General features: G+C 55.9%; 7 protein-coding genes across 11 annotated transcripts; 1 reads left to right on the top strand and 6 right to left on the bottom strand.

The window, feature by feature from the left end:
• Positions 1-1,867: 1,867 nt before the first annotated feature.
• On the bottom strand, positions 1,868-2,908 carry GPR119 (G protein-coupled receptor 119). The gene has a single exon (XM_041424314.1). It carries the CDS (start codon positions 2,906-2,908, stop codon positions 1,868-1,870), a length of 1,041 nt encoding a protein of 346 aa, XP_041280248.1.
• A 2,402-nt stretch (positions 2,909-5,310) lies between these two features.
• Positions 5,311-12,456, bottom strand: SLC25A14 (solute carrier family 25 member 14). The gene is made up of 9 exons (XM_041424264.1): positions 12,093-12,456; positions 11,854-12,001; positions 10,996-11,090; positions 9,270-9,355; positions 8,514-8,609; positions 7,983-8,107; positions 6,740-6,875; positions 6,294-6,374; positions 5,311-5,733 (listed from the first exon to the last, which is right to left on the bottom strand). Exons 1-9 carry the CDS (start codon positions 12,154-12,156, stop codon positions 5,692-5,694), a joined length of 873 nt encoding a protein of 290 aa, XP_041280198.1. The 5' UTR covers positions 12,157-12,456; the 3' UTR covers positions 5,311-5,691.
• A 142-nt stretch (positions 12,457-12,598) lies between these two features.
• On the bottom strand, positions 12,599-14,908 carry RBMX2 (RNA binding motif protein X-linked 2; the record flags this gene model as incomplete). The annotated part of the gene is made up of 6 exons (XM_041424313.1): positions 12,599-13,435; positions 13,970-14,150; positions 14,251-14,380; positions 14,451-14,502; positions 14,582-14,697; positions 14,778-14,908. Coding segments are annotated over 6 exons (1,017 nt in total), but the record flags the coding sequence as incomplete, so codon positions are not given.
• Positions 14,909-15,066: 158 nt separating this feature from the next.
• On the bottom strand, positions 15,067-19,015 carry RAB33A (RAB33A, member RAS oncogene family). Its single transcript, XM_041424271.1, has 2 exons — positions 18,108-19,015; positions 15,067-15,565 (listed from the first exon to the last, which is right to left on the bottom strand). The coding sequence occupies exons 1-2, from the start codon at positions 18,330-18,332 to the stop codon at positions 15,107-15,109; spliced, it is 684 nt and encodes a 227-aa protein (XP_041280205.1). The 5' UTR covers positions 18,333-19,015; the 3' UTR covers positions 15,067-15,106.
• Positions 19,016-20,010: 995 nt separating this feature from the next.
• MARS2 (methionyl-tRNA synthetase 2, mitochondrial) lies at positions 20,011-23,989 on the bottom strand. Its single transcript, XM_041424312.1, has 5 exons — positions 23,935-23,989; positions 23,575-23,834; positions 23,389-23,533; positions 22,904-23,238; positions 20,011-21,238 (listed from the first exon to the last, which is right to left on the bottom strand). The coding sequence occupies exons 1-5, from the start codon at positions 23,987-23,989 to the stop codon at positions 20,039-20,041; spliced, it is 1,995 nt and encodes a 664-aa protein (XP_041280246.1). The 3' UTR covers positions 20,011-20,038.
• AIFM1 (apoptosis inducing factor mitochondria associated 1) lies at positions 23,531-39,011 on the top strand. The gene is made up of 17 exons (XM_041424249.1): positions 23,531-23,544; positions 24,621-24,763; positions 27,394-27,487; positions 28,083-28,112; positions 28,536-28,648; positions 28,747-28,877; positions 29,443-29,533; positions 30,245-30,329; positions 31,053-31,129; positions 31,511-31,619; positions 32,259-32,366; positions 33,180-33,268; positions 33,349-33,489; positions 34,691-34,833; positions 36,894-37,018; positions 37,509-37,705; positions 38,801-39,011. Exons 2-17 carry the CDS (start codon positions 24,731-24,733, stop codon positions 38,870-38,872), a joined length of 1,638 nt encoding a protein of 545 aa, XP_041280183.1. The 5' UTR covers positions 23,531-23,544; positions 24,621-24,730; the 3' UTR covers positions 38,873-39,011.
• Positions 34,842-58,492, bottom strand: BCORL1 (BCL6 corepressor like 1). 5 transcript variants are annotated; one of them, XR_005954080.1, is made up of 14 exons: positions 58,354-58,492; positions 55,973-56,063; positions 53,176-55,722; positions 52,713-52,887; positions 52,164-52,244; positions 51,565-52,020; positions 49,370-49,599; positions 49,064-49,294; positions 48,819-48,985; positions 48,539-48,684; positions 47,801-47,878; positions 44,315-44,468; positions 42,078-43,278; positions 34,842-35,254 (listed from the first exon to the last, which is right to left on the bottom strand). XR_005954080.1 is itself a non-coding variant. In XM_041424223.1 (13 exons), exons 1-13 carry the CDS (start codon positions 58,437-58,439, stop codon positions 43,002-43,004), a joined length of 4,719 nt encoding a protein of 1,572 aa, XP_041280157.1. In that variant the 5' UTR covers positions 58,440-58,492; the 3' UTR covers positions 41,832-43,001. The 5 variants fall into 5 exon arrangements, 2 of the variants coding, with proteins under 2 accessions (XP_041280157.1, XP_041280158.1); XR_005954079.1 differs by lacking the exon at positions 34,842-35,254 and adding an exon at positions 39,159-39,820; XR_005954078.1 differs by lacking the exon at positions 34,842-35,254 and adding an exon at positions 41,351-41,480.
• Between the last annotated feature and the right edge of the window lie 704 nt (positions 58,493-59,196).

The following is a 59,196-nucleotide window of genomic DNA, read 5'->3' as shown; positions in this document are numbered from 1 at the left end:
TGCCAGGGCCTGCCCACCTTTCCAGGGAGCAATTCCTTCCCAATATCCCATCCAACCCTGCCCTCTGGCAGCAGGAAGCCATTCCCCCTTGTCCCATCACTTCAGACTCATGTTCAAGGTCCACATTCTCCATCTCTCTTGTAGGCTCCCTCCTAGTGCTGGAGGTGTCCCCTCTCCCGTCCAAGGCACTGCAGTGTGTTCATGGCACCAAGCAGGCTGCCCAAGCCCTGATGCCACCTGCACAGGGCTCCTGCTCCTCACGCTGATTCAGGCCTGCAGCCTGGCCGGTTCAGTGATGGACTCACGCAGCAGAGCTGGCAGTCAGAAAGCTCGGGAAGCAGCTCAAGGCCCATGTCCAAAGTGTCCCTGTTCCCGCTGGGACCTGCTGCAGGAACACGTTTGAGGGAAGCAGAGGCTCAGCGAGGTTGAGGATGATCAAAGCCACAGCCAGCAGAGCTCAGGCGTCACCAAGAACAGGCAGCAAATCCCCGGTGCAGGGAGATAATGGGCTGATCCCAGAGCTGAGTCAGGCTGCATCCACCCACCAGATCCCCCTGCAGCAGCTCCCAGAGCCAGCCTGCTCTGGGCAGCCCTCCCCCAGGTGCAGTTCCTCTGGCACAGCCAGGAACGGTGTCTGCCATGTGGGACCTGGTCCCAGGCCCTTCCCTGGCCAAGGGGAATGCCACATAGGGCTCTTGTTTGAGGTCTTCTTTAAAGACACTTTTATTTTTGCCTCTTTCTCCAGGATGGGGAAGACCTTAGCTTCATGGCAAGTTCCGGATGCAAGTGGATACAGCCCTGAGCCTTTGTGTCAGCTAGTGGGGCAAGGACACAGGTGGGAACAGCTGCTGTTTCATGCAGAGCACCCTCATTTTCAGAGTAATGTACTTTTTTAGCAAATCAACATCTTCTGAGGGAAGTTTTCTTGCCGTGTGGATGTAATGGAAACATTTTATGAGAAGCAATTAAGTACCGCTTTAGCCTCTGGCAGGGGCAGCCATCTGGCCACTAGGGCAGAAGGGGGGCTCCCATGGGCAGGGTGGGTGTGCAGGGACCCTTCCAGTCACAAATCCTCAGTGGGACACAGCAGCTCTCCTTCGTTAGGATCTCTGAGGCAGCCAATCCTCCCTCTCCTTGTTCAGCCAGTTACTCATTGACTCGCTTTACAGCCTGGGTAAACACTGACAGCAGTGCCCAGGCTGTGCCCCTGCCCTGGGTTACACCACCCCCTACACAGGCATGGCCACTGCCCAGCCCTCTCTGTCCCCCACGCCCAAACCCACCCCCTCACCTCTGCTCCATGTGGTCACAGCCCAAAGCAGGGATGGCCCTGTGTAGAACTGAGAGGTGGGTTTGGTTAGGGAGGGGGAACACCTGTGGTCCAGGAGAGCTCAGGGATGTTCACAGCCTGCCCAGCCTCTGCTGCCAGGGCCAAGGGGATAGAGCCCTCCCTGTGCCCACACCTGCCCCAGGAACAGGGGGTTTGTTGCCCATAGAGCCAGTGTTGCCAATTGGGGCGGGTGTCAGGGGGTGCACACCTGGCGGGGGAAGCTGGGTAGCGATGGGCGAAGGGTCTTTGCCTGCAGAGCGAGTGGGAGAGCTTGGTCCAGGAGACACGGGGCTGCTCCAGCAGAGGCTCTCCAGGGAACACCTGCAACCTGGGATGCCTGGGGCTGGGCTGAAGCCGGCTGTGCTGGGGGCTGTGGGGTGGTGGGCAGGCTGGAATCCGGCCCTGATGGTTCCTGGGAATTAACATCCAGACTGCTCCCACCCATCTGTGACCTCCTTCACAGCTGGCAGGCCCCGAGTTCATGGCCACAATGCAGGAGGGGAGCTGGTAAGGCAGAGACAGCCACTCCTTTCCAAGTCAGTCCTGGAGCTCCAGGCAGGACACAGCAGGAGGAGCCTTGGTGTCTCTGCCAGGGAAACAGCGGCCATTGCCCAGGTGGAGCAGGACCCTCCTCTTCACACCTGCAGCCAGCTGGGAGACCTGGAGCTGCACGTCCCTCTGCCAGTAGGAATAGAGCAGCGGGTTCAGGAGGGAGTTGCCCAGCCCCAGCAGCCAGAGGAAGTTCTCAATGACTTTGTAGGGGAAGCACTCAGGGCAGGCCAACTGCACAACGCTGGCGATGAAGAAGGGCAGCCAGGAGAGGGTGAAGCACCCGATGAGCACGGCCACCGTGCGCATGGCCTTCATGTCACCGGTGGCACGGGGTGGGACACAGCCCCCACCCAGCCCCGCCTGCTCCACCTCCTGGATGTGCTGCACGTGCACCGAGGCGATTTTCAGCATGTCACAGTAGAGGTAGAGGAAGAGGAAGAGTGCGGGGAAGAAGCCGAGGCAGAACATAGTGAGCATGTAGGAAGGGTGGAAGACGTTGAAGAAGGAGCATTTCCAGTGGTTGGAGATCCTCTGGAAGTGGGGGATGAAGACCGGGAGGAAGCCAACGATGGCAGCAAACAGCCAGAGCCCCACCAAGCACAGTCCGACCCGCAGGCCTGTCACCAGCTGGAAATAGTGGAAAGGCTTCCGGACCGCCAGGTGCCTGTCACATGCAACCAGGATCAGGGACAGGATGGAGGCAGCACAGGAAGAGGTCACAAAAGCCATTCTCAGGATGCAAAAGTTCTGGGAAGGATGAAAGGGCTGGGAAAGCTCATCCATGGCCAGGCCCATGACTGTGAAGCCAACCATGGCATCCGCCAAGGCAAGATTGAGGACAAAACAGAGCCCCTTGGAGCCGCTCTTCCGAATGTGGCAGAGCAGGACAATGGCCACCGGCACGTTGGCAGTGATGATGAGCGAGGACAGCACGGCGAGGATGGCTCCCAGGGCCCAGCTGGCCGTGGTTGCCTCACGTGAGACACACCACAGGGGTGCTGCATCTCCAACACGATTCCCAGCCATCACTCACCTGGGGCCTCTCAGCAGATGCAACCTGGCAGCAGACACAGCCCCTCGATCTCCAGGGAGCAGCAGGAGCCTGGGGAGCACGGCTGTCTCTGGGGGAAGCAGAGCTCTGCCAGCAGCTGTCCGTGGAAGGGACTGCTGGACTCGCTGCTGTGCCCGCGGAGGTCCCTCCCCTCCAGCCACGTTTCCAGACAACCCTGGAGCAGGGGGTGAGCAAGGAGCACCTGGGCAGGAAGCTGCCACGGTGGCACATGGGGGGGTGGCTGTCCCCCCCCAGGCACCAGAGGCTGGAGCAGAGCAGTGCCTGCTCAGACTCAGGGGCTGGGAATAGGGACAAGCACAGAGAGTTCCCAAAGTCCAGCACAGCTCGTGGGGCTCCTGGGGGTCACTGGCAGACCCAGGACAGCTTCTCGCTGCTGGGACCAAGGGAACACCACTGACACCCTGCTGGAACAGCAACCCTCAAGGCGACCTGGTTACAATGGGGGAAAGTACTGACAAGAGATGTGGGCTCAAACAGATGGACAAACATCTGCCAGCCTGGAACAGCAGCATTCACAGCTGGGAACCTGCAGTGCCCTTGGCAAGCACAACAGGGAGCCCAGGGTATCCTTGGAGAGGCTGCAACCAAAGAATTGCTGGAACCTGCAGGGCAAAAAACCACCACAACCTGCAGAGGGGCCTTGGATCCAGGTAGAAGGCAGCCAGGGCCCTCTGAGAGCTGGTGTCTTCTGCCCACTCATGGATCCATGCAGAAGTAACTGGCTGCTGCCCCAAAGAGGCTCTCCCTGTCCTGGAGCTCCCCCTGCACAGCCCTTCAGATCCCCAGGAACACCAGGCTGGCTCCAGGCCCCATGACACAGATCATATCCAAAGGGAGAACTTGTCCATCATTGACTGACCTCAGTCCTGCAGGAGTTTGATGAACTTTGCCGTGATACTTCCAGTGAAATCTATGTAAGTGCTACTAACAGTAAAAAATAATGATTCTACGTACACACTCCCTCACTTTGCTAGTCATGAGTGTATTTACCTAATAGTAACTTGTAACAAAGAAATTCATGAAAGCAAAACCTCAGCATCCTTGTGCTACAGAATCCCACAACACCCCTTACACCTCCCGAGGGGATTGACCTTCACAGGGTCTGACAGTGATGGCTCCGGCCCCTACACAAAGTGTCACAAGCCTCTTCTGCCTCACGAGCTGGAAAAATCCAAGCTGCCAGGAAATGGGCAGGACTGAGCGTCTGTCTGTCTGTCAGTGACTGGGGAGAGGGCGGGTGGGGCGGGAAGGGCACTGCCAGAGGGCAGGAGCTCGGGAATGGGGGCAGCTGCGGCTGCAGGACCCTCCCTAACACCCGGGCTCTGCACTGCCACGGAAGGATTGTGGTGGCTTACACATCCTCTACTTCTGTTTGCTCAGGAAGACATCTGGGGAGACTTTGCCCTGATGTTGGAGAGAGTCCAAACCCTCAAAATGAGATCAAGGGCAAGGGAGAAGTGGCAGGGCAGTGAGGAGCAAGTACAGGCTGGAGCCAGTGCCTCCCTCTCCTGCTCTACTGTCATTTTTAGCTTTCACATATCAGGAGGACATGTATTTCTCCCTTAAACACCTGAGGAGGGCTGACTGGTTCCCATGGAGCCTTCCACGTTGGAGTTCCACCCCCAGAGCTTCCTGTGTGCGCAGGAGCAGGTTCCCTGGCACACAGCGCCTGGCACAGCCTGCTGAGCTGGGCCCGCACAGAGAGCCCTGCTCAAGGCAGGATTTCAGCCCAAGCGCTCAGGGGAGTCACCTTCCCTTCCCCTGCAGCTCTGACTTTGTAACACCAATTCCCTCCCATTTTTCCCAGTGGGATTTGGCTGAACGTTCCTTGTATGACTTCCACAGAAACTCAGCTCACAGCAGGCTCAGCCAGGACATACTCCTGTGTCACCAGGGACCTTCATCCAAACCAAAGCCACCCCACAAGAGGAAAGGGAGCAGGAACATAAAAACCATTTGCTTTGGTTATTTTTAATGTTTATAGCCATAAACATTAAAAAATAACCAAAAATCAGAAGAGGATGACCAAAATATCTGCTCAGCATCAGAATCACCATTTTCAAGTGCTGAGCTCACCTCTAAAGCACAGAACCTGGCTTTACAAATGATTTAAGCAAAAATAGTGTAATAATAAGCAAGAATTTAAGAGACTGAGGTTTCGCAAAACTGAGCTGAGAGGGCAACAGGGTCATTTTCTGATACTAACAAATTTGGGTTTAGAAATATCTCTACTGAAATGAATCCTACAGATTCACTGGAGAATGAAGGGGTCTATAGCATGATGAAAACCACGCTGCTGTGCTCTCCAAGGGCAGACACCCCTGCAGTGAATAAGCACAGACCCAAACTCAAGCTATCCAGTCAATAAATAATTTAATGAAGTGACAAGTTCTGCAAGAAACATGATGACAATGGCACCTTCACAGGCCCCGCCCCACGGGCACGGGAGGAGACCCACACCTGCAAGCCACGAGCCACAGTGCCCCAAAGGCCACTGGAACACACAGATCTTCATAGAAGATATTCCTGCAGGCTCAGGCACACGGACACCTCCGGGTGGGAAACATGCGGCCCCCCCCGTGCCAGGCAGCTCGTGCTCCAGGAACCGTGCATGTGGGGAGAGCCCAGCCCACAGGGACCAAACACCACGACATGGGGACAGTGGGATGAAGAGGGAGGTGGCAGCACAGCTCTGCTGCCAGCCCCGAGGATGACTCTGGTGAGATGAAGGCAGCTCTCAGAAGGGGAGGCGCTTCAACTGCTCATACGTGATAAAAAACTGAAGGGAACGTCAAGGAATTGGGACAGATGTGAGGCAGCTGGACACCCATCCAGGGAGCTCCTTAAACCCACCTATGGAGCTCCCTGTCCAGGCAGCACAACCTGAGCTGCCCAGGTGGAACAGAGATGGGGCACAGGTGCTGCCAAGAGTGGAGAGACGGACCCAGAGCAAACCCAGCCTTGCCCAGACCTCAGGGAAAGGGAAGTGGCTCCAAGCCCAGACTGGGAGCTCTTCACAGTGAACTCCCCACCCAGTTTCAGCAGGCAGAATGCTCTGGCTCAGCACACAGCAGCGCTGGTCCTGCACAGTCAGCACCTGCCTCAGCAGCAGAATGTTCCCCACGATTCCCTCTCAAACAGGAGCTCATCCAGGAATCTCCTGCAGCCCAGGCCACGCAAGGTCTCAGCCAAGCCCTCAGAGGCTCTACAGGAACCATCAGCAGTGCCCATTAGGGTCCCCAGTGCATCCTATCGGGGTGTCAGCTCTGCCCTGCCCTTCCCAGCGGGGTTCTCCCCTTGTCCCACTCCACCACCTCCCAGCAGCATAGGGAAGGATACAATGATGTTCCAGGGACCCAGACGAAGCCAGTTGGGCCAGAAGCCTTTGTAGAGTGCAAAGAAGCCCTCACTCTTCCATGTCTGGGAGGAGACAAATGGATGAGGAGACACACCAGGCCCACGCCCTGCCACCTCCCTCTCTCCCCACTGCCACGTGTGTGCCACTGGTCCTGCCCAGCAGCTGCAGGGAGCAGACAGGCCCGTGCAAGTGTGTGCAGCATCACTTACAGTCTCTGAACCCTGCTACCTGCATCATGGCCTGAACTTTGTCCCAGGAGGCTGGGAGGAGGCTGAGGCCGACAGTGGCCTCAGGAAAGTGACTCTGGGCCCTCTCCCACCTCACTGACGACGCACTGTGTCACTGCAGGATCTCACTGCTCCCATCAGTGTGGTGCTGAGACCTGGCCAGCCTCCCAGGACAGGGGTGTGCCCACCTGTCCCCTCACCTTGACGAGGCCATCCAGCGTGCCCTTGTAGAGCTCGGTGCTGCCCACGATCGCGCGCTGGTTCATCATCCGCGTCCGCACCACGTCCACAGGGTTGGAGGCGATGGCTCCCGCCAGCCCGCACGTGAAGCTGGAACTGCACACACCAAATCAGGGCAGGGACAGCCCTGGGCACGGCCACTCCCGCTCAGACATACACAAAATACCTTCCACTGGACTTCAGCAAAGGCATTTAGCAATGAACATGAGGTGCACTACCTGCTCCTACCTGGAAAAGGGGCAGTGTGGGGCTGCCACAGGACCCTGTGGAGCTCAGGGGAGGGAAATGCTCAGCTCAGCTAACCCAGACCCTCACCTGAGCCACAGCTGGTTCTACAGGACACTGGCAGCCCTGCAAGGATCCCAGGTGCTGCCCAGGTGACACAGATGTGAAGGCACCCCCTGGGAGTGCACATCCTTCCCACCAGAGTAAACATTTCTTCGGGAAGGAGGGAGGAAGAGCAAAGACACCAGAAAGGACCACAGAGCTGCCAGTCTTCCCCTCCACAGAGGGTCTAGTGTTCCTCACCCTCACCCCAGCTGGCAAAGCCAATGGAAGCATTGCAGCATTTGCAACATGGAGGTGAAAAAGGATTCCAATGTTCTCTGCCAGCCCTGCCCAGAGCAAGCTGACTGCAACACTGACTGACTGCTCTGGGTCCTACCAGCTTTGTGCTTGCTCCTCTCTCAAGGCTCTTCCAGCAGGGGCTGCAAGATGACAGGGTCTGGACAGATGAGTACTAGGGATTAGAGCAGCTTTTGAGGGATTGTTACACGTAGCTACACACATGGATCTCCTGCCTGGCTCATACTAGGGCACAGATGTGGGGCAACATTTCTGTCATTAGCCAGCTGAAACCAAGCTGGCATTTCATGTCACCAAAGGATTTCTGCCAGGTCCTTCCCCAAGGAGGTCTCTGGGAGGTGGGGATGGATTAGTGGTGGCCTTCGCAGTGCTGGGGGAACGGACGCGATGGTCTTGGAGGTCTTATCCAACCCTAATGATTCCACACCTGCTGCTAACTCTGAACTGTTCCAGCTGACAGAGCAGATCCTTTGGAAGTACTAACCCTGCTCCAGATGCTCTGGAAGCACTCACCTGCTCCCTGCAGCTCCGGAGCCCTCACTCCACGAATGGTCTTTCCCCAGCCCCGCCTGGCTCCTCTGCCTCACACAGCCCCCCAAGCCTGCAGCAGGTACTCACACAAAGTGGGCAAAGATGGTGTCCCCCATGAGGCCTGACAGGATCAGATGCTTCTTGGTGATGTCATAGACTGGCAGCTCCACCCCCACCACGATGGCCGCTCGCTGGGCCGTGGGGACAACACCCTGTGCAGTACGGACACTGTCACCAACTGCAGCCACATCCCCCAGCTCCTCGCAGGGCCTTCTCCTGACACCTTCCCTGCACCCTCCCTGCAAGCACACCACCTGCCTTCCAGCTTTGCTTCAAAGCCAAGGAGGATGTCTCCACCCTGGCAGCGTTATTCCAGCTGGATTAACTCCACACTGCTTCCCTGCTCCCAGCACGAGCACGCAGGAACTAGGCTGTCACCCCCTCACCTCCTGCACCAATTTCAACACCAGAAAAGATTCTGCCCCACAAGAGCAGCAGTTTAAGGGGCTAGGAGGGGCTCCAGCTGCTCCTTGCTACAGAACAGCAGGAGAGCACCTGCTTCCCAAAGATTTTTCTTAGTTCTGCTGCTGCTGGGGGATTCTAGGAGTTGGTGCTCACCCTCCAGAGGCCTCGGGTACCTTCCTGCTGGTAGATGTCAATGAAGCTGCCAATCATCCCACCCTGGAACAAGCTGCCCTGAGCCTGCATTCGGATCTGAAAGAAAGGGAAGAGTCAACAAGCGGACGTCAACACCTGCCCTGACACCAGCACTTGCCCACAGAAAAGGACACCAGGGACAGCAGCTCCATGGAACTCCTGGGAGAAAGAACAGAGCAGCTCTGGGAAGTTCTACAGGCTCTCTCTGCCCAGAGCAGGGCTACCCTGAGCCCAGGGCACCAGACAGCCCCCACTGGGCTGTGCTCACTCCATGTAAAAGGCAGGCCCTTGGGGCAGTGCCAGCACCATGACCAAGGGGACAGGAGCAGCTGGCTCACCTGGCCCAGGTTGGGTATCACAGCTCCCACCCCTCACCAGTACAAGTGTCATGATCCTTGTTGCCCAGAGAAGCTGTGGCTGCTCCATCCCTGGAAATGTTCCAGGCCAAGTTGGACAGGGTTTGGAGGAACCTGGTGTAGTGGGAGGTGTCCCTGCCTGTGGCAGGAGGTGGAGGGAGATAGTTTTTCATGTCCATCCCAACCTAAACCATTCCAGGATTCTGTGGTCTTTAAGATCTGTGGTTTTAAATATCTATTAAAGACCATGGGCTTTGGCCCCCATTCATTAAGAAAAACCCAAACAAGCAGAACTGGTGGCTCAGGGAGCACTGAGCTGCTCCTCCCATGGGTCCCACAGCCAGCCAGGAGCAGCCCTTACCTTCAGCACATCTGTGGGATTGGCCAGCGCAGAGGAGATGACCCCCGAGACCACCCCACAGATCACATTGATGAGCAACGTTTCATCTGCAACCAAGGAAAGAAGGACAGACCTCACTGCAGGGGACACAGTAGGAGGGAACAAGGGCTGGGTAGAGCAGCTCAGTTCTCAAATCAGATGGTGAAGCTGCAGGAGCAGGGCCTGGGCAGATGCCACAGCCCGTGACAGGTCTGTCCCCACACCTGTCAGGGACAGAAGGTGGCAGCTGAAACACTCAGCAATGCACTCTCAGAGGGTCTGACTGATGAGAAGGAAAATCCTGGGACACGTGAAAATTGTGAACAATTATCTGAGATTTCTCGTTGCAGGGATGAGCCAGGACAGAGGCAGACAGAGAAGGACAACCCAGTGTTTCCCCAGGCCCCCTGGATTTGCCTACACGCAGCCACTTGGAGCCAGCTGAGAACTGAGAACAGGCAGGGAGTTAGATGTGATTAGTGCCAGGGAATAACCCCAGATTCCAGGCCCAGTGTTAGGATGATGGTTACATTGGGAAAACACACAGGCCTTTGCTGGTACTGACCACGACACTTCCCAGAGGACACCAGGCCACTGGCTGCCCCAGGCCTGTAGGGAGACAAACATCCAGGCATGGAGCTCACAGCTGAAGAGGCTGGAACAGTGAAGGGGGTGTGGGGACTGTGTACACAGACAGAACTACACAGGGAGAGGTCTTACTAAAGCAGGACAGCAGCCCTGAATGGACCTCTAGAGTCACAGAATCTCCTGAGATGGAAGGGTTCCACAAAGATCATCCAGTCCAACTCCTGATCCGGCACAGATCCCCAACAATCCCACCCCGTGCCTGGGATTGCTGTCCAAATGCTCCTAGAGCTCTGTCAACCTTGGGGCAGTGCCCCAGCACCCTCTTGGGAAAAAAAACCTTCTCCTGATACCAACCTAAACCTCCCCTGACACAACTTCATATAGTATGGCCCATCCCGCTTTCCCAGGCTGGAACAGTGTTACCACATTCCCTCACATCACAGCAGGGATGGAAACCTCACCTGCAGATCTCGGTGCTCCCTCAGGGAACATCCACCAGACTCTTGCTGCTCCACTCCCCAGGCAGGAGCTGCAGAGGGCACAGGTCAAGGGCACTGGTGGAACCTCACCTTTATAGTCAGGGCCAAAGCCAGAGAGCTGGACTGCACAATTCCTATCCAGAATGTGCCTGGCTGTGCCAGGTGAGGCTCAGGTTGGACATCAGGAGGAATTTCTTCACGGAAAGGGTGGACAGGCATTGGCAGGGGCTGCCCAGGGAGATCTGGAATCCCCATCCCTGGAGGTGTCCAAGGAAGGACTGGAGGTGGCACTCAGCGCTCTCGGCTAGGGACAAGGCTGGGATCAGACACAGGCTGGACGTCTTTTCCAACCCAAAGGATTCTGTGATTCTCCTATGATTTCGTGAAAGGAAGGAAGCTGGCTGAAAGGAGATGTTTGGGTAGGAACTACAGGCAGTGCAGAGCACAGTGAGGTTCCAATCAGGACTGAATCCAATCCTTGCTCTCACTGACAAACAAAACCACAGCACCCAGTAATAGAGCTCCATTCCTGTGGGAATCTTGGGGTGGAAAGGACAGAGCAAGGAATGAGCAAAACACACAGCCCAGAGTGTGAGGCGGGGGAGCTGGGAGGTGCTCGCGCTGCCCTTCCCAACACCGACCTTCCATGCGATCCACAAAGAGCCGCTTCAGGCTCTGGTAGATCCCGATCTTGATAGTGCCATAGGACGCCTGTCTCAGCAGCGCCGGGGCGATCCTGAGGGAGAACGGACCCTGAGCATCCCTGCGGGCTAGCCCGGGCCTCAAACTGCGGGGGCCAGGCACGACCCCGCTGGGGCTCCGAAGAATGCAGCTCTGCCCGGGTTATCCGGGATTGCCCCACACACCCCCGTGCCAGGAGATGGCACCCACGCAGCCCTGGCCCTGGGAACACCAGGGGACTCCGCTCAGGGGGACAAGGCAGGGAGGGATCCAGGGGGTCACAGCAGCATACAGGAAATGGGGAGCCGGGATGGGCAGAGAGCAAGGGAGTGGAGGGATGCCGTGACAGAAGGTGGAAGAGGGGAGCCGGGCTGGGGAGGGGGTGCCGGGACAGAGGTAGGGCAGGGCTGGGGCGTCAGAGGGGAAGAACCCGGGATGTAGGGGAGACCCGGGGAAGGCAGGGGGAGATGTCGGGGGGTGGGAGAGGTCCCTGGGGTGGGTATTGGGAGGGCCTGGGGTGGGCAGAGGGAGATGTCGGGATGGAGGGGGAACCTGGGACGAGCTGGTGGGGGCGAACATGACAGACAGGGCAATGCTGCAGCCGAAGAGGCAGCCCAGCACAGGCGGTGGGAGCTCCTGAGCCAGAGGGGAAGGAGCCGGGGCAGGCGCCGGGGAGGCCCGGGGGAGTGCAAGGAGGGGCCGGGCCGGGTGGACAACCCGTGGCAGACGGGTGGGTGTCCCGGTATGGACGGAGGGGGCCCCGGGAGAAGCGGCACCCGCTGCCGATGGGCCCCGGCGGGCCCGGCCCCGGTACTCACCCCGAGTACAGCGCCCGTCCGCCCTCCTCGCGGCAGATGCGGAAGAGCGCGTGGAACATGCCCCGGTACCGCACCTCGCGGAACCGCGCGTCGGCGCTCTGCCCCTGCACCTGCAGCCGCGTCTTGGTGAGGTCCACGGGGAACGTGCCTGCGGGGAGAGCGGGGACACCGGCCTCAGCGCCCGCCGGTACATGTGCCGGTCCCGCCCGTCCCGGTCCCGCCCGGCCCCTGCGCCTCACCGAACTCGGCCACGATGGAGGCGAGCCCGCCATACACGAAGGGTTTCCAGTTGAGCGCGGACATCGCATGGCGGGCGGACACCGCCGCGCGCGCCGCCGCCACCGGGCCGGGACCGGAACCGGAACCGCGGCCGGAACCGGGCTCTTCACCGCCGCGCCGCGCGTGCCCCCTGCCGGCCCCGGCGGCACCGCGCCGGGACGGCGGAAGCCGCAGGGGCTGCCCGCACCCCAACCCCGCCGCACGCCCCTCGGCTGTCGCGGAGCGATCCCGGCTGCTCCGGGGAGGAAATTCCCCCTTGCGCCTAGAACCGGCACGGACCCGACTGGAGGGATTACTCGTTATAGCAACCAAACCCAGCTAAAGCCCCTCCCTTGTCCACCCTGCGAATCCCACGCTCCATCCCTCTCGGTTTTCCAGCCAAATAAGCCTAAAATAAGCGTAAGAAAAACAGGTGACGCCTCCTTCCTGGCCCACAGACAGGAACACTGCTCCCGGGACCAGCTTCTCCCTAACAGGAACTTTTATTAAGAAACCTTTAAACAAATCCATGATAAATCACCCCAACACAGCGGTGCAGCGCTATGGATACATCATGGAATCCAGAAGATGCTGGGTGGGCACAGGGCCCAAACCCGGCCCATGAGGCCAGACAGGACACCCAGCAACCTCCACACCCAGTGCAAGGGGACACGGCCCCAAGGGAGTTATGGAAGGGGAGCGTCCTGCTGCTCCCAGCCTTCACTGCTTGACACCCTCCTCAGTTGAAGGACAAAACCCTGTCCCAGCCAGCAGCACGGGCAGCGTGGAGAGCCCTGGCCGTGGGATGAGAGGCAAGGGAAGCTCGCAGGTGAAAGGTCCAGCCATGGCATCCCAGGAGCTTGGAGCAGGTTTGGGCAGGCTCAGAGCCTCCCTCACCCTAAACGCTCACCCAGGGCTCAGCAGCGACCAGAGTCTCTGCCAGAGCCCCGCTCCCTGTGCCTGGAATGGGGCTCCCGAGATCTGCCTGCCCTGGGAGACGCGTCATGCCGGCTGCTGTGCCCATCGCCCCTCCTGCCAGCCTCCTCCCTCTTCTCCCGCTCATCCCAGGAGCTGCTCTGGCCCCTTTGCTCGCGGCAGTTCTTGTCCCCCCGGCTGTCCGAGTGCCGCTGGTGCCGCCGCTGCTCCTCATCCCGCTGCGTCCTGCTCCCGGCGTTCCTGTCGGCGCTGCCGCCAGCATAGCGCTCGTACCCGGGGTCCTCCTTCTCCTTCTTGATCTTGATCCTGGGATGGGGCTCCTCCGTGCTCACCCGCTTCCCAGCTTGTGGGCTCGGCTTGGACCGTTCTGCTCTGCTCCGCTGCTTCTCTGGAATTTGGGTTCACATTTCCGGATGGACCAAACTCCAGGAGAAGCTTGCTCCCCATGGTTCCCCTGGCATCATCCCAACTCATCTTCCACTAGAAATTCTCCCCCTCCACCCAATTTCCCAGCCTGCTTCCCCCTCAGGGAGATCCCAGTTCACTTCCAATCACAACTTCTTCTCATCCAGCTGCAGCCACCCCACTTTCCTCTTTTAACATTCACATCATGTTCTTCCCAGCAATGCTGGGCATTTCCACACCACTTGGAATGCTGAGAACTTCCAACTTCCCTTTCATTCCCTTTCCTCAGTAATACTGTGATCCACTTTGTGGAAATTACCTCTCCAGACCTGAGGACTCTTCCCTCATGGCTCTCCTTCTCCCTGATTTTTGAGCATCTCCTCAGCACTCTGTAGCAACACCTTCATTTTGTCCCCTTTTTTGTTCCTCCAACCTTCTCTCCATGCAGACTCCAGCCCCCAAACCCTACCATGGGCACGCCCACCTGGGACCCAGCCTGTCAGGAACACTCTTTTACCTTTCTGCTTTTTCACGGGCACATCCTCATCCTCAGACGCCGAGTCAGACGAGGTGTGAGGTGGCGTTTTGACCCCGCAGCCCTTGGCATGGAGGGCTCTAGTCACGTCATCCCAGTCCTCAGACTCCTTCGGGGGGCGGTAGTTGGCCACGTGGTCCACGCGGATGGTCCGTCCCTTGATCTGCGGGGCCGGGCTGTCACCGCCAGCTCCCCGCTCCCAGGGTCGCTGCCCACGTCAGGGAGCACTCAGGGAGCCATGGCAGCACCTGAGCTCCACTCACCTTGATCCCATTGAAGTTATCCACAGCCAGGATGGTGCTTCTCTGGTCCTCATAGCACAGGAAGCAGAAGCCCTTGGACTTCCCGGTCTTCTTGTCCCGCACGAGGTTGATGTTGACGATCTCGCCGTACCTGTGACACACACACCGTCAGCACCGCGGCGGCGGGGCCGGGGCTGCGGGGCCGGGGCTGCGGCACTTACTGCGAGAACACGCAGATGACATCACCCTCGGTCAGCGCGTAGTGCAGCCCGCCTGCGGGGAGAGGGGAGGGAAGGAACGGGTCACCGGCACCGGTACCGACACCGGCCCCCGCCCCGAGCCCCGTCCATACCCACAAAGATCCAAGCGCTGTCTTTGTACTCCGCGTGCCACGACACCGCCTCCTGCACGCCCAGCTCCGCCTCCCGCGCGTTCAGCTCATTGATCAGCTTCACCTTCGTCAGGGGGCTGCGGGCGAAGCACCATCAGCACCGGCACCGGCGGGACAGGGCCGAGCCCGGCCTTCGCCCCCACGCCCCTACACCTACTTCATGGCGGCGGCAGCGCGCACTGCGCCTGCGCGCGGCAGCGCCCCGCCCCGAGCCGAGACGGATGTAGGCGATAGCAGCCGAGTCGACCGATTATAGCCGAGTGGGGCCGAGTCCGGCCGATTGTAACCGAGTCAGGGCAATAATTACCGAGATAGCCCGAGCACGGCCGAACAGGGCCGATTGTAGCCCAATAGGACCGATTTTTGTAGCCGAACGCTGCACGCCGAACCGATCACAGGCGATTACGGCCGACCGGGCTGAGGCGCAAAGCAAGAGTCGGAGCGCAGGGGGCTCAGAGCCTTTATTGGGGTCCGGGCGGGTCCCGCTCAGCACGGGCAGGAGCCTTTCCCGCTGGCCTCGTCCAGCCGCCGGGGGTGCGGCTGGGGCTGCGCCGGCCAGCCCTCCGTGTCCCGGCAGGGCAGCGAGCGCTGCGCCTTCAGCCGGCACACCAGGCACATGAAAATCGCGTCCACGTTCTGGCTTTCCTGTGGGTCCTTGGCCGATGTCTCAAACAAAAGCATGTTGTGAGCATCGGCGAACTTGAGGGCCAGGCTGGATGGCACCTGGATGAGGTCTTTCAAGTCACACTTGTTCCCCACGAGCACCCTGGGGACGAGCGGGGGCACCGCGTGCCCATTGCACTCCTCGATCCACGTCTTGAGGTTGGTGAAGGAGCTCATCTTGGTCACGTCGTACACGAAGACCACGGCGTGCACGTTGCGGTAGTAGTGCTCCACCATGCTCTTCCGAAACCTCTCCTGGCCAGCTGTGTCCCACACTTGCACCTGGGAAAGGAAGCAGACAAGAAAAGACACTACAGAAGTGTGGAGCAAGGCCATGGGGAGGGCGTTGCAGGAGGGCTTCCTGCTGTCCGGGTTTCAGAGAGTCCCAGCATGGTTTGGACTGGAAGGCAACCTAAAGATCATACAGCCTAACCCCCTGCCGTGGGCAGGGACACGTTTCACTATCTCAGGTTGCTCCAAGGTTGCTCCCTGTCCAACCTGGCCTTGAACACTTCCAGGGATCCAGAGGCAGCCACAGCTTCTCTTGGAAACTTGTGCCAGGGCCTCCCCATCCTCACAGCCAAGAATTTCTTCCCAATATCCAATCTAAACCTGCCCTCCTTCAGTTTAAGGCCAGTGTCCTGTCCCTCCATCCCTTGTCCCAAGTCCCCCTCTGGCTCTCTTGGAGCCCTTTCAGACACTGAAAGGGGGTCTAAGGTCTCCCTCAAGGCTTCTCTTCTCCAGGCTGAAAAACCGCTGCTCTCCCAGCCTGACTTTAGAAAGGCTGCAAAGAAGCCCTCAGAACATCTTTGCAGCCTCCTCTGGACTCATTCCAACAGATCCATGTCTATTTGTGCACCAAATCCTACGCCATGAATGAGAATGCTGACAATTTCACAGAGGAAAAGAGAAATGAGGAGTGAGAGCCACCCTTTATGTAGGAGCACAGTGGGAGGGCCAGGAGCTCTGTGGGGAAGGGTGAGCTCATGGAGGAAGATTAAAAAGCAGAACAACATAGATGACATTGTAGGGGGTCTCTGCTATAGACCACCTGGCCAGGAAGAGCAAGCAGATGAGGTGCTCTGTGGACAGCGAGCAGCAGCCTTGTGTTTGCAGCCCTGGTTCTCACAGAGAACTTCAGCCACCCCAACATCTCATGGAAGGACAGCACAGCAGGGCACAGGCAATCCAGAATATTCCAGGACATCACTGATGATAACTTCCTAACCCAAGTGACAGAGATGCCAGAAGGCCTCTGGGCTGGATGAGCAGACAACGAGGTGGACTGGGAACTGGCTGAATGTCTGGGCCGAGACGACGCTGGTCAGTGACACAAAGTCTGGTTGAACACTGGTAACCAGCAGTGTGCCCCAGGGGTCAGTCTGGGTTCTCCTGGTAATGTTTTGTAGCCTGGAAGTGGCAATTTCCAAGTTAATCCAAATTGCCCTGTACCCATGGAGACAGTACCTGCCTCGCAGTCTTTCCAATTGAAAAACACTGGGAAAGCGGAGCTGCTGCTCACTCCTTTTAGGGCCAGTCTCTCCCAGGCAGAGCAAGAAAAGGAGGTTCCTTGTCCCACCTCTCACTTCCTCTCTAGGATACATATCCCAGGAAAAGGCTGATTTGCTGCACCACCTCCCACTCCTGCCCACTGGAGCTCAAACCATATCCAAAGGTAGAAAACCTGGCAACATTTTCTGGATAGTGGCAGCAAATAGGCTCCATGCCAGCCTGCATCACAGCTCACACCGGCATGGCTCCGTGGGGCTGGACAGCCGGGGAGGGCAGTGAGGATGAGCACCTCGAAAGAAGAGAGGGAAAAACATTCATAGACAGCCTAGAAGCATGGCTAAAGCTCTCGCCCACCAACACAAGGTTGGGTTTCATTGTGAGTTCAACTTTTGATCAGCCATCTGTCAGTACAGCAGTGATGTTTGTTCTTCCAGCATCAGCCTCAGGGACTATAGGTGCTGATCACCACAGCTGTGCAGGCCAAGCTCCACCACAAACTCTGCTCCCAGCTGGTTTCCTACCAGTGTCAGATTTGCTCTGACACACCAGCCACAGCTCTTCAGGTCTGGGCTGATCATTCTTTACAGGTGTCACACCAGCCGTCATATGAAAATTCATCCTGCTGCAATCGCAGTTCCAGGTGCAGCTGGGAGCAGGTTCCTGCACCGCTGCTGCCACAGCAGCCGAGCCTGCTGCCGCGGGCCTGTGTGAGCTCTCAGCCTTCCAGTGTGGCTGCTGCCAGCCCACCGCCCTCTGCCCCCCCAGGCCCCCTGGCTGTGGCACAGACTCCTGTCCCCCATCCCACCACAGCTCTACCCCTCCGCTGGTCTAGTGTCCGGAGCTGGAGCCACCCCAATGCTGTGAGGATCCAGCTGTGCCCATCGCAAGGGTGGCGGTGACTCACCCCGAGCCATGGCTTCTGATCTCTGCATGCTCAAGCCAACCCCAGAAATAGTGACAAGGCAGCAGGGCCTGCTTCTCTGCAACACAGGGACGAGAATTCTTCCCTGGCCCTGTTCCCTCCCTCCAACTGGGATGAAAGGAAAAGCCCCCAGGAGGGTTTTGGCAAGAGGCAGGGATGGGGACCGGCTGCCATCGCTGCTAGGGCTGCTGCCGGCCAGATCAGGGCCAGTGCAGGGCCCACCGGGGACAGAGTGGGGCTCACGGAGGATAGAGCGAGGTCCACTGGAACCGGTGTGGAACCCACAGAGGGCGGAGCGAGGCCCACCAGGGCCGGTGTCGGACCCACCGCGGGCTTAGCGGGTCCCTCCGGGGCCGGTGTCAGCCAGCCCGGAGCCGGTGCGGGGCCCACCTTGATGCGCTCCCCCTCGATCTCCACCGTCTTCTCGCGGAAGTCCACGCCGATGGTGGCCTCGGTCTTGCCGGGGAAGGTGCCCCCGCAGAAGCGGAAGGTCAGGCACGTCTTGCCCACATTGGAGTCTCCGATCACGATGATTTTGAAGATGCGGGTCTGCACGTAGGGCTCCAGCGCGGGGTCGGGGCCCGGCGGTCGCCCTCCGCCGCCGCCCGCCGCCATCCCTCCCGCACCGCTGCCGCCTCACCGGCTCATAGGGGCGCGTCGCCCCGCGGACCGGCACCGGCACAGCTCCGGATAGCGGCACCGGCACCGCTCGTCTCCGCCCCACACCCCGGCTACGGCACAGCTCGTCCCCGCCCCGCGGACCGGCACCGGCACAACACGGCTCCACCCCACGCACCGGCACCGGCGCAGCTCCGCGTAGCGGCACCGGCGCAGCCCCGCCCCGCACACGGGCTACGGCACTGCACGGTCCCGCCCCGCGTACCGGCACCGGTACAGTCCCACGTACCGGGACCGGCACCCCACAGTTCCGCCCCACGCACCGGCTACGGCACGGCCAGTCCCCGCCCCCCGTAGCGGCACCGGCACTGCGCGGCTCCGCCCTGCGCTCCCGGCTCTGGCACCGGCACTGACCCGGCACAGAGCTCCGGCCCCGGGCCAGCCCTGCGCCAAGCCACAGACCGGGGACCGAGTGCCTTCAGCCCGGGCCGGCGAGGGCATTCCCAGCGGAGCGGCAGGGACCGGCAGGGCTGCGGGCAGCGGGCCTGTCCCCTCCCGGAGGGAGCAAGAGACCGAGGGGCACAGCGAGGCGGGACCAAACAGCGGGGGACACCAACACCCGCACGTTCCCAGTGCCAAGAGGTGCCAGCGGGATCACAGCCGCCGGTGCCAGGTGACCCTCTTCGTGTCCAGCTGGGCAGCCACAGCCCCCGTGTGCCAGCATCAGAGACCCGGAAGGGGATGTGTCCCCCCAGCTCCAGGAACAGGGCAGTGGGGAGCCGGCACCCGCGGCACGAGGGCACGGGGGCTGCAGCAGCAAGCACGCACACAAGGATTGCAGAAATGAGGCGAGCAGGTGACAATCTGCAGGAGGAAAGCCATGGCAGGAGGGGATGAGGGGACTCAGGTCAGCTGGAATGGGACAGCATCAGGCAGTGGCACAGTAACAGTGGCATGGGGACTGATGGGAACATGGGGCAGAGCCCCAGGGGCTGCATTGCTCCTGCTCACACAGCCCAGGTGATCCCAAGAGAACCAGACCACCAAAATGAGATTCTGGAAGATGACTCCTCCAATGATGAGACCTGCAGGAGCCAGAGGCTGGGAAGGATTTACCAGAGACCCCCAGTGGTCACCACCACTCCAGAGTGTCAGTGCTCATCTGCTTCCAGCAGCATGGACATGAAAGAGGGTGCACTAAGACTTGCAGCAGGTGGAAAAGCCTCAGAAAGCTGAGTCTGATGAAACACATGCCCCCCTTTCCCATTCTGGCAATGTCTGCAGGTCCTGCACTGCTCAGAGACACTGTCTGACGATGGCACCATCCTGTCCTAGGAATAAAGAGCAGCCACACAGGACTGTCCCCACTGAGGCTCACTCAGACTAGTTTTGGCACACAAAGGGAGCTCGGTTGAGAGACCCAATGTGCACCACAGCCCCACAGAACCATTTCTGACCACCCCCAGCGACTTCTGACCTGGCCAAAAACCTGTGGACCAAAAGTGAGATGAGGACATTGCAGAGCGACCCTTCATCCATCTCCCTCTGCAAGGACACAACACCAAGGAGGCCCAGGACCAAGCCCATCTCTCCTCAGGGGTTGCTTGATCCTCCCTGCTCAGGCCAGTTTCCCACCCTTCCACACCACCATGGAAGGAAAGTGCTTTTAGCAATGTTTTCTAGGAATTCCTGGAAGATTTTATTCACAGAAGCTGTTTGCCAGGGACATGAGCTTCTTGCTTTCTCTTCATAGTTTCCAACTTGCCCAGCCTCTGGAACAAGATGCCAGTGTCAGGTCCGAGCTGCCTCCCCTCAAAGGGACATGGTTTTCCATCATAGCGTGCCAGGAATGTCAGACCAGAGAGACCCCTCTCTCCTGGCCCGACAGCCAGCCGGGACAGCAGCTTGTCTGCCGTGAGTGGGACCACAGGCTGCAGGAGCGTCCCGTACACGCGCAGGCACTCCAGCGTGACGTGAAGGATGGTGTCCAGCCAGAGCTGCTCTGCAGCATCCCTTCGGTCAAGTTTCCAAGGCCTGTGCCTCTGGAAGAAGCCATTGGTCTGCCTCACACACTGGGCAATGCATTCCAAAGCCTTGTAGATCTGGAAGCCTTCGAAATAACTGTCCACCTGCGCGGGCAGCGAGGCCACTGCTGCCACAAGCTTGTAGTCCTCAGCACACGCCCTGCCTGTGCCTCTTGCCTCTCTGGAATCCAGGACCTTTGGGAAGAAGGGCTCTGAGAAGCGTGGGTAGGTGTTGCTGGGGTTAATGCTGGGGGCTGTTGAGCGATTCAGCAGCCCCCCGAGCGCATCTGCCAACTCTGAATTCACCAGCTTCACCACCTTCTCATCATAGTAGTCACAATCCCTCTCCGGGACGCCCTGCCGCAGCAGGAAGTACCGGAACCCGTCCACGCCGTACCGCCCCATGCACACGCTGGGGTCCACCACATTGCCCAGGCTCTTGGACATCTTCTGGCCCCGCACAGTCCAGTGGGAGTGCACCAGGATGCGCTCAGGGGGCTCCAGCCCTGCTGCCAGCAGCAGCGCTGGCCAGTACAGCGCATGGAACTTGAGGATGTCCTTGCCCACAACGTGGTGCACGGCCGGCCACCATGCGCCATGGCTCTCAGGATACCCCACCACGCTCAGGTAGTTCACCAGGGCATCCACCCAGACGTAGATGGTCTGCGTGGGGTCACTGGGCACGGGGATGCCCCACTGCAGCCGGTTTCGCTCACGGGACACCGACAAATCTGGCAAGTCCTCGTCCAGCCAGCGGAGCACGCACTGGTAGAAAGGGTCAGGAAAAATGGCACGTGGGTTGTCCCGAAGCCAGTTCTGCAAGGGATTCCGAAATGCTGAAAGCCTGAACATGTAATTCTCCTCCTTGGTCCAGTGTACCTGGGACAGCAGGAGAGGAAAGGATTATGGCCCCAAGAACAGGCTGACAATTTGCACACACCATTCTCAGCAGGGGGGTGTTGCACACTCCCGTGTCTGGGTGTCCTCTCATGCCATGGGAAGCTGTCAGCACCTTTCCATGACTAGTGGCAACCTTCTTACCCAAGACACTGCCTCCTTGAGATCCCCAGGAACACATCTGAGGACTCACGCACCTGGGATGGTTCAGCATCCTGCTTCTAAAAACACTTGTAACCTTGGGAAGGAACACCTTTCCACCTGCCAGGCTGAAGTGACATCAGAAAGAGTTAGGGAGATGAGAATACACCTTCTTAACAACATAGTTTTGCAATAATAGTGGAAAATCATGAAAAGACAAAATGAAACTAATTCCTGCCCTGCTGCCACTCCCGGTGCCTGCCTTTGCTCTCCTGGGGCCATGCTCCTCTTTCTCCTCAGTTTATGCTTTAATGCATCTAAGTCACTAACTTTGTTTGCTTACAGCACTGACAGCACTTCTCCCCCACAGTTAAATCCATTAAATGACACATTTAGCTAAACCAGTGAAAACGTGGTGGGTGGATGTGGTACGAGTGAGCTGTGTAAGGCACTCAGGGATCCATGGCTGGGTCAGCAATCTTGCAGCGCACAAGGAAGACCTGAAGAACATCACCAAAGACAAGCTGTACATCCTCAGCCCCAAGCTCCATTGGATGCCACAACCCACTCACTCACCAGAAGTCTGGGGTTTATGGCATGTGCAAACTCGTCCTTTTCCTTCACTAAATTCCCAAGGAACAAACTGGTCAACTGCCTCTTTCAAGTTGGAAATAAACGCCCCCCCATTCCTTCTCACCACACTGCAAGAGCTTCTCTGCCCCATGCACACTCCTGTTTCCTTGGACAATTCAACACACAGGTGAGGCCAGGAACTGTTCTCAGGGTATTCTTGACTTTAAAGTCTGCTGATTTTTTTAAGTCTAAAGAATGATTACTTTGCCTGGAAACTTATCTTTTCCCCAGTTATCTTAGGTGCTTTCTCAAGAGTTACTATTTGCCAATATTTGCCTTTTCTGTGTGGACCAAGGCTCCCACATCCCAGCCTCATACAAATAGCACAGCATAACAGGTGCTGAGCTCTGAGCACGATTATCTGTAGTTGCTGGATTAAATTATGTAACTCCACACCTTCTAAGAAAACAGTGGCAGAGAGATGCTTGGGAAGGAACCACACTCCTGGGCATGCCCATTCTGGCTCAGCAGAGGCAGGTGATGTTACAGTGCTTTAGGCAGGGCCAAAACCCATTTAAGAGATGGGTGAGTGTCCAGAGGCCAAACTAAACTGTCTCACAAAACAGGTCTGAAAGTCAGAGCCCCTCAGTGAAATACACCCTTATCCTGCTGTTCAGCTTCTGTCATCACTCCTGTAGAACACCATTCCCAGGCCAACAGCCTGTGGACTCAGAAGGGGCTGAATCCTTCCCGTTGCACATAGCTGCAATGTGCACCTGCCAGGTGGGTCTGCCAGCTCTCTGACACTCCACTGAAATACAGGTGAGTCTCAGCCAACAAAAATTAATAAATGGCTACGGGAAGCATTAAACACCCCAAATGTGGCCGGAGCAGAGCGGCAGGTGAGCGCGCAGTGCTCCTGCAGCCTGTTACCTCGTGGCCGGTCTCCAAGGACACCTTGCAGGGGCGGCCCTGGGCGTCCGTGCCCTCGGCCAGCTGGCTCTCGGGCAGGAAGCTCTCCTCGGGTGTGCAGTACCAGCCCTCGTAGGAGCCCTTGTAGAGCACCCCTCCATCGCGGAGGGCACCCCAGAAGTGCCTCACGGCTCGCTGGTGCCGGGGCTCGCTGGTGCGCGTGAAGTCGGTGTAGGCGACGCTGGCCTGGGTCAGGGCCCGGCGGAAGAGCCCCGAGACCCGCTCGCAGAGCTCCGCCGGCGACGTGCCCGCCGCGGCCGCGGCCTGCTGGATCTTCAGCCCGTGCTCGTCCGTCCCTGAAAGGGAGAGAGGCCGCAGGGCCGTGGGGAGAGGCCGGAGCCCACAGCCCCGCGGGGACACAGGGGTCTGGGGACACGGGGAGGGGAGTCAGCCCCGGCAGAACGGGTCATCCCGGGGGAGGGGTTCGGACCGGGAGTCTCGCTGACCCGTGCAGAGCCGAGCCGGGCCGGCGGCGCGCAGGCGGCGGTGGCGGAGCAGCGCGTCGGCCAGCAGGGCCGAGTAGAGGTGCCCGATGTGCGGCGGCCCGTTCGCGTAGAAGATGGGGGTGGACAGCAGCAGGCGGCGGCCACGCGCCCACGCGGGTCAGTGCCGGGACCGGGGCCGGGGAGCACCGGGCGCGATTCTCGCCGCTGCGGCACGCGGCCCGGGGCCGGCACAGGCCCGGGGCCGATCGCGGCCGTCAGCCCGGTTTGCGGAGGGCACCGGGCCGGGCGGTCATCCCGCGGGATCGGTGCGGGCACGGCCGTGCCCGGGGCGCTGCGGGAGGGGGCGCGGGCGGCGGAGGTGCGGATGCTTCGGGAACGGGTTTGGGACAGCGTGAGTGACCCGGAGCTGGCTGGGACTTTGGTCTCTTTTCGGGTGCTGCGGTTCGCTGCGGTTTTTGCCACAAATAAGTGCCCTCAGGCAGCGGTGAGGCGGGTTTTGCTCTCACCGGGCGGGGACAGGTGGAGACGGGGATTGAGAGCCCGAACCTCTCCCCGGAGCGTCGGCCGTGCTGGGAGCAGCGCTCGGGGCCGTCCCCTCCATCGCTCCATTCAGGCACGAACGGGCCGGCAGCAGGCTGTGATTTGGTGCTGGAGAAATAAAACGCAGTGCAGCGGCTCAGCCACGGGTGCTCCTCGCCCGGCTGGCTCGGCGGGAGATGCCTGCACCTGGATGTGCTCATTTCCACCGGAGAGGCCCTTTTTGCCAGTAAAACCCCGTTACTTGCTCGTGGTTTATCCCGGTGGAATGAGCTGTGTGAGCAGTGGGAGTTTGGTGCCGGTGTCACCATCCCTGCTGCCCACCCTGCCTGGCTCCTGCTTTTGCTGGAGCCGGGTGCCTCCTTGGACAGAAGAGGCCTGGAGAAGGTGTTGGAACCACCAATACACATCTCTGTGATCGGCCAGCCCAGAGCTGCAGGCGGCTGCCTAGAGATGCTCCTGCTATCAGTTAGTTCAGTTACCCCTTGATCTTACAGGTAATTTGGTCTCCACAGCTGCCCAGCGCACACTGTTGTGGCTCAGGATAATGCCCCGCAGTTGCTCAGATGTGGGGCTGGGTTTTCCAAACAAGGAATTTGTTTGAGTTCAGAACTGACTTAGTCTCTAAATTTACAGACTTACCTTTGTATTGACAGTGTTTTTGTGTTGTTTCTCCAATAAATTGTGTCCCTTAGGCACGTTGTTGCGGCGCTGGAATGTGCCCCTAGACCTGCAGCTGAGCAGACAAGTGGCTAGCACAGGCGTGCCTGGGCAAAAGGGCAGTAATTCGGTTTTTGTCCTTATTATGGGCTTGTCCGCCTTAGGAGCAGGTGCCTATGTAAGTAGAAAGGTGGTTCCTGGGAAGAAGCTGCAGTCCATCTCTCCTGTCGAGCATTTGCTGGATTCTAGCTCTCTTAACTCAGCTTTTGATTTCTGTAGCTTTATCTCTGTTTCCTCCTTCAGCAAACTCCAAGGGGAGCAAAATGCAAAGTAACTTCTTATGATTACTTCGGTTTTAACTGTAATTTCAGTTACCTTTTAGGTTTCTTTACCTTAAAGGCACTTTTGGGTTTTTTTGTTATGACCAGCCACAGCTCTGTCTGTTGTCTTGTATGGGACAAACAATTCCTTGCCAAATCTCACTTCAGAACATTTGTTTAACTTGTGTAAGTATACCAAATTAACCCCCAGCTGCAGAGTATTTATGTTCTACTTAAAAAAGGATAATGGTTTGCAGCCTCACTGAAAGAATAAATGACATTCCCAGAGAGCTGGAGAGTTTCAGCATTGCCTGGGAGTGGATAGATCCCAAGTTTACACCACACAAATCTTTCTTTCCAAGCTCTTTCTCTAGGAGTATCATATTCACTAAAAGTTCCAAATCCCAGTTTTCTCCAAAGGAAGCTCCTGGGAAAGAGGAAAAAAATTCAAAACAGTGCATGAAAGAAAAATATTTTCCTATTTCCTTTAAATATAATTATTTCCTGTGGCCTGCTGCCCATTATTTTATGGGGTTTTTTTTTTTGGCAGACAAGGTAGCTGAAATTACAAAGCACATTCTGCTTTTCCCCATACCTGATTAATCAAGAATCCTTCCTAATATTCAGCTCTTTCCCTCTTCTCTTCCGTTGCCTGTCTTCCCCTGCAGTTTTGCAATGCCATCAGCTAAGATGCCCTTCTAGATCCCTGACGTCTTCAGGTGTTCCTGGCAAAGCTGGCAGCAACCTCTTGTTATACTTAATAGTGGGAGGAACAGTCACTGGGACAGGAGTTTATGTAAGATGCTTCACTAAAGGTGTTTGTGGGGTGGGAGGGCGGAGGGTGGGCATCTGTCTGTACCTCCCACCCTGCAGCCCCTCACTTCCAGCCCTCTTTGTGCTCCCTGGCCTCAGGTACTTCATTTTCAAGGGACATTGCCAAATAATTTAAGGTTACAAATTGAATATTCTCATATGGTGCAGTTCTTAGTGGAGAAACCTGCCTTAAAATGAACCTTTCCACATTAAGTAAATCTAAACTCAAACTGACAATCTTTGTTTGTGACTATGTAAAGGCACAAATTATTAATTAGTGCACTTCTCATGATATCAGTAATGCTGGCATGCAGAAAAGGAAATACCTGAATATAAGTGTGCTCAAGGGAAGGAAGGAAAACTTGTGCATCTTGGTGATTTCCTCACGGAAAAGCACTGAAATGTCATCCCATGTCCTGGCAAAGTATAGTTCTGCTTCTAACTAGAAAGAACTTGACATTGTCCCATTGGAAATATTTATCCTCAAGGCCTGGTCTGATGTTTTGCCTGTGCATAATAATGTTTTTTCCTGAAGGATCAGATTTAATTTGCTGTATGCTGCCCTTTGGACTCACTTAAAACCTTCCTGATTCTGCTTGTAAAAGCAGAGGTGGTTTGTTAACCTTGGCTTTTCTGTCTTTGAGCAAAAGGTTTTAAAATACCTTTATCTTAATTATTCCAAACACTGACAAGTTCTTGTTTTCTAATATTTCTGGCATTTCTCCAGTTCCCTGGACAGGCTTTTGTCTTGTGCTCTTTTTTTGTGCCTGGCATTAAATTCCTCCAGTCTTGTGTAAAACTATTTGCTATAAAACACCAACTTGTGAGGATTGGCAAATGAAATTTGATGTCATGCACATGATAGAGATTATTAGCAAGGCTGGGTTTTGCTGCAAAGAAAGGTTTGCTTCCCTTTAATTTTTTTACCCTTCGGGAAAAATACTGGACTGTGACCTGCTCCCAGCACTCCCAGTGTCTTCTGCTCCTGTTCAGGAGAACCCAGTTTTTCTTGTACGTTAACATGATGTAAGAGATGTTCCCTCCTTGTCTGTACCAGTAAATTGTACATGCAGGCTCTGCTTATCCTGTATCCCGAGTTTCACAGTCAAATGAACAGGTCAGCATTCAGCTGGAAGAGATTCCACATCCAAGGGCCAGTGCCTGGGACAGCCCTGCTCCCGTGGCTCAAGGCCCTGCTAATGTCAGGGCTATCCTGCCACCACCATGCCTAGAGAAAGCCAGTCAGGTTGTTGGCTCTGCCCAGCTGCTCTGGGCTTTGGAAGGTGGGAGATGCTTTTTCTATGGATTTGTCTTCCCTTTCTGTAGTCTTGTGTTGTGTCGTGGCCCAGCTTGCATGTCATCTTGGGGCTGGTTTGGCTGCATTTCCTTCACTGGAGCTGTCCCCTTAGAACAGGTGTGCAGCCAAACACCTGCAGGAAGGTTCATTGCTTCTAGGAAGCAGCCAGACATCCAAGGCTCACCACACCTGCTGGAGCAGGTCATTTTCTGAGCACTTTCTCAAGGGGCACCTTGTCTAGGGAGGTGTATTTTGCCCCACATGTTGTCACTGGCTTTTCCAGCATGTAGGGTGGACAAAAGCCTGTCAGGGTCAGCAGCAGGATGGTGCCTTGGTGTTGTAAGGTGTACTAGGTAAATATCTCCTGTGTGTCTGCAGGCGTACAAAACAATACAGGAGAGCAAGGAGCGATACGCCAGCCGGCTCGCCAGGCTAACCAGGCAATCCCAAGACCACGAGTCCTCTGCCTCAGGTGGGTACCAGCCTGCCAGGTCAGGGGTTGGCTCTGTTCTTCATGAGCCTGAGGCCTCTGAAACAAACAGAATAGAGCCTCTCTGGAATCACAGATGTGCCTTTGTAGGATTGCACCTCTCAGTGTGTGCCATTGTTTCAAATTTCCATTCAAGGCCAGGTAGGACGGAGCTTGGAAGCAACCTGGTTTAGTGGAAGGTGTCCCTGCCCATGGCAGGAAGGTGGAACTGGATGAGCTTTGACGTGTCTCCCAGCCCAACCCTTTCTGGGATTATGTTGTTCTATGACTTCCCAGCACAGAAGACAGTGCTGGCTCCATGACCCAGAAGAGGCTGTTTTACAGACCATCCTGAGGATGAAGTAGGATGTCTCCTGGGGCTGATTTCTGTCATTTACCTCTCTGTGGTAAAAAGAGAAAAAAGTGAGCCCTACTTCTGGCTTTTACCTTTGCATAGTCTGGCAAGGACAGTGATTCCACAGAGCCTCCTTCCCTGGCTGGTGGAGAGCCTGTTCATCCTGGAGTGAGCCCTGAACTGCAGCTCTCAAACTACAGCCTGTGCTTCGCTGATTTCAGCCATGTCTTTCTTCCCTTTCAGGTGAAGGTGCTGCTCCTCAGGGCACAGCAGGTGAGTTCTGGTGCCAATACTTAACTGCCCACGGATTAACTGCATGTTTTTCAGCAACAGTACTTGCCTGTGGGAGGAGGTGCCTTCTGCAGCCAACTCAAAAGTTGTCTCCTTGAACAAAATTACCAAAAAATGTGCCTTGGCCTTTTGGGGAACTTCCCTTTCTTATAAACTGCTCACTGGTTGGCCAGTGCAGACTTTCGGGCTTGCTTAGAAAAACCAGTTTGTTGAAATCTGACTGATTCCTGCAGGGAGAGCTTTGGGGGAAGTAGCAGCAGGGTTCTTGGGAAGGGTACTGGGACAGAAGGAGGACAATTTTCAAAGGAAGTCTGGGTGTGGAAGGCCCCTGGTGACATACTCTACGCCCTGGGGCTGGGCCATGTGCCTGTATTTGCAGTAAGTTGTCCCATCTGTCACCTGCAGCTCCGGGCACTCATCCCAAGGTCCCATCCCACGTCCCTTTCCTGCTCATTGGGGGAGGAACTGCTGCTTTCGCTGCTGCCAGATCCATCCGGGCCCGCGACCCCGGCGCACGGGTAAGAGCTGTCCTGCTGTCCTGCTGTCCTGCTCCACTCTGTGTGCGCCGCCATTTGCTGCTCTCGCTGCAGCTGATGTGTTTCCTGGCCAATTAAAGGTGCTGATTGTGTCTGAAGATCCTGCCCTGCCCTACATGCGTCCACCGCTTTCCAAAGAACTGTGGTTTTCCGATGATCCCAACGTGACAGAGACGTTGCGCTTCAAGCAGTGGAACGGCAAGGAGAGGAGGTACATGGCACTGCGGGTGACAGGGCACAGGAAGTGGTTAGTGACAAGGTGACAATGACCAAACTGTTCTTGGGAGAGAACCACCAGCCAGTGGAGCAGTGAGGGCAGGGAAGGGTGTGTTGGTGCTAGCAGAGGTTGAGGAATTTTGCTTCCCACCAGAGCTCGCTCAGCACTTGATACCTCTTGAGCTTTGCTGTGATTCCCTTTAGATATGTCCCTCTATGGGCAGGAATCCTGGGAAATAAGTTAATAAAGGTGAAGCTCCACAGGTTAGAGCAGAGGTCCAGGGACATGGGATCACACTTGATTTTTGTGACTTGTGTGATTAAGCCTTACTTGGTGGTTGGGCTTTATGATCTTTTCCAACCTGACCGATTCCATGCTTCTGTGATCCAAACCCTAGAACTTAACAGTGTGAAGACCCTAATTCTTAAAAGTAGATAAATAATTGTGGAGCTTGTTATGAATGCACAGAGCTGTCTTTGTCTCATTGGAGTTGCTGAACAGCTGGATTTCTGGTATCCCAGAGCAAGGGGAACCTGTTTGATAATGGAGCTTTTCTCAGTATCTATTTCCAGCCGCCATCCTTCTACGTGCCTGTCGAGGACCTGCCTTCTGTGGAAAATGGTGGGGTGGCAGTCCTGCCTGGCAAGAAGGTAGGTGCAGCACTGACTGTTGTTCCTCTTCCTGAACAGAACCTGTGCTCTAAGCTGGTACTGAACCACTGGAGTTGGAGGGGGAGTTGGCTCAGAAGGGGAATTCGGATAAGTTTCGGAAAAATGTGATGGAGCAGAGATTATACTAATCTGAAGTGAAGTTTGAAAGTGGGAGAAGCCAATAGAAATAGGAGCGAGCTGAGGGAAGATGATGAGGAAGAGAGAAGGATACGTTTGGAGTCTGGACATGGGACAAAAATATGTATCTTAGATATAGGGTGTGACAAGTGGGAACTGGGCTGTGTGGGCTGGAAGGTGAGGTGAGGAGAGCACAGAGATCAAGGTAGTGGGTGATAAGGTGAGCAGGAGCACTGTGCTGAAGCAGCAGGAAGGTGGAAAAATTTATGGTGAACCTTCTAAAATATTTATATCCTTGGTTGTTTGTATGTTGCTGTGATAAATGTCTGTGATTCCTCTTCCTGCTGAGATGTGCTGTGTCTGAGCCCATTTCACACTCAGACCTTGGGAAGAGCAACCTGAGTTATGGTGACTCCCAAAGAAGTTGTCTCAATTCCCACTTCCAGTCCCTCAGTTCCCAACTCCTGCCCCCAGCCTAAACCTAAAGGTGGGAGAATGTTAATTCCAAGTTTGTAACTCTGCTCAGTTGTCCATGAAGTGAAGAGCTTGAGCTCAGCTGGGTTCATCTTGCAGGTTGTGCACATGGATGTCAGAGGGAACACAGTGAAGCTGAGTGATGGGACCCAGATATCCTACGACAAATGTCTCATTGCTACTGGTAAGTGCTGTGTTTTTTTCTCTTGTTCCTGGTCTTGTGCCAGGCTTTTTATTTCAGTGACATTTAGCTAGAGATAAATTCTCTAGAGTACCTCCCCTGTGAAGTCAAGCTGGGAGAGCCGGGGGAGTCCAGCCTGGAAAAGAGAAGGCTTTTGGAAGATCTTTGAGCCTGCCAGTGCCTAAAGGGGCTCCGAGAGAGCTGGAGAGGGAATTTGGACAAGGGTCTGGAGTTACAGGACAATGGGGAATGCCAGAGGGCAGGGTTAGGTGGGATACTGGGTGGATACAGTAGACAGAAAAAATGTCCTGCCCCTGGATTCCTGGGAAGTGCCCAAGGCCAGGCTGCACAGGGCTTGGAGCAACCTGGGATAGTGGAAGGTGTCCCTGCCCATGGCAGGGGCTGGAATGGATCAGCTTTAAGGTTCTTTCCAACCCAAACTGTTCCATGATTCTTTGGTTCTATTTGAGAAGAAGTCGCTGCAGTGTCAAACATGATGTTGAGCAGTCACATGAAGGACAGTTGTGCAGACAGCCGTGCTACGTTTTTCACCTGCCTTGCATGGTCAGATTTTCTGGGACATTCAGGCAGCAACAGAGACACTGGGATATTTCCATACTGGAACAGTTTGGGAATCACAACTGAGATCTGAGAGAGCTTTGCACTGTCTGGATATCCAGTGCCATGGCTGTGGTGTCACTAGTCTCCTCTCCTTGTGCTGTGCAGGGGGATCCCCAAGGAACCTGCCTGCCATCGAAAGAGCAGGAAAGGATGTGCAGAAAAGGCTGACCCTGTTCCGAAAGGTAACCTCCAGGAGCTGCCAGCCCCAGTGAGGCTGAATAAATCAGAGCTATTTACCACTCTTTTCAGTTTTTAAACTCTTCTGCTTTGAGTTGGGATGGTCGTGCCTTGGCTCATATGCTTCCCTCAGATGATGCCCAGGAACCCATTGCCTGCTTATTCTTTTTCCCAGGCCCAGGGTAGTGTCTACTCAACCACTCACCTGCTTGCCTCAGCCTGAGAGCTGTAACAGTATGTGGGATTGTGGGGTTTAGGTATTTTTTTAAATTTTCCATCCTGTGTGACTTTGCTGCACCTTCCAAAGTGAATAAAAGCCATTGAATATGACCAATGCTGCCATTCCTGTTAGAGGGGATTGGAAGTGGGGGTAAATGTTCTTTCAGATCGAGGACTTCCGAAGGCTGGAGAAGATTTCCAGGGAAGTCAAGTCCATCACAATTATTGGTGGTGGTTTCCTTGGCAGCGAGTTGGCCTGCGCTCTGGGAAGGAGAGGTGAGCATGTCCCCAGCTGTGACGGGCACTGAGTGGCAGCAGCCTCATATTAGAAACTTCTTTTCAGTCCCCAACTGCTCAGTTTTTGCACAGACTCTGTGTTTGCCTAAAGGAAACAACACATGAGTGTTTTGTTGCCTGTGTGGCCAAGGTTTTCCCAGTCTCGCCCTCATTAGCAGCCTCTGACCACAGAGGTGCGAGCTCTGCGGGCCAGTGCGAGCTGCAAAGTCATCCCATCCTCTGGAAAGTTACACTTGTTCTCTGTGCTCAATGCCACCCTCAAACTAAGATTTTGGGGTTGGAACTGGATGATTTTTAAGGTCTCTTGCAACCCAAAGCAGTCCATAAATCTGTGATTTCAAAGAGGTGGTGAGCAGCTGGATTCTGTCAGTGTGTGCGTAGGGCCTTTATGGTAATTTTTTAAGTTTTTTGCCAAAATACCGAGTGTTTTCCCTAAAAGTCTGTTATCTAGACTTTGCAGGTATATGTGAAACAGTAGTCAGTCACTTTGTGACTCCTTGGGAGTCAGAACTCCCAGATTTGGAAACTTCTGTCAAGCTCCTAGTGTAAAGTAAAGTGTGTGTGTGTTCCAGCATCTGCTGCTGCTCTTCATCTTGCTGCTCTATGCTTCCCTTCCAGCACAAACCCAAGGTCTGGAGGTGATCCAGCTGTTTCCAGAGAATGGCAACATGGGCAAAGTCCTGCCCGAATACCTGAGCAACTGGACCACGGAGAAAGTCAGAAGAGGTGAAGCTGCTGAGCGGGTTTGGACTGGTTGCTACCAGGCAGCTGCTTCTGGAGACATCCAGCTCCTTTCTGTCCCTGGAGCCTTGGGAGGGCTGGGCCCTGCAAAGTGGCCTGGGTGCAGCACAGCAGAAGTTGCAGTTCAGGCAGCTTGGGCAGCACAAAGCTGCCGTGAATCCTGGGCTTCTTGGCAGTTCCTCTGGGGAGGCTGAGCAAGCAGGCTTGCTGATGTCAGTGAGGCTTTCCTTCCCTGTGGCTGTTTCCCTGGAATGATCTCTGTGTCTATGCACACACCTGGGTCAGGCCAGGTGCTGTTCAGCTGATAAAGTCAGTAAGATCCAAGACACCTTTTTCCATTTGATGCATTAAGTGCAAAATAATCCTGTGCATTGGGAAGTGGAGAGGGAGTGAGGGAGGAGGAATGTCATTGGGGTGTGGATTGCAGGGTCTGATAACCCACAGGTCTGAGTTACTTTCTTTTTTGGAAGCTGCCTTGTTGGACCTCTGGGTCTGGCTGTGGCACAGCAACAGGTAATTGAGTGTCCTTAGTTCCTGAACACCTGTTTTAGGGAATTCTTTTGGATGTGGCCTTGTCATCACATGAGATGTACTTTGGATTGTCTTTTAAGCAGCTTTCAGACGTTTTATCTGTGTTTCTCCTCGTGCTTCCTCCAGAGCTGCTCTAGCACATGCAGCAAAGCTCGGGTGGGCTCTGTCTTGGTTCCTCACCCAACATCTGTCTGCACCAACCACCTGCTGCAGGTGGGATGTGCCCAGTCCTGAGCAGGCAGTGAGGTGTCCTGTGCTCATTTCCAGAGGGGGTCAATGTCCTGCCTAATGCTGTGGTCAAATCCGTCTCTGTCTCCGGCAACCGGCTGGTGATTAAACTGAAGGACGGCCGGAAGGTAAATGCGAAAGCAGGGAGAGGGTCACGTTTGGAGGAGCACACAGGGAATTAACATCCTAAATGTGCATTCCCAAACAGGTGGAGACAGATCACATCGTGGCTGCAGTGGGACTGGAGCCCAATGTGGAACTGGCCAAGTCAGCAGGGCTGGAGGTGGACTCGGACTTTGGGGGGTTCCGGGTGAACGCAGAGCTGCAGGCACGCTCCAACATCTGGGTGGTGAGTGTGGGCACAGCCTCCCACAACATCTGGGTGGTGAGTGTGGGCACAGCTTCCCGGTGCTGCTGCTGCTGTAGTGGGACACAGCGTGACAGAGGTGAAGGGGGTGAAGAGGAGCGAGTAAGGAGAGCAGTTGTAGCGCAGGCCCGGAGCCTGGTCAGGCGCTGCAGCCACCTCGTTGCCGTGGTAACCACGGCAACTTTGGAATATTTATGCTGTGTAAGAGGAGTTGGGGTAACCTAAAGATAGCCTGGATCACTTGCTTGCATAAGAGTTCCTTGGTGGGCGTTGATACTTTGATTCCTCTGGAAAACGTACCTCATGCTGTATTATTTTTCCAAAGTTCGGGGGAAAATGCTGAGAAACTGGGATTTGTGTAGTCCAGGGAGTGGGATGAGGTAGTGGTGGTGTTTGGGGTTTGTCAGAAGAACTCGGTTCCTTGTTCCATTTGTTCTCTTCCCGATGTTTTTTGTTCGGGCACTGGTGGAAGCTTTCCCTGTCGCGGTGCTCACGGGGTGGTTCTCTCCAAGGCAGGGGATGCTGCCTGCTTTTATGACATCAAACTGGGCCGGGGCACAGCCTCCCACAACATCTGGGTGGTGAGAGAGCTGCAGGCACGCTCCAACATCTGGGTGGTGAGTGTGGGCACAGCCTCCCACAACATCTGGGTGGTGAGTGTGGGCACAGCCTCCCACAACATCTGGGTGGTGAGTGTGGGCACAGCTTCCCGGTGCTGCTGCTGCTGTAGTGGGACACAGCGTGACAGAGGTGAAGGGGGTGAAGAGGAGCGAGTAAGGAGAGCAGTTGTAGCGCAGGCCCGGAGCCTGGTCAGGCGCTGCAGCCACCTCGTTGCCGTGGTAACCACGGCAACTTTGGAATATTTATGCTGTGTAAGAGGAGTTGGGGTAACCTAAAGATAGCCTGGATCACTTGCTTGCATAAGAGTTCCTTGGTGGGCGTTGATACTTTGATTCCTCTGGAAAACGTACCTCATGCTGTATTATTTTTCCAAAGTTCGGGGGAAAATGCTGAGAAACTGGGATTTGTGTAGTCCAGGGAGTGGGATGAGGTAGTGGTGGTGTTTGGGGTTTGTCAGAAGAACTCGGTTCCTTGTTCCATTTGTTCTCTTCCCGATGTTTTTTGTTCGGGCACTGGTGGAAGCTTTCCCTGTCGCGGTGCTCACGGGGTGGTTCTCTCCAAGGCAGGGGATGCTGCCTGCTTTTATGACATCAAACTGGGCCGCAGGCGTGTGGAGCACCATGATCATGCTGTGGTGAGCGGGAGACTGGCTGGAGAAAACATGACAGGAGCTGCAAAGCCCTACTGGCACCAGTCCATGTTCTGGTAACAGTCCTTTCCTATTTGGGGGTTCCTGGGGTGGCCACGTTGCAGGAGCTTGGACAAGATACACCTTGAGAAGTGTCTGTTTCCCAAGGGGAGTGAAACCACCTCAGCAAACACCTTGTACAGCTTCATGTTCCTAAAGCTCGGGGCGGGGGAGGCGTTTGAGCATTTGCTGCTCTGCCCTCACCTCCCTCAAGTGCTTTCCCTTCCTGCAGATCCCAGTTTCTCCCTGAACCGGTCCCATTTCGCAGAGCAAGGAGCAATACAGAACAGCCCTCTCCTCAGAGCAGACTGGTTGAATTTAGCAGCAGCTTTTCCTGTTACAATTATCTGAAGTTCCCCAACCCAGTCTGTGGGTCTGAGTGTTGCACTTTGCTGAACAGATGTTTTAGTGGCAAAGCATTGCTGCATCCAGGTGTACCTGAAAAGTTGTTTTCCAGAGAGAGGTATCAGGAAAGTGGGCAATTTGGCTGTATTTTCCTGAAGTTCTTTTTAAAACAAAATGAATGAGAACAGAAAAATGAAACAAAAAAAAGCCCCACAAAAAATTAAAATCCAAAAGGCTGTTAGTTCAGACCAATTAAAAATCCCAAATCCTGTTTATTGACAGGATTTCAAATATGGGTAAAAGAGTTCTAGTTTTTTCAGGGAAATCCCCACAGAAATAGTTATTTATCATTTGCTGTCACTTACCTGAACTCTTGGTCTGTTCTGCCTGGATTCAGGGCCCAGAGCATTTCTCACTTGGCTTTTAAACAAGAAACAGAGCCACAGAATCCTTGAGGTTGGGAAAAACTTCAGAGGTCATCAAGTGCAGCGAAAGACAGAGACAGGCATTTCCCAGGGGTGCTTTCCCCTGGGATGCTCTCAGCCATGACCAGATGCAGGTGAAGGAGGGCTGTCAGTTGCAGCCCCGTGGTTGTTGGCAGGTGTCACACTATGACAGCCCTCAAAGAGTGACACTTCCTTCCCCCATGCTGAAAACCTGGGAAATGACAGGAATTCCTCATGCATTTTGTCAGCGTGCTCAGGATCCTGATCCTCTTGGAGGGAAGGTTGTGTGGAGACCTCACAGCATCTTCCAGTGTTTGAAGGGGCTACAAGGGAGCTGGAGAAGGACTGGAGTCCCTCTCCAGTCCCTCCCCCAGGACAAGGGGGGAGAGGCTCTGAACTGACAGAGGGGAAATTTAGGTTCAATATATGGAAGAAACCCTTCCCTCTGAGCATAATGAGGCCCTGGCACAGAGAGGTGCCCAGAGAAGCTGTGGCTGCCCCTGAATCCCTGGAAGTGTCCAAGGCCAGGCTGCACAGGGCTTGGAGCAATCTGGGATAGTGGAAGGTGTCCCTGCCCATGGCAGAAAAGTGGAATGACATGGGTTTTAAGGTCCCTTCCAACCCACATCATTCCATGATCCCTCCTGAGCTCCAGCTGATCACAGCTGCCATGTTACTGGTGCTCCTTGCAGTCACCCCAGTCTGTGCTGGAGGATTCTGGTTGGGGAGGTTGTGTTGTACATAGATTCATGGTTTGTCCTGCACCTGTTTCCTCAGCATCCTGGGAAACACTTCAGACACCGGCTACTTACTGGTCCCAAACCACAGTTGCTTTATCTACTATCACCACCCCAGTTCAGACCCAGGTGCCCAGTTCAAGAAGGTGTTAGGGCAAGGTTTCTTCTCTTTAGGCTTTTCTAAATGTTCTCAAAAATATTCACTGAATGATTGTCCATGCTGCCAAGCCTGGTGTGGATAATAGCACTGCCAGAAGCTGGGAAGCCTCCAGCTGCCTGCCAGGGAGCAGGCCTGAAGGATTTCAAAGTTTTGGCCGCTGAACTCGTTTTTCTGAAGCTCATGGCCTTGGGCTTATCATGTCTTGACTCCTTGTTCCACCTGTGTGTGCAGAGGAGACTCCGTGTCTCAGTCAGTGTGTCAGTGTCCAGCACTGCCCATGCCATGCTGGAGTAATAGTTGGAGCACGGATGGATGGATGGATGGATGGAACTGCCTTGGATTTGTCTCTGCTACTGCTACAAATTACTTCATTCCCACTTCATTCCTAGGAGCGATCTGGGCCCCAACGTGGGGTATGAAGCCATTGGCCTTGTGGACAGCAGTTTGCCCACAGTGGGAGTGTTTGCCAAGGCGACAGCGAAGGACACGCCAAAAAGTGCAACAGAACAGTCAGGTAGGGACTGGGGAGCTCCTGCACATGCTGGAGTCACCCTGACCTCTGAGAGCGTGAGGAAACAGCAATCTGCTGTCTCGTTTGTCCACCAAGCTTTAAAGGCTAGCTTTTATATTAAAATGTGATTAAAACATTCTTCCAAGAAGGTATCACGGAACACATCTACTGCCATGCAGACTTTCTTAGGGAAGTTTGATCTCCTCCTTGGCAATAAAGTGATCCGTTTGGGACCACAGAGACTCTGGATCCAAGCATGTTTATCTTGTATCTGCTGCCTGGAGGAAGCAGACTGTGCTCTCCTTTGCATTGGGGATTATTGATGTTATGCTCCATGCTGGGATTGTTTCATCCTTGTGTTAATGAAACGTAACTTTTGGGGAACACAACTCCAAGGGAAACACCTCACGCTCCTGCAGAACATGCTGCTGAGTCTGCTCCCATCATCACATGTCCTGCACCGGGTGTGTGACTCCTCCTATTTCTACCTTAGGGACTGGAATTCGATCTGAGAGTGAAACAGAAGCAGAAGCCTCAGAAGTTCAGATCTCTCAAAGCTCTTCACCGATGCCTCAAGTCCCAAAGCAAGGAGAAGATTACGGCAAAGGTGTCATTTTCTACCTCAGGGATAAAGTCGTGGTGGGAATTGTGTTGTGGAACATCTTCAACAGGATGCCCATTGCTCGGAAGGTCAGTGCAGCGCGAGGATGACGGACAGGGGGGTTTGTTAGAGCAGGGCTTTTCTTGTGGAAAAATCAATCTGTCAATTCAAAGTGAGGATAAATAAAGGCAGATGCTCTGTCTGGTGCAGAGCTGGGCAACATCCAATGGGAACACTGTTCTGGGTGAATTAGGGGAACTGTCCCTGTGCTTTTTTGTATGTTTGCAAATTTTTTACACAAATAACTCGAATCAGGTGTGTGCTCCAAGCCTTGCCTTGGCATGGCTGATTTCAGGTCTGTAGTACAGGCTGGAGTCACAATGATGGCACAGGAGTGAAGTGTCCCATTTTTGTGCTGCTTTGTCCCATGTCCAAGCATCTGAAAAAGTCTCAAATGTCACCATCCCAGAAACAGCCACCATGGCCGGGCTGGAGCAGCCCTAAACACGGGCTCAGTGTGTCCCCACCCCCATGGCCCAGACCTCTCAGCTCACCTAAGTCTGTTAAGCCAGACCCAGGTCAGGTTTTAAAACCTTTGAAGAATTTTGGTTGTTTGAATTGTAGTAGTGATCCCACACTACCCTTGGGTGATCTGTCCCAAGACAAACTATTCATGGTGGAAGTCTTTGTTCATATCTAATCTGAAGATGCAATTGAAACATGTAGCTTCTGCCATCCCCATGGGAGATCCTGCCTGCCTGCCTTCCTTCCTTCCTCCTTTCCTCCCTCCCTCCCTTAGCAATCCTTACCCTAAATCTGTGGTGTCTTCTCTTGTCTAAAAGTTAGAGGTTCAAGTCAGGTATCCTGGCTCCAAGTCAGGGCCAGGCTCACCTTTGCAGAGCTGAATCACTTTTTAAAACACTTGTTCTCCCTGGCTGTAAAAGGAAACCCAGAAACAAATCCCACAGGGACAGGAGGCTGGTTTTCCTGCTGTTCCTGTAGGCAGGTGATGGTACATTTAGGACTCCCATGTGAATTAGAGTGTAGAAAGTGCTGTTGTGTTGTGGCTGTCTCAGTCTGGTGCTTCAGAGAGGATCCAAGGAGTTCCTGGCATTGGCTGTGACAGTCCTGCAGCACTGGCTCTCTACAGATGTGCAGGATTTAATGTGTTCTCCATCTTCCAGATCATCAAAGATGGGGAGGAGCATGAGGACCTCAATGAAGTAGCAAAGCTCTTCAACATCCACGAAGACTGAACTCCACAGCAGGAGCACCTGGAGGAAGTGGGCTGCTGGCTGTGTGCACCCCTGCACCTTGGGCAGCTTCCTGGGAGCACTTGGGAATATTCCACTCACCCAAGCCCAGTGTTTGCACCAATAAAGTCAGATTGTTCTAGTCACCTGCTCCTTCCTGCACCACTGCCTGGCTGGTGAGGAAAGGGGAGCATGCTGCCCCACTGGGGTCAGTTTTCCCTTGTGTAAGCCTTGGAGAAACCTGCAGATCTCCCTCTTTCCTTGCAGGAATTCCCACTGGGGAGTAAGCAGGCCTGCAGGCTCTCTGCCTGTTCTCCAGACTGTAGAAATAGACTCAACTTGGGAAAATCAATTACCAATCAAAATCAGAGCAGGATGATGAGAAGTAAAACAAATTTTAAAAACACTTCCCCTCCCTCCCTTTCCTTTCTGGGCTCTCCATCCTCCCAAGGAGATAGGGAATGAGGGCCATGGTCCGTTCATCACACGCTGTTTCTGTCCCTGCTCAGGGAGAGGGGTTGTAGTCCTTCCCCTGCTCCAGTGTGGGGTCCCTCCCACAGGAGCCAGTGCTCCATGAAGTTCTCCAGCGGAGTCCTTCCCATGGGCTGCAGTTAAATCTTTTATCCCCGAGGTGTCACCACCATCTTTGCTGGGCTCAGCCTTGGCCAGCAGTGGTTGCATCTTGGAGCCGGTGGCATTGGCTCTGTTGGACGCGGGGAAAGTTTTGGCAATTCTCACAGAAGCCACCCCTGTAGCCCCCTTGCTGCCAAAACCTGGCCAAGCAAGCCCAACACACCTGACAACTGCATTGGGTGATGCAGGGCCTCATGACACCAGGGGCCATTGTGACACAGCAGGGCCACATCCTCCCCATAGGGTGTTTAAGGAGCCTCTCTGGGGTACCAACTCAAGCAGAACACCTTGCTGATGAAGTAGCAGCTTCCAAGACACCTGTGGAAAAGTAGCCATGGAGGAGCAGCACCCCAGTCCCCAGAGCCCCAAGGAGAGGCACCAGCTGAGAGATGGAGGGAGAGGCCAACAGGAGGATGGCACCAGGCATACCAGCACCCTGCCCAGGCAGCTGCCTCCATCCCACAGCTCTTCCTCCTGCCCACAGCTGCGGCAGCCTCGGGGCAGCCGGGGCCAGTCCCTGCACCGGCTGACGCTGCCCCAGGGCACCGAGGGCCGGTCCCTGTACCGGCTGACATCGCCCCGCAGCTCCCAGGGCCGGTCCCTGTACCGGCTGACATCGCCCCGCAGCTCCCAGGGCCGGTCCCTAATCCGGCTGACATCCCGCAGCTCCCTGAGCTCGGGGGGCACCGGGAGCCGCCTCAGCCCGGACGAGGCGGGCCGGGAACAAGGCCCGCAGGGGCGCGAGTCCCGCCCTGGTGGCTCCTCGCAGCCGGCCGCCCTGGCCAGCAGAGCCGCAGCCCGCGGCCAGCACCGCCCCGTGAGGAGCCGCCGGGCCTGCAGCGGCCCGGGGCGGCCACAGCTGGTGAGGGCCAAGCGCAGAGGGCCGGACGAGGGAGGCTTTCCCTGCCCACAGCGCTGCACGCCCAGCAGCTCCTTCACTCCTATCCCAGCAGCTGCTGCTGGGGGCAGCCCAGAAATCCTCTACAAATCCCCAACTCTCCTTCCAGGTCTCCATAAGGAAACCAGTTCCTGACCCACAGAGAAAGGCCTCTCACCATATGGATCAGGAAACACAGACTGAGACCTGGGCACAAGAGGCAGGTTCAGCTGTTCAATATGCCGAGCAGGAGACACAGACAGATACTGTGGCAGAAAAAGAGAAAAATTCAGCTGCTCCCCTCATGGCTGACCAGGAGACAGAAACTGAGACTCCAATACAAGAGAAGAGTTCTGCTTCTCCTCAAATCACTGATGAGTGGACACAGACCAAGAGCCACAGCTCTGCTCCCTGCACAGGCACTGAGGCCCTGGCTCACCAGCAGCCACCCTCCCTGTTCTGCAGGGCATTCTGCCACTCCTGCACGGCTGGACAGCCTCATGCTGCCAGCACCCTCTGGGATCTCAGGGACAGCCGCTGCTCCAGGCAGCCACTATGGCCTGAGCACAGCACACCAGAGAGGTGGGGATGGACAGCACTGCCACCCTACTCTTGGCCATGGCTCATTGAGATGAACCAGTTTTGATAAAGCATTTAATTTCTCTAATCGTGCCCACCTGTGCCTGGTCTGTCAGGAGAAAGTTGGCTGCAGGTGAGGCCTCTGCAGAGCAGGAGAGCCCCTGAGCTCCTCCAGCCAAGCAGAGCCCATGCCCTTGGCCTCTGCCAGGCTTCAGGTGCTCCAGCTCCTCTGGTTGAGATCCCTGGGCTGGTGCTGATGGCCAACCCCCAGCAGAACCCCGTCAGCTCCCTCCCACCTACCTGCTTCTAAGTGAACATTTCAGATCACTCATTTGGTAAGTTTTCCCTATGGCTGCACCTCCTTAGGTTCACAAGGAACCTCCCCAGTATGGGAGCACTTCTCCCCTCTCTTTTTAAGGCCTGCTTTGACTGCTCCTGTATCACTTTGGGGAGTTCCTCTTGGTGGTGTGTGGACAAAGCTTTCCTCCTAGTCTTGTCATCATGGCATTCCTGCTGTCCTTCCTAAGGAAACAAAAATACAGCACTGCCCTGAGTGCCCTCTGCTCCCACAGAGGTGAGTGAAGCCAGCCAGGGACCAGCTGCCCCATGGATGAGCTGGGGGTACTGGGACCAGACAGGGCTACCCTGACATCTGTGTTTGGGTATTGCTGGGCTTGGCTGCAGAGTTCCCAGCACCAGGGCCAGGCAGGAAGCTGGGAGGAGCAGTGGAGTCTCCGTTTTTCCAGCTGTGCAGACACATGGGCCCTGCAGGTCCCACAGGCCACTTCCCCCCTCCCTTCCCTGAGCCACAGACTGAGGCTGACATGCACAGAAATCTGCCTGGACACGAAAAAAAAAGGCAGGAGCCAGGGAGCCTGATGCAGGTTTTTTCTGTACATCAGTGTTTTTGACACCACAGCCTGTTGCTGCATATAATAAAACAGAAATCAGAAAGAGCAACCAGAATACACACCCAAAGGCAAAAAAACCCTTGGCTTAAAGAAGGTGCTGCCAGGCCCTCGGGGGAAGGCTGGCAGCGGGGCTCCAAGGGGGAAAACGCCTGCCCTGGCTGGGGAGAAACACAACACAAAGAAAAAACGAACCAACAAAAAAACTCACCCAAGGCTCCCGCTGCGGAGCGGGGAGAGCCAGAAATCCCCCGATTGTCCCGACCTCAGTCCTGTTAGCACCTGTACAATAAAACTGTACCGGCCCCGAGGCAGAGCAGCCCGCCCGCACCCGCTGCTGCACAGAAAGCTGCTCCCGGGACACCGGCGGGGAGCGGGCCAAGGGGGCGGCTCCTGCCCAGGGGACAGAGCCTGGGGCGGGGCACAAGCTGCCGAAGCGGGGGACGCGCTGCGGGCCGCGGGCTGCGCCTGCCCGGGCGGCGCCGCCGGGGACAGGGAGCAGCAGCACGAATGAGATGGAGGAGGAGCGCGGGAGAGGATGGAGCGGTGGGGCTGGCTCCCGGCTGCGGCTGAGCGCTGGCAGCAGGAGCCAGCTCCAAAGCCACGGGAAGGGGCTGTTCCCTGGCTTGTTGCCAGGGAGGGACGGGAACCCCTGGGCCTGGCTGGCCTCGGGGTACGCTGGAGAGGGGCGGGGGACGGCCTCATCCACAGCCCGGAGCTCACCATCACAGTGATACAGACTCAGCAAAAACAAAGAAAACATTACAAATTAAATACTAATTAAATAAATACTATGGAAGACATTGGGCGGGGGGGAGGGCAAACGGAGAGGCGCAGTTCCGTAGGGTCCGGTGGGGAGGGGCGGCGGTTCCCACCCCTCGCTGAGCCCCGTGCAGGGGGCTCCAGCACCCACCGGAGCTGGATGAGGCGGCGGCGGCAGCGACCGCCACTGCTTGTGGGCGGGGGACCTTGGGAATGCCTTGGAGGCGAGGGTCCTCCCTCCCCAGCTGGAGGAGACCCTGAGGAGAGGAGGAGCGGCTGCTCAAAGACTCGGGTCCCTGCTGCTGGCGCTGAGAGAGCTGCTTCCCCTTGGTCCTTATTATTGCCTCGTGATGCCGGGAGTGGCCTGTCCCCGTCAGCTGCTCCAGGCCTGGTACTCCACCACCGAGCCCAAGAGCTGCAGCAGCTCGGGCTCGTAGTGCACCAGCTCCACAGTCTCTGCCGTGCCCGGCGCCAGCTCGGGGCTCGCTGGCACCTCCTCCTGCGCCAGCACCTGGCTGAGGGACACCTGGCGCTGGAACTCTGCCCGGGGCAGCGTGGCCACCTCGAAGTGCGGGAAGCGGGCCTGAAATATGCGGGAGGACAGCTTCAGCCGCTTGAGCACATCAGAGAACAGGAACCAGTTGCAGGGCCTGTGAGGATGGCAAGAGCACGGTGGGTTATAGGGGTGGAGGGGGCTGCAGGCACGGTGCCTTCCCCCCTTCCTCCTGGCATGCTGGCCCTCCCCTCTGGCCCTGGCACTGTTCTCCATGTGCTGCTTCCCCTCAGGAGCCCACGGACTGGGGTTTGATGGCAGCCTCAAAGGTCACAGCTTTTTAAAACACTCACAGCCAGTCAGAGACAGTGATGTGAAAGTCCTGCCTTCAACAAGGTCCTGGCAGCTTCCCTGCCAGGAATAAGCCACATGGTCAGGAAATGGAGCTTCTGGTGTGGTTTATTGCTGGAGGGCATGCTGCACGTGTCCCTCTGCATGGACAAACACTGGCAGGCACAGAAATTTGCTGCAGAGAAGAGTGGTGCTTTGGTTGTTGCCTCTTCCAAGTCACCCTTCTGCCCCAGCAACAGCCACTGTGTCACAGGGGGTGCAGGTGGGAATGTTGTTCCAGTGCTGGGACTGATTTAGTCATGATAGAAAGGAAACAATCTCAGAGCCATAAGTGTGAGCTGCTGCTGAAGGAACATGGGGCTAGAACTAGCAGGCTCACAGGGATGAGAGGGGAGCTTCCTGACACAGGGACACTCAGGGCAGCAGGATGTGCCTTGCTATGGAGGGTGGAGGGAACCCTGATGAGCCTTCCCTACTCCCTGAGAACATTCCAGGCTGTGCTTCCCCAACTTCCCCAGTGCCACAGCCACAACTTCCCTCTGCTCTCCAGAGCAGCTGTGGCTGCCCCATCCCTGGAAGTGTCCAAGGCCAGCTTGGACGAGGCTTGGAGCACCCTGGTCTAATGGAAGGTGTCCCTGTCCATGGCAGGGGAGTGGAATGGGATGAGCTGTAAGGTCCTTCCCAACCCAAACCATTCTGGGATTCTGTGATGATTCTATGAAAAAAAACATCTGAGATCCACGAGCAGCTATTAACCCCACTGGAACAATCAACGTGCTGCTGCCCATGCCAGGGCTGCAGCCCCCCGTGGTCCTGCTCAGTGCTCAGGGAAAGGCACTCACCCCCGGGAGACAGACACTTGGAGGTTGTAGCTGGGAAGCAGTGGCTTGTCTGAGAACTCAAACATGAAGTTATCTGCTTCTTGCTCCTCTTCCTCCTGGTCTGAGCTCCCTGGAGGGTTGAGCAGCAAGTCACAGCCGATGCTGTCCTTCCCCTCTGCAACAGGACAAAGGTTGGCACTGCTCAGTCACACACCAGCCCATGCTGGTACTCCCTGGCCACTGCCACAACCCCACAGGCACCTTCCCACAACATTCCCACAGCCATGTGAGGACTGCACCCCTCCTGCTCCCCTGCAGCCCCTCGTCCCAGAGGAACACGGAGCAAGTGCTGGCTGCTCTGCATGGAGAGATTGCTCACTGGCCAGGTGAGGTGGGGAGAACATCCTGAGTCATGGCAGGAAGCTCAGGTGTGCTCTGGTCCCACAGGTGGGACAGGGCACAGTCTGCACCATCAGCCACCCCACGTGTAGACCCCAGACTCTCTCCAAAATGACCTTGGCCCCTGTCCCATGCCAGCACAGATATCCTCAGCCTGGAACAGCGAGAAGGGAGGTGGATGTAGAGAGGCTTTGCCTGCACAGGCCCTACCAAGGAAGCCACAGCAAGCACTCTGCTCCTCAAGAGCTTCTCCCCCCAGATCCCTCCCTCTCCTTCAGAACCTCTGGCAGGTGATCCAGGGCAGTCAGCACCCATCTCAGTGAGGACAGCAAGGCTGTGCCACCAGAGACCAATCCAACCAAGCAACAAGCATGAAGGGAAATTTAAGGTGGATATACAGAAGTTCTTCCCTGTGAGAGTGGTGAGGCCCTGGCACAGGGCTCAGAGAAGCTGTGGCTGCCCCATCCCTGGAAGTGTCCAAGGCCAGGTTGGATGGGGCTTGGAGCAACCTGGGATAGTGGAAAGTGTCCCTGTTCATGGTAGAAGAGTGGAATAAGATGGTCTTTAAGGTTCTGCCAACTCAAACCAGTACATGATTCTATGACTTAGAGAATTTGCCTGGGTGTACCAGGAGGCATCTGAGCTCCAGCAGGATCTGTGTCCAGAGGGGATGGAGAACAGCAGGCTGGATCCAAAATAATTTAAAAACAGATAATTTCCCTATTCACCAATCTGAAAAGCTGTTGAAAAGAAGCTTGCTGCCTGGATTTTATTATGAAGAGGTATGAATAGTCTTAAGTTCGCAGAGTAGTGTTGTCCCACTGAGATAATACAGGAGACCTCCAAAAACTTCCAGATAAGAGAGTTTAGATTCTACAGAAAGCAGCGAGACCCAATGTGTCCCTAAGCAAATAAACCAATCATGCAAAAGTTCAACCCCACGCACAAGAGAAAAGGTTGAGAAAAAAGAAAATCTTCTGGTGTGCTGCACAAGGAAGCTTCACACACCCAGCTGCTCACCCAGCACGAGTGGGATTCCAACTGAGGAAAACAGCAGATGACAGGGGACACTGGCTCAAGCAGGGTTTTGGGGAAAAACATTTATTTCCTAGTACTGCCAAGGGAAAATATTCCCTAAGAAACAGGGTGCTGAAATCGTCCAAACTTGCTATAGAACAGGACAAAAATAAGTGACGTGATTATTGATCCAATGTTGCTGCTGGCAAAACTCAGATGCCTTCACTGAAAAACCTCAGATATCCTGAGCAACTCAGAAAAAAAATAATTAAATGCATTTAATGTGGCCAAAATAGGGCTCACTGTCTGTCCTGAAAGCTCAGTCCTGTCCGTCTGCCCGTGCAAAGGCTGGGACGAGGACAGGAACATTCTGTACCACGGAGGGAGACAATCAGGCACAACAATGCCTGTCCCAAGTGGAGACAAACCCCAGACTGGGACTTTGTGTCTGGAGCTCCAGCAGCACCAAGCACAGGACACTGATGACTTTTCCACACCTCAGAGATCCCACACCCTGGCTTCCTTCATTATCCTTCTGCCCCCAGAGAGTTGCAGACCTCAAGGAAAATGTGGACAGCATTCCTGCCTCAAAGAATAGGAACAGCTCAAGCAGGTCTTGGGATTTCTCCTGTATCCTGAGGGACATACAGTGCTTCAGCTGGTGGAGCTGATGGAAAGGGAGATTTCAAAGGACTGATCCACGGGAGGAGGAGAGTTGTTTGCTGCCTGTGATGATTGAGAACAGCTCCATTATTCCAGAGCAGAATGAGGTACTTCCCTGCCCCGGGCTGGGAAGTACTGTTCCAGGTGACCCAAGGTGACTGCTGAGGTTCCTGAGATAGAAAGGGACATTGCAGGACACACAGTAAACAGGCTGTAAAGAAACCAGCCCATGTCTCAGGCTTGGGCATCCTGGTTTTTCTGCGGCTCTGGCAGCGTCCAGCAGCAGTGCCTGGCACAGCAAAGGTGACGTGGGGCTGGCACCACAGCTGTGGCTGCTGTAAACTGATCCCAGGAGGATGGGGAGGAGGGTCCCTTCCTGTGCCTGCTGGAAACACACCTGGCAGGGTAAGGGATCACTTCCCAGCTGGGTTAGCTCCTGCCTTGCCAGGCAGCCTCCCAAAGGTAACACTGGGAATGCCCCATGGATGGGGCAGCATGAAATCAGTGATGAATCAAAAGGGGTAGTATCTTTAAAAATATCACAAAGGACAGCCATTTTTCTTTGTAAAGGCAGCTTTGAGAGTGAGAAATTCTGAAGAAGGAGGCTGAGGTTTGAACTGTTCCCTTGGCAGGGCTGAGGTGCAGCAGCCCTACAAACAGTGCTCTCAGGAGTGAAGAATTTCTCCTGTTCTGGAATGGAAAGACATCAGGGTCCTCCAAGGACAAGTCCTCTTCCAAGAACACCCTCCTGAATGTATCAGATTTGTTTTTGTTTCTAGAAGGATGTTGGAAGTTATGGAGGTGAACAACTACAATCAACAAGCAGCCTCTCAGCCTGCCAGTGTAAATGCTCCAAGTCCTTATGGAGGGCTCAGGAGCACTGAACTTGGAAGAGGCTGGAGGGACTCCAGTCTGCCACAGGCCCATGCCAGATCCAGAATGTCTTCCATTGTAATCACAGTTTTGAAGAAGTGACAGTAAAGGCAGCAGTCAGCCCTTCACTGAGAAAAATGCCTGGTTTTGTAAGAACAGGACCTCCCCTGGATGAACATTTCCCCTCCAAAGCAGGGGAGAGGGATGGGCAGCTCTGGGAACCTGGAAGTTCAAGACTTCTACACCTTGAAGGAATGAGTATGTCCTTCACCTTCCTTGGTGACCAGTTAGCAGGGGAGCAACAAGAACTGCTCAAGAATGACACGCTTGGGATCGACAACCAAAGACCCTCAGGAATCAGCAGCAGCACCTGCAGCCCAGTCCCGCACCCAAAGAAATCCCTCCATGTTGCAACTCCCAGCATGTATCACCACAGCAAGGTCTCTACCCAAAGCATGAGTAGAGAGGGATGTGGCCAAACCCGAGGAAATGACGTGTTTTCCACAGCATCACCTCCTGCTCTGCTGCCACCGACCCAGCCCGCGCCGCACTCACCGAGCACGGAGCTGCTATAGAAATCCCAGGCTGTCCGAGGGTCTCCGTCACTGCGGCCCTGCAGATCTGACAGGTAATCTAGAGAGAGAAAATCCAGACAGTTAATGGCTTGAAGCATCATCCTGGTGTGCACAACCACAGATCCAGGGGGAGCTGCTTCACCCCTGCTGCTTTTCCCACTTGGGCATTACGGCAAAAGCTGTACCACAGCTGCAGGAAGGGTGTCGCTGCTCAGGAGTGGGCATCACCCCAGGCCCCCAGCAAGGAAATGGGAGCTGAAAAGGGAAAAAACAGACAGTGTGAAGTGGCTTGGAAAGAAAGATTTGTAGAACAGTCCTGAGCTCCAAACCACCATCCCCAAAACCTGTGTGAGGAGTTGACCCTAGAGGAGCTCACACAGCAGTGGGAAAAGAGTTTTTTCAACACTGGGGATTTTCTGTCTTGTCTCTGTCTGGGAGCCACCTCTGGCTGTCCCTTCCTTGCTGTTGTGGAGAAGCCACAACACTCATCTTGGCATGTACACAAACCTCCTTGCACACTGAAAAGTGACTTTTATCTTATACAGGAAACACATACAATTCTATAATTAAAGTTTGGGTTGTGAAAACACGCTTGTATGACAGGACAGAACTAAAGACTAAGTAATTTTCTGCTCAGGCCCTTTCACACCCAGCTTTGGCCCTGTATGCTGCCAGAGGGGAAGGTCTGGAACACCGTGACCCCAGGCCTGGCACCTACCACAGAGGAAGCGCTTCATCACATCGCTGGTGGCCAACTTCACTGCTGTCTGCCCAGAGTATGTGGCCAGAGTGGGATCAGCACCATAGGAAAGGAGAAGCCACATGGTTTCTAGGTTGTCATTCGCTACTGCATCATGGATAGGCCTGCAAGGGCAGAAAGGGACTGGGAGTTCGCTAAGGAAATGCTCTGGTTTGGGTTAACATCAACTTAGTGATGACCAACCTGAAGAACCCACTCTGCTCCCTGCCCCACCCTGCCCCACGCTGTGCTGACTCACCTGGTGCCGTCCTGGGCGCTGCAGTTGACGTTGGCGCCGTGCTGGAGCAGGATGTGCAGGATGTCGATCCAGCCGCGTGCACAGGCCTCGTGCAGGGCCGTGTACCCCGCGTTGTCATGGTGGTTCACGTCACTGCTCTTCTTCTGCAGGCAGTACAGCACCACGTCCTGCACAGCAAGAGCACGGCTGTGACAACCAGCCTGGGCGGGGCAGCAGGGGCACACGCAGGAGGGCACAGAACTCACCTTGTAGCCCAGGCGAGCCGCTCGCTGCAGGAGCGTCTCCCCTGCGTTCTTGTTCACAATCAGCCGCCGAGCTCCGGGGGGAACGTTCTGGGCTGGGGGCGGCTCAGGAGAACTCCCTGGGCTGGCCCGATGGGACTTACAAAGTGTCCACAAGTCCTGGGGCTTCTTCGGAGAGCACATTTTGGGCTGGTTGCAGCAGCCTTTCCCCTGGGAAAGAAAGGAATACAACTCCTTGGCACATGTGGCTATGACTCATGGGAGTCCCCTTCTCCCCTCACATGTTCCCCTCATCTGTTCAAGCCATACCTTCCCCTCGTCACAGATCCCTGCCAGGTGTTTGGTTTTACATTTGCGTTTTCCTGACGGTTTCTCTAGCTCTTCTTGGACAGGAGAGGTGTCGGAGTGCTCCAGGAAGAAGCCATTCCGAAAGTCCGTGTGTCCTTGAGATTTCCGGGGGGATGGGGATAGCCTGCTCCTCAGCTGCAGCTCTGTGCCTTTGCTCTTCCCAGACTCCTTCTGCTTCCGGTGCCTGCAATCTAAAGGAGAAATGTGAACAAGTGTGGAGCTTCAGTGTGCAGTTACCACACTGAAGGTCACCCAGACCTCTGCCACCAGGCAAGACAAACTGCCCGTCTCTGAGAGCTGCACAGAAATCAGAGAAGTTGTGGCTGCACCATCCCTGGAAGTGTCCAAGGCCAGGCTGGACAGGCTTAGAGCACCCTAGGATAGTGAAAGGTGTCCCTGCCCACGGCAGGGGTGGAACTGGATGAGCTTTAAGGTCTCTTCCAATCCAAACCTTTCTGGGGTTCCATTATTCTAAATCCAGCCCCACGACAGGGGCACTGCAGGAAGGAGAAGCAGAGAGAATGCACAGATTCTCCCATCTGGGATGAACTCAGCATGTACATCAGACACCCAGGGAAAGATGGGAGCAGGATTCATTGGGATATGTCTTAGAGGGGCAGGACAAGCAGGAGCTGTCTGTGAACACTCAGTGCTTGCTGCCTAAACATAACAGACCTGTTTTGCCCTCTCACATCTTCCCCTGAAGTTAAGGAGCACATTTAAGTTTTCATTAACATGCATCCAGTTAAGAAGCACCAGGATTCCTCAAGGGAAATCCAGCCTTGTCTTCACTGAATGGAGGAATCCTGCTCACCCACTCCTGCAGCATGAGACTTACAGGCACTCCATTAAATGAGTAAGAGATCAGTTAAAAAGAGACAGAGGAAAGGACTTTGCACTGCAGGGAGAGAACTTCAGAACTCTACTGCCACTGGAGGTGGCTCCAGGCCACAACTTCTGAATACAAACTACAGCAGGTCCAGCCTCTGAGGGAAGCTGGACAGACAGACAGAAACTCATAACATATGTGGTAAAGCTGGGGGCAAACCCTCCTGAAAGCTCCTTCCAGGCTCCCATTCTGAACAGGAGGCATCCCAAGAGTGCCTGAGTTGCCAACACACCAGGAAGCCAACTCGAAACTTTGTTCCTGATGTGACAGAGGCTCTCAGACAGCACAGGATAGTGTAACGCTGTGCTGGAGCAGATACCAGCTGCTGGGAGAACAGCAACCACCTCTGCTCCCCACAGCATCTCAGCAGCACCTGAGTGAGGAGTATCAGTCTGAGCTCCAGTGCGCCAGAAGGCAACAGGGCCATGGCCACTTCATGCCCTCCAAGAGCACAGTGTGCAGAAGGCTGGCACAAGTGCTGCCCATGACAGCTTTCCCCCCGCTGTCACCTGTGTGACTCTGGACTACAAGCCACAGCCAGGCACCAGCACACACCGAGCACAGCTGGACAGCACCCACAGCCTCGACTGTCCCTGCACAGGGAGAGGGGATGGCAGACTGCTGCCCTCAGGGATGTGCTCATCGTGGGTTTGGGTTTCACACAGGGTCTGGCAGTGGCAGAGGAAGGTGCAGGAGCAGTGGCAGAGCAGAGGTGGACACAGACAGGCACAGTGTGTTCCTCCTCATGCCTACAAACCACAGAGGGGGATCCCCCATGACTGCACCCTTGCTAATCCTCTCACCCTTGTGCTTCCTGGTGCAAGTCTGCAAGTGACGCTCACAGAGCAAGACAAAGCCAAGAGCAGCCTAGTTGGATCAGGATGGCTCCACATCCCCCTGTGTTAGCACAGATAGCTGAGCATGGCTCCGAGGGACCCTGCTTGTCCAGAAATATTCCACTGTGCTACCTCATCTCATTCTCAGTTTCCCACGCCCTCTGTCTTAATCCAAAGGTAAGATCAGTGTCTAATTAGCCACATAAATTGCTGTTGACTGCTCTAGAATTTACTGTAAATGTTTTTGAAAGAAGAGCTAGTCAAGTGAAGCAGCCCATGCTACAGCCACCAAGTCATTAACACTGAGGGAGTTTCATCATTACCAAAAAATAATGAAAACCAAATCCCCCCAAAAATTCCACACAAAACAAAACAAAAATTTCCCATGCTAGTCCCCAGTTTAGTACCCGAACCCCCTTCCCAGCTTGTACCTGCTTTGGATTTCCGCCTCCGGTGGGGATATCCCACTTGCTCCTCCTCCCGCTCAGTCAGGTATTCCCCTGTCTGGTATTTCCGACTTTTCTGCCGTCTCCTTTTCTTCCTTTTGATGTGGCCATCCTCCTCCTCCTCCTCCTCCTCCTCGTTGGGCTCCCACACCTGCCTGGGTGATTCTGCTCTCCAGGGCAGCTCCCGGGTCCTCCTCGTGTGACAGCTGCTCCTCTCAGACACAGACCTGTCCCTGTCCCTGCGGTTGTGGCAGCGGGATGTCCTGTGGGATTTGCGCAGCTTGCGATGTTTCAAGGATGTCTCCTCCTCCTCCTCCTCCTCCTCCTCCTCTTCCTCTTCCTCCTCCTCCTCTTCCTGATCCTCCTCCAGCAATGGTAAAATCTCCGGACCACTCACATCACACTCTCCTGTCACACCAGAAGAAGAGCCAGCAATGCTTCCTGCAAAAAAGTGGGATTTCTAGCTGACAAAAAAGCCAAGAGGATCCACAAGGCAAAGTCTCAAAGCAGGACAAAATGCACAGACAAGGCGACATGAAAAGAGAATGCTCACAGTCCAACCAGGAGCCTGGGCACCAACTCACCTGACTGACTGCGCGTCCGGCTGCTCAGCACCACCGGAATGAAATCCCGGAAGTTGTTCTTCGGCTTCTTCTCCAAGTAACCTGTGAGGAAAACCAAGCCGTGAGAAAACAGATCATAGGCCTGTGATGTGGGAAGGGCAATGCAGTGTCACCATAGCAGGGGCTGCTGTGATGGCCCAAGGCTTTAAACCAACAGAGGTTGGTTTAGATTGGTCACAGGAAAGAACTTTTTGAAAATGAGGGTCCTAAAACACTGGCAACAGGTTCTCCAGAGAGGTGGGGGATGTGCCATCTCTGGAAACATCTAAGGCCAGGCTCGACCAGGAGCAACTTGGTCTAGTGAAAGGTGCCCCTGCCCATGGCAGCAGGGTGGAAAAAGATGAGCTTTAAGGTTTCTCCCAAGCTTCCCCATTCTGGGAGTCTGATCATGCTGCAGCTCTATTTTGGATCTCAACCCAGCTCCAGAGGCCATTTGGCTTCAGGAGAACAGCAGTTTGGCCCCCAGGGCAGCCTGATCCCGCAGGAACCCACTGCCATTCCCAAGAGTACCTTCCTCGTGGCTATCTCCACGGTGAGCCGGAGATGGGCACTCCGTCTTCGCTGGCCTCCTACGCTTGCGCTTTACCCCGAGGCTGTTGTGATCCGTGATGGCACCCGAGCTGCCTCGGCCTTCCCGGCCTTCCTGCTTGCCAAGCTCACGTGGATTGTCGTGGTGTTTTTGCCACTGTGAAAGGAGGACATGGGCTGAAGCTGGAGCTTCCCCCTGACTGAGCTGGAGCAGCACAAAACTCTGTCTCCACTGATTACGCTGGCGCCCTCCAGCTTTTTTGACAATCCAGATACATTTCTGCCCTGGACAACCTGCAGCACAGGTACATTCCCCCACAGCCAGGCAGTGCCCAGGAGCACAGGTAGAAAGCCCTGTGCCCTCAACTGCCCCCCATGAGAGCTCCCTCCTGTCCCCCAGCCCCACCTTTGCCCTGACCCAGCAGTCCCAGCCCATCCCATGCACCTTCCGGCCATGCACGCTCCGGCTTCGCGACTTGCTTGGGGACTCATCACTGTTCTGGCCTTGGCACTTCAGTCTCTTGTGGCTCTGCCTGGTGTCCCCATCATGCTGCCGTTTGGCCTTGCAGCGTGTGCCACCCTCCTGCTTGATTTGCCCCGTTCCTTTGAGCTTAGCCTCAGCAAAGGCCTGGGGAGCCGCCCCAGCACGCAGGCAGGTCACCGAGGGAAAGGACACATCACACTCCACTCGTTCCTTCTTCACCCTGCACAGATCCACCTGCTGCACACACGACTCCGTGGCCGGTGGCTCCTGGGAGCCCTTGCAGCCCAGCTCCTTGTGCTGGCCATCTGTGGGCACCTCTGGCACCATCTGCAGGCCCTGCTGCCCAGCCGTTGGCAGGTCATGTGACAAATACGCCGCTAACACTTGGTTTTTGGGTTTTGCATCTGGCTGTTTGAGGCTACAGCTCTCCTGGGGAGCCTCAGTCTGTGCGTTGCTCTCCTGACCGGAGTCAGCCTCTGGCTGAGTGCACTCCTGACTCTTCAGAGTGTTGTCCAGCTTCCCCTTACCCCCTTTCCCATCCAAAGTGCTGGTATGGAAAGCTGGACCTGCCTCTGGTGGTGCTGGGTTGGTCGGCTCCTCGCAGGGCTTGGGCAAGGCCCGGCAGCTCTTGCTCTTGGCCACAGCATCTTGTTCACCCTCCGGCACGCTCTGGGCGGCCGCGCTGGGCTCAGCAGGCTGCACGCTCGGGAATGCTGGCAGCTTGCCTGCCCCGGCTGTCTTGCAGGGGCTGCTCTGGTTCAGGGGCAGCTGTCCTGCTGTGGAGATGCCGATGGAAAGCAGCGGGGTTTGATGGTACGGAGACCAGCCCAGAGGCAGAAGCTGAGGATTGGAAGGTTTTCCATTGACGGGGCATCGTGGGTACATGCTTCCCTGGACAGGATTCCAGGTGGCGATGTCCTTGGACTGACACAAAGGAGCTCCTGGAGCAACTCTACCATGAAGAAGTCTCCTGGCAGGATCCTGGTGTCCTTCCGTGCCAACCTGGTTGGCTTTCTTCCCACAGGGAATGCCGGCACTGCGGGGCTCGCCCTGGTCTATGATGGAGATGGGCTCCTGCTTGGGCAGGTGGCGTGGGTCCCTGCCGAGGCTCACGCCGACATCCTTGCTGAGCAGCAGAGAGGCCGGCACTGGGTTGGCGACACCAACGTAAGTGCCGGGAATGGTGCTGATGAGCGTGGTGTTCTTCACCCAGGAGCCCTGCTCGCCGTTGCGCAGGAACTCAGGAAAGATGACCAAGGGTGGGGTGGTGCCGAGGCACGAGGTGACGCTGCTGCCCGTGGCCTGTGCCGCGCGCTGGGACTTGGAGAGGACGGTGGTGAGCAGCGCTTTGCCGCTGGTGTGCACGGGGGTGAGGATGGGCATGGGAGGGGTCTTGCGCTGGCTGGGTGGAGGCAGTTTCTGGCGGTTGGACTTGGAGGAGAGATCGAGAGGCATCTCACTGCACTCCGGGGATGAGACCATCTCACGCTCTAGCTGGGGAGGGGACTTCAGAGGAGACAGGGAAGTGGCAGCTCCCGGTGCATGTGGCTCGGGAGCTGCCGGGGCTCTGGCCTGCACAGCCGTGCCAGAGGAGGGAGCGGTGCTCCCGCCTGGTGCTGGTGCTGCCGGCAGAGCCTGGCTGGAGGGCAGGGCCAGGCCGGTGCTGGACAGGGGAGAGGTCTCAGCAGCAGCCTGGGCACTACTTCCGCCTGAAGGTGGGGGGCAGCTCAGCTGATTCACCTCCACAGACACCACTTTGGCATCCGAAGCCAAGGGCCTGGTGACAGAGAAGGTGTAGGGGTAGGAACGCAGCTCTGGGGAAGCGATAATGCCTGGTAGGCAACGCTCGTGCAGGTAGGAAGGCAGGATGGGGAAGGTGAGTGTGGAGGAGACCCCCAGAGTGGCTGGGAGCGTGGCCACGCTGAGTGGCTGCCCGCAGCTGGGAGGGGGGATGTACACCAGAGACTGGCTTGGGCTCAGCACAGCCCCAGCCTGGAAGGACAGGGGCAGCTTTTGCATAGCAGGGGCCTGAGAGGGGGGAAAGCAAACCCTGTTCAATGTGAAGGTGGCGGGACTGGAGGCAGAGGTGTTGCAGCTGGAGACAACCACAGATAGCGTCCCTTCTGCCAGCACGCCTGGCCCTTGTGCTGCAGTGCTTGAGGGAGTTTTCTCGTTCCCAGCAAGCTCATTCTCTGGAGCCACGGAGCAGGCTGGGGCAGCATCAGCCTGCTTGTTGCTGGGAGGATCTGCTGGTGTCCAGGCAGCATCAGCATCACTGCTCTCCTGCTCCACAGCTCTGGGGGTCGCTGGCTCCTGCCCTCTGCCATCCCCCTGACCTGCCAGAGGGCTCAGGGTGTCGTCTGTCACAGTCTTTCCCACACACTCCAGGTTTGGGTTGGGATCGGGTGGCTGCTCCTCCAGTTTGGGTCCAAGCTTTTCCTCCACCTTGCCATCAGCATCCAGCCCCTGGGCACTGCTGTCACCACCGCTGACTGCTGTGAGCTCCACCTGCAGCAGGAAGGGAGAAAGTGTTCCTGGGAGCTATGCAAGTGGCACCCAGGGAAGCGCAAAGGATCTGCCCAACCCGGACACAGAGGCAAAAGCAGCAAAAAACTCTGCCCAAAGGAGAGCATGGCTTTGCCTCACTGCATGTCTCTCAAAAAGGAGTCGATGAATCCATTAGGGAAAATGCTCCTGCCTGGCCTATTCCATCAAGGAATGGCCTTCTTGGACTCATCTGCGCAAGCAAAGAACTCACCTCTGAAAGGCTGCTGCTGACACAAAACTCTTGAGACCCCAAGTGCTGGGAGCTGCTCGTTTTTGACTCCTCATCAGAAATGGGGGCTCTCCTAGGTGAAGAAGAAGACACAGCATTATGAAACCCCAAAATACCCTCCCAGAATCCCACCCCTCCCTGTCCCCATGTGGGACAGTGGAGCAGCTGTACACCTTCCTTACCCACGGCCATCCAGCCTCATCATGGGCCAGCCCAGCCTTCCCCAGTGTCACAGCCTGGTGCCACACACCTGTTCCTGTCCCCTTCATTTGCCATTCTGTCCCACCACACCTTTCCATCCTCCCCTGAGTCTCATCCTGCTTGTCTTTTCCCTAACAGGCACCTCCTCATTTCCATTCCTTCTGTTTCCTCCCTGTCCCACAGCCTAGCAGCCAGTGGGGATCTCCCTCTGATGCCAAAGCTCTCTGGGCTCAGGAGGCCTGGACAGGAGCAGCAGAAGTCCACAGCCATCCCGATGTGCCATGTCTTGCTGGCCAGCATGTCTGGACCCTTCATCTCTGGAATGTGATTCCTCAGTGGAAAGCCTGGACAGGACAAGGACTGTGACCTCTTTGGGACACTTCTTCCCCAATGGTATTCATTGGACAGCACTTCCCCGCTGTTTTGCTTGGGACAAGCTGCTAGTACAAGCACAAAACAGATCAAGTCTGGATTCTGTTGATGACATAATTTCAGACGGATTTGCTTCCTGTGTCCTGGGCTTTCACAGCAGTCACAGACACAGAGCTGTGGGCACACGATTTGTCTTTGGACTCCGTACCCACAGTGCTGGGGCCCTGTTACATACCCCTAGCATCAGGACCTCATTCTGGGCTGCCTCAGCCCCAGGACTCTGCTTTGTACCCCCAGTGCCAGGAACGTCCTCTGTACCTCCTGCAGCAGGACGCTGCTCTGTTCCCCCAGCGCCAGGAAGCTGCTCCGTATGCTCAGCCCCAGGACGCTGCTCTGTACCCCTGCTGCTGGGACCCTGCTTGGGGCTGTTTTCCGTGCCATCCCCACCGACCTTCGGGTCAATGACAGCCCGGTCGGTCCCTCCAGGGGCTCCCCGGCCCGGCTGTCACAGGCGGCGGGGCGGGGATGGCGGCCGGGGCCAAGCCGCCTCATCTGGCGGCGGGGGTGAACGGGACGAGAGGCCGGAGCGGGCGAGGGTCCCGGCGTCGCCGCGGGGCCGGAGCGGAGCGGGGCCGGCGCGGCCCCGCGGGGCCCGCCCGGGCACGGCGCTCCCGGCGCTCCCGGCGATTCGCGGCGCTTCCCGGTCCGAAGCTCGCCCGCCGCTACCCGCAGAGCCGGCGGGACCCCCCTGCCCAGCTCCCCTCGGCTGCCCCGGAGCAGCCCTGAGGGCGGTGCGTGGTCTCCGCCCGGCCCTGCCGCGGCTCCTCCCGGGGCAGTGCGCGATGCCGCCCCGCACAGACCGGGCCCAAGGAATGAGATGAGGATCAGGGACAGGAGAGCGCCCGGGCGCAGCCCCCGGCCTGCCCAGACATCTCAAAATTTGACGCCTATTGTAAGCTCGGGGCAGCGCCGAGAGGCTCGGCGGGTATCGCCATTGCAGCCCTTATCTGCGGGACAGGGCGCCCGGCGGTGCTGCGGGCGGCAGATCAGCTCTGCCCGAGCAAGACCTGGGGCTCATCCCTGCCCACCGCTGCTGCACCGGCCTCGAGGGACGGCCAAAACCCCCGGCACTCGCGGCCAGTAATGACAGCCACACACTGCCTCTGTGCACATAAAACTTCCCTGGCTTTGGCAAATGCATGGAACAGACGTGGTGGCCTTAAGGAAGCCACAAACTAGTTGGTTCTGAGAATAAGACCTCGAGCCATGTGAATGAACAGGCAATGCAAAGGGACAGAGCTTGGCTTGATCGATCCTACCTCCCAGCCACTAATCCTCCCTAATCTCCTGTTTGGTGGCAAGTCACAACCCTCCCATCTGATCATCTGGTTGGCACAAACCCTCCTGTGTCACCAAAAGCTTTTAGTTCAAGCTCCTTCCCTTCGTTGGCCATTGGGAGCACAGGTCTAGAGAAGCCAGTAACACATGCAGACAACTTGGCCTTGTCAGCATCAAAGCTGTGGAGGTAACGTAATCACACCTGGGCAACAGATCCTCTGCTGAGACCTCCAGCACACTCCTTGCAGGAGGAGGGGATGTGGGGACCCTCCTGGAATGCCAACATCTCCAATACATCCAGTTCCTCCCTGTGGCTCATTTGCACTTCGGGCCATTTTAGACGCCAGTAAAAAAGGGTTGAGTCAGCACCAGCTCCCTTCCCACAGCCTCTCCAGATCCCCAAGTGGCTTTCTCGTGCCTCCTTTCCCCTGCCCGCCACCCACGCACCTCACCTCTCCTCGTTGAGGCCACACATGCGAATCCGCTCTGTGCTGGTCCAGTTGTGCACCCCGCTGTAGAGAGGTGCTGTAGAGATCATGACAGCTGTTCCTCACCCTCCAGGACCTGCTGGGGCTGCAGGGACCACTCTGCCTGCAAAAGGGAAACAAAAGGTTGGGAACTCTCCTCAGGATGATCGATTCAACTGCCCTTTGAGAAAACTTGTCCCCAGCTTTGCTGCCAGGCAGATGGGGAACAACACTCTGGGATGCCACAGGTCTGGAAGAGGACTAGGAGGAATTAGCAGTGCCTTTGGACAGAATCCACCGTCCACTCATCCTCTCATTAAACAGTGTTATTGCCACTGACTACCACGAGAGTTTCACACAAGCGTCTTCACACACTCACACATCCTTTGAAACATTTCCCCCGCTTTTCTTCTCCTTCCAGGGGAACGTCCAGCACCGAAGACGCCAAGCAAGGCTGCACAAGGTGATGGTCTTTTACAGCACTGAAACTTCAAGGCTGCACAGGACTCTCCTAAAGCAGTCCATGGCAGGTCCTAGGGGAAAAGCCTCAAACAAGGAGGGTCTCTCCACAACTGAGGACTCCTGGAAGCAGCAGAGGTTTGCCAGGGTGCTGCCAAGGGTTTATCCCCTCCTTCTGTGAGAAAGGTGCTGGTTTTCTTTGGAGTTATGGGTGGAAAACATGAGGGAATCCAGAGCTTCAGGAGCATCCATGAGGCACTGTTGGCTGGGTGGAGCTTTTCAGGGGAGAGCATTGCAGCCAATCGTGCAGCGCTGGGTGTTGGAGCATTGAGAAGCTCTGCTGCTCCAGGGAAAAGGCAGAGGAGGAAG

Source organism: Onychostruthus taczanowskii, unplaced genomic scaffold (assembly GCF_017590055.1).
Source record: "Onychostruthus taczanowskii isolate IOZ18803 unplaced genomic scaffold, ASM1759005v1 scaffold81, whole genome shotgun sequence".
NCBI lineage: Eukaryota > Metazoa > Chordata > Aves > Passeriformes > Passeridae > Onychostruthus > Onychostruthus taczanowskii.
This window is presented reverse-complemented; position numbering and strand designations above follow the sequence as displayed.

What these genes read in the sequence shown, in the direction of transcription:
- BCORL1 (XM_041424223.1), bottom strand. Translation starts at nt 58,439, where the DNA reads ATGATCTCTACAGCACCTCTCTACAGCGGGGTGCACAACTGGACCAGC. An exon ending in GAGGCGGAAATCCAAAGCAG is followed by an intron (nt 49,600 to 51,564) that starts GTACAAGCTGGG and finishes TTTCTCCTTTAG; the next exon opens with ATTGCAGGCACCGGAAGCAG. An exon ending in CTATAGCAGCTCCGTGCTCG is followed by an intron (nt 44,469 to 47,800) that starts GTGAGTGCGGCG and finishes GTCCTGTTGCAG; the next exon opens with AGGGGAAGGACAGCATCGGC.
- GPR119 (XM_041424314.1), bottom strand. Translation starts at nt 2,908, where the DNA reads ATGGCTGGGAATCGTGTTGGAGATGCAGCACCCCTGTGGTGTGTCTCA.
- AIFM1 (XM_041424249.1), top strand. Translation starts at nt 24,731, where the DNA reads ATGGGCTTGTCCGCCTTAGGAGCAGGTGCCTAT. An exon ending in CCTTAGGAGCAGGTGCCTAT is followed by an intron (nt 24,764 to 27,393) that starts GTAAGTAGAAAG and finishes GTGTGTCTGCAG; the next exon opens with GCGTACAAAACAATACAGGA. An exon ending in GGCTGACCCTGTTCCGAAAG is followed by an intron (nt 31,130 to 31,510) that starts GTAACCTCCAGG and finishes ATGTTCTTTCAG; the next exon opens with ATCGAGGACTTCCGAAGGCT.
- SLC25A14 (XM_041424264.1), bottom strand. Translation starts at nt 12,156, where the DNA reads ATGTCCGCGCTCAACTGGAAACCCTTCGTGTATGGCGGGCTCGCCTCC. An exon ending in ACCATCTTTGCCCACTTTGT is followed by an intron (nt 6,876 to 7,982) that starts GTGAGTACCTGC and finishes TGGTGTGTGCAG; the next exon opens with TTCCAGCTTCACGTGCGGGC. An exon ending in CGCTGGATGGCCTCGTCAAG is followed by an intron (nt 6,375 to 6,739) that starts GTGAGGGGACAG and finishes GTCTCCTCCCAG; the next exon opens with ACATGGAAGAGTGAGGGCTT.
- RAB33A (XM_041424271.1), bottom strand. Translation starts at nt 18,332, where the DNA reads ATGGCGGCGGGCGGCGGCGGAGGGCGACCGCCGGGCCCCGACCCCGCG. An exon ending in TCGAGGGGGAGCGCATCAAG is followed by an intron (nt 15,566 to 18,107) that starts GTGGGCCCCGCA and finishes TTCCTTTCCCAG; the next exon opens with GTGCAAGTGTGGGACACAGC.
- MARS2 (XM_041424312.1), bottom strand. Translation starts at nt 23,989, where the DNA reads ATGGAGGGGACGGCCCCGAGCGCTGCTCCCAGCACGGCCGACGCTCCG. An exon ending in GGCCGACGCTCCGGGGAGAG is followed by an intron (nt 23,835 to 23,934) that starts GTTCGGGCTCTC and finishes CAAAAACCGCAG; the next exon opens with CGAACCGCAGCACCCGAAAA. An exon ending in CCCGGCTCGGCTCTGCACGG is followed by an intron (nt 23,239 to 23,388) that starts GTCAGCGAGACT and finishes TCTCCCTTTCAG; the next exon opens with GGACGGACGAGCACGGGCTG.